The sequence below is a fragment of the Typopeltis vanoorti genome, chromosome 26 (assembly GCF_054136105.1).
Source record: "Typopeltis vanoorti isolate ZY-2024b chromosome 26, IOZ_Tvanoo_1.0, whole genome shotgun sequence".
Lineage (NCBI taxonomy): Eukaryota > Metazoa > Arthropoda > Arachnida > Uropygi > Thelyphonidae > Typopeltis > Typopeltis vanoorti.
The window spans coordinates 827,501-883,468 of record NC_143574.1 but is presented as its reverse complement, the minus strand read 5'-3'; the positions used below and the strand labels follow the sequence as shown (position 1 = coordinate 883,468).

The following is a 55,968-nucleotide window of genomic DNA, read 5'->3' as shown; positions in this document are numbered from 1 at the left end:
CGTAAATATTAAATATATTTTTCGCTACAATATTGTGTCATCTCAGTGTTTTAAGAATTCTCAGGTTAGTTGATCAATGATACTTCTATATCATTTGACTTTAAGGAAATGGCTCAAGAGTCATCCCTATAAATATTGACTATAAGGGTGTAGTTTCATTACTGCGACGCAGTCGTAATGTGGGATACGCCCTAAGTAAATGCGTTTGGAAACTGTCTTTAAGCAAGGTTAGACATATATCAGTCTCTTTACCGGATCTTATTAACAGCAAAAAAAGAGGTACCATAAATAGGAACACTTCGTTTCAGCTCTTCTTTCTCACCTGGAGATTTCGTTATATTGGCATTAATTATGGATCCATCTTCACTTTTAAAATTTCAGTGAATTATAGCAACTTCTTTGCTTTTGACAAGAAAGGATATTTGAACAAAATCATTTATCGAGTAACCTTGGTATTCACTTCTCTGCTTAAGTCTTATTTTTACTGTTTGTGAAGATCAAAATAATCCTAGTAGCTGCTCAAACCCCCCAGAAGAAGGACCTTATATGATTGATTTTAATTACCAAACAAAGGACCTTTTCGGGCCTCTTTTTATACTCCTGAGTTAGAGGTCTTAGGTGAGGCAAATGAGGTTCTTTATCTCCTGAAAATGGGTTTATATTTTGCAACTCATACAACGCACTATTTCAAACAGCAATTAACATTTAGGATAACAAGATGTGACAGTTGTTTTCTGTCCTACTCTTTCCTCAACGCTTTAAAAATCATTGCTAGTCATGTGCTCAATTACTGGTGACAGCTGTGGGTGGAAACTGGCTCCCTGCCATTTCCAAAAGTTATTTAGGACTTGAAAAGTTTTCCTCTTATTCCTTTTGGGTTAAAAAGGCCTTAGAGGATTGGAGGCTATGATGTTTTATTATTTTTTTCTTTTATATTTTATATGCCAGTCTCGCTCATGAAAGTTGGTGATGCATAATAAATATATTTGGTACTCTGGATAGGCAATATGTTAAATAATTCCGAAATATTAAAAATAAGTATTGACAAAATTAGTATTTATTTTTAATATTTAAAAATTGTTAAAATACAATTTTTTTTAAAAATTTCTTATCAAGACTTTTAATAATACTACTTAATACTCACATTACTAATACGAGAAATTTCACTTACATTTTCTACATAATTACTAATTCTGTATCTTGTTTAATTTTTTTTTTTTTTCAGTAATCCCGTGATGTGTATAATATTCATCGAATTTCAAGACATTTCAAGAAGTGCGGAAAAAAAAATAAAAAAATCGGTATTGGCAAGCCTAATATTGAATTCTTACAGACGAAAAACTTCACATAATGCCTCAGCAAATTTATGTAAATAATAAAAAAATCAGTTTAAATTGTAAATGTCTATTTTAGCGAAAACAAAATTTCATTGTAAATGGATATGACGTCATACTTTCATAAAATCCACACGTTACAAAATATACGACTGCTAGAAGTATAACGTCATGCTTTCTTGTTTCCATGGTAACTATAATTAGGTTCTGCTGACGTTAAAGCAGTTTTGTTGTCAATATGCGTCATAGCATATTTTCTATTATAAACAAGTTTCTATTATATGCTATACAATTTTCTTTATTTTATTTAATTAATAATTTTTTACGTAATATCTATCAGTAATACAGATAGAGATATACAAAAAAATAAGTTTTTTTTTTAAACACAGATAAGACTTTTACTTGTGATTAACAAAACGAACGTTTGACAACTAACGATAAAACTGTATTCGCAGTTTCCTTTTTCAGATCTCATGGTTACATCATTTACTAGGTGGATAAGTTTCCAATAATAGAGCTCGTTAAATTCACAGACACTAGAGGGCGTGTCATAGTTTTTAAGCACATCAACAAACGAAGTATAACAGCATCAAAACAACATCGTTTTTATGACTTTCTTGCATAGGTTGTTTATGTAAGTTGTGCCAAAGGGCGTCCTAAAATAGCTTCCGATCTTTGCTGTGATCTGCTGCACGTGTGTGTGTGTGGGAGCGCTCGTGCGTGCAGATAAATGAAAAATTGATTTCTTCCAGTGAAAAATTGATTACTCCTAATTTGCTTTGTATATGTTTCCATACAAAGAAACTGGCATTTCGTGAATTCGTTTTGTTGCTTGAGTTCACAAATCATTTCAACTTCCCGTGTAGTCCGTGCACTAATACGTCAGCATAACGACTAACGTAGAGTTGACGGAGTTCTACGTATTCATACGTAAGATGCTATTTAGGATGAATATACAACGACGCTGACGACATTTGTCTCGCACGTAAAAGTTTACGTTTCTTCATCTTTCCAAAGAGAAATGTGATGTAGTGTAAGATTTGACCAGTAACTGCACAGTTTAAAATAATCCTTGAAATAACACAAAAAATATTGAAAGAAAGCGTACAACGCTTATAACTATTATGGAATAACTGATGCTAACCAGTTGAAGGCAGTGCAAGAAGAAGAAACTCGGGTTTTTAATTAAAAAAATCAGTTGTTTTCAATTCCAGCTGAAAGAACTAAAGCTATAAGGCTCGAGTATAGTACGCCCACAGATACGAGACCCTTCGACACTTCTGCGCATGTCAGAAGGAGAATCCATTCCGATACTAGGGTAATCTTCGTATTGTGGGACGAGTGTTTATTACACGTCGGAAAATTAACTTCTCTTTTATGATCATTGTAGTTTTTAAAGCGGTAACTATTTTACTTGTATAACAGTTGGAAAATTTTAAGTATAAAACACGTGATTTCGCGTGTTGGTGACCAATTCGTACATCGCCTTTTTTCTTTCAACCTTTCAACACGAATTGACTCTTCTTGGCAGGCTGCCAACGACAGCTCTCGATTCTGTGGTCGGACTTTAGGATGTATGTTATTGCGTGTGTTCTTCTGGCCACTTTCCCTGTTTTGTGGAATGAAAGCTCTTTCCACTATCGTATCAGACCGGCTAATTCGCTCTGCAACACAACAAATTCAATCAAAGAACACAAAATACATTTAAATAGATATTAGTGAAGGCTAAAACCATAGTCGAGGTTAATTGCTCGGGGAGAGCTTCAACTTCGATATATATTCTTATTTATTTTCTTTCTTTCTTTCTTTTTTTTTTTGTTGTTGTTGTTGGCACCACGGAGTGTTTTCGCTAGATTCGTTAGTACCATCCCTGATACATGGCAGAGTTTCGAGGTACAGTAGTTGTCATCTACAGTTCTCGTGATGCTGTCAGTATATACTAATTATGTGCTAAAATATCGTTCCAAAATAAAGAGGGGGAATTGGGAATATAAAAATTTTCTGTCAATACTCGTTAATCCGTCCAAATTGGCCTTGTGGTGTTTTAATTTTACAAAGCACAGATAACATGGAAACATAAGCCCTTACATTGACCCACATTACACGGAACCACCTGGCATTTGTCAGGTAACAGGGTTGGGTTCTAAAATAGCGAACGCATCTGCTCTTCTTTTTCGTGTTTGTGCAAATAACTTCCATCCACGCACACACACTCGTAAAATAATAATAATAATAATAGGAATCCTACCCACAGTTATTTCCCTTATTGTTTCTTTTAGTATATATGCATTATTTAACTAAATAAAAAATATATTATATAGAGTTTATATTTTTATTGATAAATACTATTATTAATAATTATAATTGCATTTCTGTTACATTCTAATGAAGAGCGATTTAAATATAACTAAGAACGTATGATCGTGACTCATGGTCGTTCTGCGAAACTGTGGAACCGCAAATGAACGAATGAGTCACCCGTACTTTCCTAAGGGCCATCTGTCCATTTCTGGGGGAAAAAAAAAAGTAACTGAAATCATAGTAACATGGTTTAAAAGAAATTAATACTTTATTCTTAGCTTTATTACAGGATGTAGTTTACAAAATTTATTTTCCTTAATTTTTTAAATGCTTTGCCCATGACACCGGAGACTTACAGACACGTTCCGGACGCGGGACGACAGATAAAGATTCTGGGACCGTCCCGATTAAACTGGGAACGGATGGCCACCTTACGGCAGATGTATCCCATCGTTTCAACTATGGGACACCTGCGACAACTCTCGAATAATATCAGTACTATTTATTTTTTGTTCATGCGTGATACGTTTCTTGTAAATCTGCCCAAATATCTTTTGTGATGATCGCCTTTCAGACACAGACAACACCCAGGCACAGAAACCCTTCCAGCTGCTCACATTGTATTAAGCCACCTGCTGTGGCCTTGCGTAATTCATTATAACAAATCAATACTGTGTTTCAACAATAATGCAACACCACAACAGTTGCATAATACGCTTAACTGGTCGACGAAACGGAAGTGTAGCTACTGACTGCAAAGTCAGTATGTGTATGTGTGTGTGTGTGTGAGAGAGAGAGAGAGAGAAGCTGAGGCCTACCGTATTTTAGAATTGAGTGGCTGAAGCCATGTGGGTGCATTATGATTGTCAACTGTGCACTTCCTACTGTTGATTTGCTATTTTGTTTAAAAATATAAAATAAATAAATAAATGAAATTTTCCACCGCAGCCTGAGGCTGCCAAACTCAGCTTCCGAAAAAAAATCTTACACGAGAAGAAAGGAGAGTTCGGACAGGTTTTCTTATTCTAGATAATTTACGTTGACTAACCTGTAGTATTTGGTTCTCGTGTCTGTTTTACGTAATATTTTTCTTTTCGCTATGAATGGTTTAAAATGCTGTTTTAAATAATCAGTTGATTCTCATATAAATTATAAATATCGTATCTGCAAAATATAATCGTCAAAGCGCATGCGTTCTTTTCAATGATCAAGAGCTTCCTTATAAATTTTGTTATGGCCTGAAACACCATCTTGGTGCAGAAGAAACATTCCAAAACTACGTTTTAGTATCGAGAAGGAGTAGCAAGAATAGTTGATTTAATATATATATTAAATCAACAAGCGAGAAAATATTTTCTTGTTATTCAAAATAATAACACAATATTTATGTCCAGTTTCATAGACAACTTGTGTCATAAGCGAAAATTTTATGTCGATAAATATATTTTCTAGTAAGGTATTCGTATCATTAATTAGCTAATTTTTTGTTTCGTGTTCACGATAAAAAAAGAAAAAAAAACATTATATATATATATGTGTGTGTGTGTGAGTTAATTCCTTTAATCTTATACGGTTTGTTTGCTATCATTCAAAGTACGTGTTGTAAAGAATTTATATGGAATACTGGAATCCACATTAGCATTTTAGTAATAACAATGTTCTCAGTTCAGTTAGCTATGAGAGTTTCTAGCTTAAGAAATATAGTAATAGACAAGGAAATGCGCTACTTGTGTAGGATATTTCACAATTAATGCCCAGAAGACTCGTCTTAAAATCAATTTCCTGGCTGCAACATCAGCACTTTGTGAAGCATGATTACGCGAGTGGTCGCACTATAACCGACATTGATGTCAGTAATTGACGTCAATCAACGTAGTTCTTCCGGTTCTTTGAAACCAACCGGAAGTTAATGAATTGGAAAACTGGCCAGAATTCTATAGTAAGAGTTTTTAATTTGTGGAATACTGAAACATTTAATAAAAATCCTTGTAAATAAATATTACGTATTACTTTTAGAACTTAATTACTGGAAAATTATTATTACTGTCAATTATTGGGCAATCGCACATTCTGAAAATCTAATTTAATGCGCCCTTCGATTGGAATAGGCCTAAGTTCGATTCTCGTCGCGACGGGAGGAATCTTTATCTGGACGCTTTTCAATCGAAGGTGAGTTAGCTGATCTCATACGGAGGTAGCAGGGTTTTTTTCTCCCGGAAACTCCGGTTTTTCATCCCGCATACAGACAAATCGGCTCTTCAGAACACACGCAATTTACAGACATAGAATACCAGTTGTGGTGGTGGGCGGTAGATGGCGCTGATGGAGACGATTCGTCAATTAAAAAAGAAAGAAAAAAGCGTTTATGGCTGGTTACAGTTATTAAATTAATTTTAAAATAATAATTGTGTATTGTAAAGAAAAATATCGGACTTGAAATTTTCTTTGCAAACATTGAAAACATAAACTTAGTTACACACGAGAATTGTTCTAATACTTATCCGACTCGAATATCAGTGCAACTAAGTTGCATATATACGAGTATATTGGACATTTTAAATCATTCATTTATAACATTTAACCATTTATTTTAAGAAAAGTAAACAATGTGATTCTGTTGTTTTTTAAACGGTGAAGCAGAACCATTCAATTGTTGCGTAAAATGTAGAAAAATAAGTGATGGACACAGATGCTTAACAAAATATTGTAGTGTCACGACTGGCTTACATCACTTGTGTCCCACGTTAAATTTGATGACAGTTTACTATTCACATATGCCTGTTTTGAAATTTCGCCATATTATCCCCCCCATTTCCTCCAAAATAACTGGAGGAAAAATTATTTTCCTCAAATTATATGTTCATTTGACATTTCATTTATTTGCGCTGGTAATTAATAATTAGGTTAATTTTATTCTATTCCACTCATAGATGGCAGCACTATCAAGTTTTCTAATCTGCTCAGAACAAAAATGAAATTTTAATATTCTTACCAGTTGATCCAAAATATAATTTTAATTTCATAATAATTAAAATTTAGAATTCAACAGGATAGAGTAATATTTATTTTCATATCGTAACCATATGAACAGTACATTCTTTCTTACTTTTAGGTAGGAAATAAAAATTATAATCTGAATTTATACTCTGTGGTCATTTTATTAAGAGCACCTGCCTGAAACCAACACCACTAAAAGACCTGTATACTTTGGTTGGTATTGCACCCTCTTCAATTCGAAGATCTACATTCTCAGCTGATGAAAGAAGCAGACAAATGAATGCCACCCACTGTTCGGCCAGACCGCAGTACCCCAAAGACTAAGATCCCAACATAGCTTCCTGACAACTGTTGAACCACTTAAAAACCTCCCAGAGACAAGACTTCAACAACGGTTTGTACTATATCCTGAAAATAATACTGGTATTCCAACAGCCAAACATATTCCATGTGGGGCCCACTTGGACTGGAATACTTGGAAAAGCCTCAACAGACTCCGGACGACAGGACGCTGCAAACAAAACCTCATCAAATGGGGCTACCTCACTGGCCCACACAATTGTGAGTGTGGGACAATCCAGTCCATGGAACACCTTCTTTCTTGCCCCTTTCTTCAATCGCCTTGTGCAAACAAGGACCTTATATCCTGCACAGAAAGAGCAGTTGATTGTGCAAGATACTGGAGGAACATCTGACCATGTTTATTGTACATAAGTTATATATAGTTTCCTTTCTTCATATTTAATTATTGTTCCCTGTATAATTCACCTACCAAATCTAAGCTGATCTCATTGTAATGTATCCTAATTTGTTGTAAATCATGTTGTACCACTTGTGTTTGGATACGAAATAAATAAATTAAGAACACCTTCAGATAGATGGTCATATTCTGGAAAATTATATTGCAATATGCCAGTCATAACAAATAAAAGTAACTCAAACATCGTGCAATTTTTACATAAAACGGAGATGTTATTTTAGAGAGTTGATGCATTTTACTTTATTTTCAAATTAATTTATGGATAAATTTTCTATAGAACTGAAAAAAGCATAAATCTGATTTTGAACATGGTATGTTGCTCATCTTGAACAGATTTACTACACTAGTGGTTAAAACAACATTATGCAATTTTAAAAATAAGAGGATTATGAATCACAATCTAATTTTTGAATTATCATTACATGAATTATTATATTTAATATTGTTATCATCATCAAAATGCTAATTACAGATATAGACCATTATTGGTCTGTTCTAGTCTCTCATTATTCATCTATTTATCTAATATCCTCTTTCAAGGTCTACCCAGCTTTCTCTTTCTAACTGGTTTATTTATATATTTTATTAATTGTTTAGGGTATTGGGTGTTGGCAATTCGGTTTACATGTCCTATTCAATTTTGTTAGTAATTAATGATATTAATACATTAGGAAGGGTCTAACAAGATACGCAATTGTGCCAATGATGCGAAGATAGGTAGGACAATCACGGATGCTACTGATATCCAACACTTACAAAATGATTTGAATAGGCCGGAAATTTGGACAAACAAAAATGGCTATCAGTTTAATGTTATTTTAAAGTATTTGAATTACAAAATGATAGTTAAACATTTTCAGACTAACAAAGTATGTAGATTCATGTAGGAGACTCATCTTTTATAAAAAAAGATATGACAGATAACTCAGGTGGCAATTTATTTCAAAATTTTTGTCAAGTATCAAGGACATCCTTAGTATGAATAAGATGGAATACAGGCAGAAGCAAACATAAGAGTAGGTTAAGTATCAAAGCTAGATAATGGGGAAGAGAACTTTACTTAGCCTTTTAAGGAAATATGGAGAACTGACCAGAATTCTGACCTAATGTTCAATCCTCACCTATGGACTCTTTAATATGTACTGAATTGGATACTAAATGAATAAGGATGGCTAGCAATTTGGAGCTTAACCAACCAAATTGCATTCTGTATTGATTAAATCAAGGAAAATGATGGTACGACATGATGTCACGTCAGGTGGGCATTGTTTTCACTGGGGAATCAGGGTGAACAGCAAAAAACTTCTAAATAGCAATCAAAATAAGAATAGTGACATTTTCTTGAGGACAGAAACATATACAGGGAATTTGAAATAAGGCAGTAATCATTATCAGCCCTAAAAAAAAGTGGCATGATTTTTAACTTAAGACATCTTCTTGCTTGTATAACTGTCAAAACTGTATACATCCCAAATCTATCCAAACTTGGAACACTGCTTACACATTTGGTGTAGTGGACCTGAAACCTCCCTAAAAATGTTTGATTTGATATTACAGAAAGAGATCAATTCCATTAATTGACGCTCCCTCTCTCATAAATTTATTCCAATCACAAAAAATACTCAAAAAAAAAAATACATAAGGCTTTTGAAATAATTTTCCAATGGATCCCATCCCATGTGGGATTAAAGGGAAATGAACCTGCAGATGAAGTAGCAAAAATGGCTGCAACATCAAGTGATACCACAGATTTCGATCTTTTTAAAACCACTCAAAAAGAAAACATTAAAAAAAAAATTCTCCAGGACATGACTCACCACTGGTATTCAGCAGAAAAACCAGGAGCTACCATCAACTCCAAGTTTAATCGCTGTGCCACTACCATGATCTCTCGCCTCAAGACTGGCCACACAAAACCGATCATAGTTTAGCAATGGCATAAAAGTCTTCCCCATCTGCAAAATCTGTAACATTAATAAGCATCGCCAATGCATTTACTAAATTGTATGAATATTTCCAAATGTGAACTTTATAACAACCCAGAAAAGGTGCTATATAAAACACATGAATTTGACCTCTATGATCTGGTGTAATAATAATAATAATAAAAAAATTTCTCATGGAAAGTCTGAATCTGCTTTACTATCTCTTCTATAGGTATTTCAATGGACAATGTTCTGCTGAACCAGCTACCATCCTTCCCCCATTTTTTTTTTACAATACTGTATGGCCAGCATCCATCTAGCTACCAACTTGTTGAAGTATCTTCTCTTCCTCCACCTCTTCTTTCCTTCCATCTCTTTCTCTCTCTCTGTTATGTGGATTAGCCTCTGTCACCCTGTCTTCTCCAGAAACACACCCACAGGCTCCTTCTCTCTCTCTCTCGCACACACACACATACAGAGAGAGAAACATTGATATGCTATAGGTTTTGAATCCCTATGGTTCAAATCAAAAAGTGGTGCTTGTCTCTGATATAGGCATTTGTTTACTAAAGTAGCTTTAGTTATTGTGTAATCATTTGTAGTTTATCATAATGCATATCTTTAATTACAAGTTTTATTAATATAGTTGTATGTTTATTTAAAATGATGGGGAAGGGAACATTATTTATGTCATGAAGTGATAAAATCAAAACAGAGTGAGATGTATGTAATCACGATTGTCATCAACTCCGTGCTATGTATTCTCAAAAAGGTGTACAGGATCATAGTTTTATCATAGTATGTGTGTAAGTTTACATTATTATTAGTTTCTTATCAACAATTTTTTATCAAATTAATCTGTTATTTGTCAGATTTCAAATATTGGTTGACTGAATCAACCACTTACCCAACAACAGTATACAAGCCTGTGCTTAAACCAGTTTTAATTTATGGATTGAGTTAGTTTATAAACACCAGAGATTAGAGTTTTGAGAGTTCTAAGAAAAAAATGGGGATGAGGTTGTGAATAGATGACATTAAATGGCAGAATCATAGGAAAAATGAAGATATCAAGCTACTGTCAACTTGACATTGATGGGATTAAAAAATGTGTGAACAGAGCTAATCTAAGGTAGTATGGTTACTTAAGAATGGGAGAGAATTAGCAAAACAGGTGACACCAGTAGAAAAAAAATTCCAGAGAAAGAAATTCAACTTACTGATGCTTTGCTAGATTTCAAATGGCTATGTAGTAGAGTGCCATGATTAATATCTAGAAACAGTAACTCAAAAACCATGTATTTAATAGTTTGACACCTACCTGACACTCAATGACTACCTGAGTTCAATAAATAAGTTTTCAAATCTCGGGTAACTTGATAACGGCAAAGGTTGGTCGATTGTTAAGAGCCTCTGCTACTAATGGCTCAGTTAAGTAAGTTTGAGCGCGGTTAGTAGTTGGAAGGGGACCAATCGTTCGATGCTGTTGGCACACTCTCCCTCGATGAGTCTTTGGACTCCCTGGAGGTGTCAAATCATAATAATAATAATAAATACAGTACTTATTGAAGTTGGAGGAATGCTGAGATAAGTTCAGAAAACCTGTCTCTAATTCGTATCTGTTTATTTGCAGGTTACTAGAATTTTTCTCTCAAATTCTGTATGAAGTATCCAAAGAAGGTCTAAAAGTCCAAACATGTAAATAATTGTATTTAGGTGGATAGTAACTATTCTCTTCAACTGTCCAAAGTAGACCAATCTGCAGATGTAAAGTAATACCTTACCTGAATGTGCCAAAAGAAAAGAGCATCTTTAAGAGGGGGATAAGGTGCCAATTTGATATGTGTTTCTAAAATTGTCATGCCAATTGTAATTTGGGTATATAGGGGAGAAGAATAGAGTGCAGTGGTGAGCAGAGTGAATACAATATCTTATATAGTATTTACTTTGCATGTCTAAATCATTATAAACAGTAAATAAGAACTTTTGTTGGCACCCAAGGTAAATAGATTAAGTGATCACATCAAAACCACAGGAAGGTATTATCACTTTTTCCCTCCTCTTATATATATATATATTACTTGAAGAAACAAATTTAATTCACATATATAAGCGAATATAATTTAATTTGCTTATGACAACAATATGCCATATATACATGGTGATTCTAAATTATTGTCGAGGTTTCCGTGGCCTATAAATTTCAAACTGGAAAAAACAAAATACAATTGCTTACAGAATATGAAAGTGTAACTCAAAGAGTTTTATTTGGCAATGCTGTACTCGCCACATTGATGTCTGGGAGACAATATGACATCATACTTCAAAATGCCAACTGTTCAATGTGCATACTTTAGTGTTTCAAAATAAAGTTTGTTATCAGAGTGCAACGTTGTTACAGAACTCAGTATGAAAAACATTCACCTTCAGATAATGCTATCCGACACTGGTTAAAGTGATTTCAAGAGACTGGTAGTGTTCAGCACCAAAAAGGAGTGGGAAGACTGAGCACTTTGCAGGAAGGTGTTGATCGAATCCAGGAAGCATTTCATCGAAGCCCACATAAATCAACTAGATGAGCTTCTTTGCAGTTAAGTATTATACCACAAACAACTGTTTGGAGGGTTGTTCATAACAGCCTTCAAATCTGTACCTACAAATTGCAGATTGTGCAGGCTTTATAGCTGTATGACAAACCCTGCCGTCTCCAATTTGTCTAAAACATTTTGTCAAAAGTTGAAGCTGATGAAAATTACCTTCAGAGATGGATATTTAGGATTAAACCAACACTTTGCATATCAAGGGGGATAAATAGTCATAGCTGAAAAATGGGGATCAGAAAACCCTCATGCCATTTCAATATCTGAAAGGGATAGTCCAAAGGAGAAGTCTGTGTGCTTTGTCATGTGCGGACATTTATTTCTTTGCAGAAAAAATAGTAACAGGAATGAACTAACTAGGCATGCTACCACCATATCTGATATCCCCAGTTGGAAGATAATCAGCCAAATGTGGTGTTCCAGCAAGCTGGAGCACCACAACATTGGGTTCTTATTGTTCAAGAATTTCTTGACGTGCATTTTCTGGGCACTGGGTTGGGTGTGGTGGACCGATTCCATGGCCTCCATGCTCACCCAATATTACACCACCTGATTTCTTTCCTGTGAGAGATATGGTCACAGGGGTCTGGACCCCTGTGACCTCTCTCAATGAACTTAACACCAGAATTGCTGTGACAGAAACAATTATACCACAAATGATGGAGAACATTTGAAGGGAAATTGATTATCGCTTGGACTTGGAATCTTACGTGCTGCAAAAGGTGTGCATGTTGCAATTGTTTAGTATGCTGCAGTATTGATTCTCTATGTAATAACTTTTTGGGTTACACTTTCATATTATGTAATCAGTTTTATTTTGTTGTTTCCAGTTTGAAAATTACAGGCCGCAGAAACTCCGACAATAATTTAGAATCACCCTGTATATTCTTTTGTGATAACCTTAATATAAAGACTCATAAAACATATAAAACACACAACAAAACTGTTTGTGAACACTTATGAAAGGAATGATATATGACTTTATTGTTACACATTGTAATATATTTATTTTATTATTTGATGTTTGAAGAGGTATGATTTTGAAATAAATACTTTCATACAACAGAATAATGAAATAGTGTAAAAGAATAAAAAATTCTCAGTTCAGTGAATTTTAAAAAAATGTCAATGCCTGAATATCAAAAAGAATATTTTTGTATCTTAGTACTATAATTTCTGATATGCTTACACAGGTTCTTACACAAAAAAATTACAGGTTTTATATTTGAGCAGAAATTTCAATATATTTGTGTATGAAATGTTTTAAAACTGTCTTTCAATATAGCAGCTCAAAATTTAGTTGGAATATGGTTACACTGATGCAAGCTTAAGAAATGACAAAATTAGTGCAATGTTTTGAGTTTTAGATAACAGATGATATCCCAGCATGGTCTGGACTAAAACGTTTAAAATTCCTTGAGGATACTTGACATTTCTTGGCCATTCTATCAAAATATGCCACCAGGGTTCGTTTCTGAATTTCTTCTGCATTTCTCTCTCTGTAGTACTGCTGTACATATCTTTGCAAGCTGGTTCCCATTAGAAAGGTAAATATAGCTACATAAAAAACGATGACAATCTGCAAAAAAAAATTTTGATGATTATTATAAGTGAGTGGAAGCCTACAGCAAGAGTTGAAATGTAGTACTATGAGTAAATTAGATATGTGATGTATGAAATAAATAAGCTGTGCAAAATGTTTCAAAGCTGAAAGCTAATAGCTAAAGATTTTACAAAAAATTAAGAAATAAAAATGGACATGGAAAAATTATACAACTGTATACTGGAAAGCATTAATTAAAATAAATAAATTATTTAAAGCTTGAAATATTTATTTATTATTAGTAAAGAATCATTTATGTATTACTTAAACACTTAACTGCTAAGTCTGGAAAATCTCTAGGCCTGTGAATTATATTCATGGAGCTTACTGGCCAGATGACATCATCACATTCTTTCTCAGATGAATCTATGAATGTTTTTTTTTGTTTTTAGATTTTGCCCAATTACTAATATATGATTCTCATTTTTAACCACTTTCACTTTTTCCTCCAGTAATATATGAAATATTATTAGAGGAAAAAGATAAGTCAAAATCAAAAAGAAGGTCAGTTTTAGTAAAGATATAAAGCCAAAAGGCTAGTTTTCTGGCACCTTAATATAGAAAATAAGGGGATAAACCTCCTTTGTTGTTTTATAGCCAGTAAGCGAAACTAAAGATCGATAACTACGATCTATATAAGTTTCATGCCGAAAAACTATCGGCGAAGGCAATTCGAAGTAAAGGTGGAGCAAGCACCCTCACTATTCTTGATATTTTCTCATAATGTAAAACACAGCTCCTAGGAGATGTATTACTGTTTTACATTATAAGGAGAGGTCACTACCCAGACCGGTTTCAACCTTTTTTGAGGTCTCATCAGTGAGTAGGTAGACATGGAAGATATTAGTTCTTTTCACTAAGCTTTGATATCTTCCAGGTCTACCTACTCACTGATGAGACCTCAAAAAAGGTTGAAACTGGTCTGAGTAGTGACCTCTCCTTATAATGTAAAACAGTAATACATCTCCTAGGAGCTGTGTTTTACATTATGAGAAAATATCAAGAATAGTGAGGGAGCTTGCTCCACCTTTACTTCGAATTGCCTTCGCCGATAGTTTTTCGGCATGAAACTTATATAGATCGTAGTTATCGATCTTTAGTTTCGCTTACTGGCTATAAAACAACAAAGGAGGTTTATCCCCTTATTTTCTAGAAGGTCAGTTTGTTTAATGATTTATCCTTAATGACTTAATAGGTGACTTATCTGTTTTCTTTTTTCTTAGAATAATTACTGTTTTATATTATATTACTACTGCTTTTTGTGTTTTTATTGTATTTGGTATATTTCTTAATATATCTATTGAGACATTGCAATATTAAAGTAGCAGTATAAAATGGCAACCAAAATGCACAACAAAAATGGAGCAACAACATAAATAAATACTAACCTGAATGCTGAAGTGAAGAACATGAAGACTTACCCAACATACCAAGAGTGATAAAATAAGGACACTGAAAATGAATTAACTTTCAAAATCTCAAGACTAAATCATCTGCATCATCTGTCTAACAAACTATTAGACAGATGATGCAGAAATTATCAAAAGTCAAAAAGCATTTAAAGAATTACAGGAAAGATGGAATCCTTAGGGGTCTCATACCATTCATAAGCATGGATAAAGGATAAGGGTCAGTTAGATGAGTGTTGATGCTCTTACTGTAAAGAAAAAACACGATTGTTATCTGATGCCTACATGATCAATGTCCAAGATGGCATGCAGCTTGGACATTGCCTGGATGAACAAGGTCCACAATACCAATCGAGCAATCTGGATTGAATCAAAAAGCGGGATACCAAAAGGAAACAGAAACTGAGAGAATGCCCATACATACATTCCATGTAGGGACATGGAATGTATGGACACTTTGGATGTCAGGAAAACTAGAATTACTTCATGAGGAAATGAAGGGATAGTGATAGGATATACTAGGACTGGAGGAGAGGGGATGGACATCGTCAGGAAGAGATAAATGGATGTGAAATCATATGGTCAGGGCATGACACCAAGCAAGAAGCAGGAGTTGGCATCTTTCTTAACAAAAGCTAGAGAGGCACTGTTAGGCTACAAACCAGTCTATGAACAAATAATTATTATTATTATTCCTGACACCTCCAAGGAGTCCAAAGACTCATCGCGGGAGGACACCTACAACTGTCTCAACCACTACATTGAACCTCTACTACGAATCATCTCCATCAACGCCATCTACCGCCCACCACCACCACAACTAGTATTTTTTGTCTGTAAATTGCATGTGTTCTGAAGGACGGATTTTTTTGTATGCGGGATGAAAAACCAGAGTTTCCGGGAGAAAAAAACCCTGCTACCTCCGTAGGAGATCAGCTAACTCACCTTCAATTGAAAATCGTCCAGATAAAGATTCCTCCCGTCGTGACGAGAATCGAACTTAGGCCTATTCCAATCGAAGGGCACAATGTACTGTCGTTCTTTCAATTGAGCTATGGAGGCGCGTAAATTTTGCGACAAACAACACTACCTCATTCGATTGAAAACTACTCACTTTATCACTCACTAATCGTAATTCAATCTGTAACATCAATCATCAATCACACATTCACATTCTAATATCCCTCATGAGCAAGATTAGTAGCAATAATGGTAGCAAGATTTCAAGCAAAACCATTAAACATATCAATAGCCCAGATATATGCACTCACAGCACAGATGAGAATATTGATTTATTTTACAAAGATCTGACAGAGACAATAGAAACACTTCCAAAAAAGATATACTAATTATTGAAGGAGATCTGGAATGCCAAAGTTGGAATAGAAAATGATGGCTGGGAAAGCATCATGGGAAAATATGGTTTTGGAGAAAGAAACAAACTAAGTGAAAAGATGTTAGAATTTGCTGTGGACCACAAGATGATGATCCGTAAACAAAGATTCCTGCAAAAGCAGTGTAAAAAATGGACATGGCAATCAAATGATGGGGAAAACCAAGAACATGATCAGTATGATTATGATTAAAAGAAGATAGTAACATCAGAAGTACAGCAGTGTCAAACTTTTCAAAGAGTGGATATATATTTGGATCATAGCTTAGTGATTGCAAACATCAAGTTGAAATTAAAAAGAAAAACTAAATCCCGTCATCAGAAACGAAGAGATACAGCAAAAATAAGTGAAGCAGAAATAAGGAAGAATGTACAGAACAGTGTTAGAGGAGAACCAGAAAGTGTGGACAAAGAAAAAAATTTGAATCTAAGAGTGAAAGGAGTAATGAAGGCGATAGAAGATGCAGAAGGAGAGAAGATCAAGAAGCAGTGGATTAGAGGAAACACTGAAGTTAGTACAGGAGAAGAGAATGTTGAGGTAAGAAGGGATACATCAGAACAAATAGAGGGCAATATAGAAGAAAGTGTAATGAGGTGAAAAAAGCAGTCAGAATGGATAAGATGAAATGGTTAGAAGCTTAATGTAATAATATAGAACAGCACTATGGAGAGCACAAAACTAGAGAGATGTACAAAATGATTAGAACCATTAAGAGAAGGTGGCAACCAAAACAGACCACAGTTAAAGATGAAAAAGGCAAAGTATTGATGAATAAAGATAAAATTGCACAGCAGTGGACAAGATACTGTAGTGAGCTATATGAAGAAAAACTAGATTTAGATGGAGTTGGGGAAACTGACTGAAGAATTAAAGCAGATATCACCACCAGGTAATGAGTATGATATGGACATTTTAAGAGGAGAGGCAGAAAAAAGCAATAGGATGGCTCAAAGTAACAAGATTCCCGGTAATAAAGTATGGTTACAGAAATTCACCAATTATGTAATATGGAAGGAAGGGAAAATGCCAGAGGAGTGGGTGAAATTGATATTAGTGACATCATACAAGAAAGGAAATAAGCTAGAATGTAAAAATTATAGAACAATTGCTTTGACAAGTCACCTTGGTAAGGTGGTGATGATGATATTGACAGAAAGATTAAGAACACAATTGGAAGCATGCCTTGCAGACGAGCAAGCAGGATTTAGGAAAGATAGAATGCAGTTAATAGCAGAGAAAGCTAGGAGAAAAAACAAAAACATATATACTTGCTTTGTTGATTTTCAGAAAGCATTTTGACAGCATCGACCAGAAATTGACATTAGCATGGCTAGAATTCCATGGAATTGACAGAAAACTAATAGCCATATTAAAATATGTTTATAAGAATGTGATGACATCAGAATAGGTGAGGATTTGGGAAAATGGTTTAGAACAAGCAGCAGTACTAGACAGAGGGAACCAATATCACCAAGCATCTTCATCACATATTTAGAAAAAGCAATGGACAAAATGAAGGAAGATGCAAAAGGAATATCAGTACACAGGATGAGAATTAACAATTGCGATATTGACATTGTTATTGCTGAAGAAACAAAAGACAACTACAAAAAACACTGAAACTGTTAAATGAGGAAGGGAAGAGATTTGAACTTGTAATGAACTTTGAAAAATCAAAGACTGGTATTTGGTGAGAAGAACATGAAACAAAAGATACAAGTGGTTGGAAGTGATATAGAAAATGTAGAACAATGCACATATTTAGGAAGTAAACTGACATATGACTTGGACTGTAAAAAAGAAATAAAGATCAGGATTGGAAAGGGAAGAACAAATCTGAAGACCATGGATAACATGTGGAAAAGTAAAGTGATCAGCCTGCAAATGAAATTAAGAGTAATAGAAACATGAATCTTTAGCAGTGTGCTGTATGGATCTGAAATGTGGGTGATAAATAAGGAATCAAGAAAAAGAATTTTGGCATTTGAAAGAAATTACTTGTTACTGGAAGATTCTAAGAATAGGATGGGTGTAGAAAATCATAAATGAATTGCTCTATCAGAAGATACAACCAAGGAGAATTTAATGCAGAAAATTATACAACAGAAGCTGCAATTATTTGGGCATATCTGCAGAATGAGTGAGGACCGGAAGATAAAGACATTCATGTTAGGTATTATGGATGGTGTAAACACATACATAGAGAGAGTTTATTTTTCACTTGGTTAGACTATAATAAGTTTAGTTTAATCCTTTATCCAAGTGTGAGCAAACAAAGTTTGTGCCTGAAAGTATCTTCAGGACTGGGGTAAGGTAGTGCAAGGTTGCACACCCTTTGGCAACTCCTATAGGTTATGATGACCTCTCATTGCTTCTGCCTTTGTATATCCATTACTGGGTCTGGCTCCCACTGACGAGACCTCAATAAAGGTCGAAACCGGTATGGGTAGTGGCCCTTGCCTTAATGCATAGCATTACGCATATCCTCAAGGAGATGTGCTTTGCATTATGGGAGATACTGAGATAGGAGTGATGAGAGCTTTCTCCACCTTTGCAATGAGTTTCCTGGTGTTGCACTACCTTATCCCAGTCCTGAAGATGCTTTCAGGCGCAAACTTTGTTTGCTCATACTTGGATAAAGGATTAAACTAAACTTATTACATACATAGAGAGAATGGATAAAATGACATAAAGAAATGGTGTGGAATGAGGTTACAGAATTTAAGACACTGTGCACTGGACAAAGAAAGTTGGAAGAAGATAGTGAAGGAGGCATCGGGCAGTGTGCCCATGGTTCGTGATAATGTAATGATGACGATGAAGTAAAGTAGAATATAAAAAGGAAGGATCTAATATGATATGGTGATTTATTTATAAAACATACCATTTATGACTATATTATTATTTCAAAAATCTATTTCCAGGATTGAAAATCAAAACTATAACAAATGCAATTGAAAAACAAATATTTGTTTTTCAATTTTTTTTTTAAAGTAAAAGAGAGTAGTTCTGTAGGTAAAAATGATTTAACTAGTGATAAATACAGAGGATATGTGAGACAATATGAAAAGATTTCTAGAAAAAGAAGAGTGAGTGGGATAGAGAGTAAAAACTGTTACTCTTTTACCAAGATATGATAGTAGTGAATTAAGAAGAAGGGTTATGATGGCAAATGATCCAATATGCAGGTTGTGTAGAAGAATTGCAAGTTTTTAGATGTATGGAGTGAGCTTCAGTGAAGAAGGGATTTATATAAGAGGGACAGCCTGCACTTGAATGCATCTAGTATCAGGAATCTGGAGAAATCATTTACTGGTATGGGACCCACAGAAAGTCAGGGACACTAGATCATGATGGGAGGAATGGTGATAATTTATGCATAAGAGAGAGAGAGAGAATGATATGAATGTGCATAATGAAGGAGATGATTACGATGAAAGGAGTACTGTGTAGATATCTGAAATTTTCAGATATCATCCCTGAACATCCCTGAAAATTGTGTAAGAGTGATCAGCAAGAGTGTGATGACAAGATTTTTTGCTTGGAGTGTGAATAAGTGGAATGAATTGCCAGAAGAAGTTGTGAAGGTTTTGTCACTGAATAAATTTAAGGAGAGATATGATAGTATTTTGCAATTCCACAAAGTTTCAATTTATCCTCATAAGAAGAATCCAAAGTCCTGCCATCTTAGTTACTTGTCTTTGAATCCTTTCTCATACTTCCTTATTCTCAAGAAACCGAGGCAAGGAAATCTGTGTAAGTCATCTTAAAAATTATTAAATAAGATAAGCAGTGACAGAAGAGAAGAAAATATTTAGGAGGAATGTGGTCATGAGTACATTTCTGTATTGAAGGTAGACAGAAGTGTCAGAAATCTGAAATGTGGAATGGCAGCTGGAATAGATAAATTTGACCAGAAATGCTCACCTCGTCATAGTTCCACTCTCCTAGCCTATTCTTTATACATTTCCTGAGACTGGCCATCACATTTCTCCTGATATTAGTTCCATGACATCTTATTTTTATGCAGCTCTTTGTCTTCAGGTTTTTTTAATCCATTTAACAAACCCGCAATTTCTTTTCCCTACTCTGGGGATAAGGTCAGTTATAACTTCCTTCAGACACACCATGACCACTTCCTATGCATTGCTAATTTCTAATTCATAAGACAGATCTTTCAAGCTGCTTTCCCAGTTTATAATCACCTTTATAGTTTTGCATATATTCCTTTTTTTTTTTCAAACAAAACTCCCACATAATTTGCTAAGTTAAAAACTAAGTTAAAAACTGCATGATCACTTTCACCAGTTAGAGGCATAAGAATTATCTCATTTACAGGTAGATTCTAAGATGCCATTACCAAATCTAATATTCTTGTATTGCAAGTCTTCTCCATAATGTGGTGCTCAAGGAAGTTTTCTCAGTTTCTCATCATTCCAATAGATTCCATCATTCCCCATAGCTGAAATCACCCGCAATGATAGCTCTTGTTGTATCTATAATGTTATTCTTCCTCTGCAGTTCATGGTCCTCTTTAGATAGCCGTGATCTACAGCAGCACTTAACATGTTGTGCTATAAACCTCTACTTCATACTAAGCAGCCTCAAACCTATTGCCTGTATTACTCATATTTTCACCAGCATTCTCTTCTACTCCGGTTGGATTCATCATCTGCAATCATTTGTAGTACTCTCCCTCCCTCACTTCTTATTCTGCCTGTCTTCCTGAATACACTGTACCCACTGCATTCTCTTCCTGTAAAGATATCTTTTCTGTAAACCAGGTCTCATGAATGCCAATTTTTGGACTTGCATTTGCCAATACTAAGAATTCCTTGTGTTTATTTCTGATTTTTCTGGCATATACTCCTAATGACATTGTGTGCTATTATTATTACTATCACACACACACACACACACACACACACACACACACACACACACACACACACACACACACACACACACACACACACACACACACACACAGCACATCAAACCTATTATACTCTTAAATAAATATACTACAAGTTTTGAATAGTACTTGTAGTGAACAGATTAATATTAAAGATATTAGGAAGGAACTTCCTAATATATAAATAAGGTAGGAATGAAATGGATGCATAATCTTATCAAACAAGAGATTTGTAAGAAAAAGGTGATATGGAAGAAACAGTGTGCATCACAATATTCCTTCCACAACACAAGTTACAACTGTTGTGTATGGAAAGCTAAGACCAAGTAAAATTCAGCTATGTGGGCATAATTGTTTAGTGAATATAGCAAATTAAATATGAAAACAATAATAGTCGAGGTGTTCAGTGAGCAGTTCATCAAGATGTTTCATCCTCAGTGTGAAATCGGAAGCCCAAGTGTAGAGAATGAAAGGAGAGAAGACTCAAGGTGAGCGAACAAGAGATATATGAGGAGTTAAGTAAGCTGGATGTCAATAAGGCAATAGGACTCAATGATATATATCATCATGTGTCTTGAGGAATGTTCCAGGGAATTAGCATCAGCCTTGTCCTAACTTTTTCACAAGTCTTGCAATGGCACATGTCCCAAAGGAGTGGAAGGAAGGAAGGCAAAATTATTCCAATTCACAAAGGTGGTGATAATGCAAAGGCAAAAAATTATAGGCCAATCTATATATTTGGAATTGTAATTAAGATATTAGAGAGGTTGGTGGGAGATGGGATACAAAAGTGGGTTAAAAATAGTGATATTCTTTGTGCTTATCAGCATGAGTTTGTTAAAGGGAGGTCATGTTTTACAAACTTGCTTATGTACTACTGTAATGGTAATGGACAACGGAGATGTATATGTGGTGATATACTTAGATTTTGCCAAGACTTTTGATAGATTGCCATATCACAAGTTGGTCACTAAACTGAAGCCAATGGGACTGGATGATAGACTAGTGAGTTGGATAGATAAATGGCTATCGGATAGGTATCAGCAAGTGGTGTATGGGGGACACTATCTTGAAAGAGGAAAGTCACTAGTGATGTGCAACATGGGACATTTTTGGGACCATTGTCATTTAATTTATATATTAATGATATTGGGATAGGTTTAACTGGTGATATACAACTGTTTGCAAATAATGCAAAACTGGCGAGAGAATGATGAGGAATCAAGCAGATGTCGTGACCTTATTGGAGGACTTGAATAGATTGTATGAGTGGGCAACAGTATGGAACTATCAATTCAATGTTGCCAAGTGTAAGATTCTGTAATTTGGTTGGAAACAACGGGATGAAAAGTATACACTTGGCAGGGAAATTTTGGAGGAAGTTGAGGAGATAAGAGACCTTGGAGTGGTAGTGGACAAGGATTTGAAGTTCAGAGGTCACATTGCACAAGTTGTGAAGACATCACATCAGATTATAGCAATGATGTGGAGGACTTAACTTGTAGAAATAAAGAGGTTCTGGTTCCATTGTATAAGGTCTCGATCAGGCTTTATATGGATTATTGTGCATAGATTTGGTCCTCTGGTTTTTATGATGATGAGGATATGTCAGAAAGGATCTAGAGAAGACTGGCTAAGGTTGTAACTGGTCTTTGGGATGTGGAATATGAAGACAAATTGAGGGAATGCAGTTTGAAAAGCCTTGTGAATAGGAGGAAGAGATGGGATATGATTGAAAACATTTAAACTGGTAAAGAGTTGTTACCAGGTTAATGTGAAAGAATTTTTTGTAGAATGGGGGGAAGGGTTTAGAACAAGGGGACATACCTGGAAGTCGTATAATTATTATCATTATTACGTGACACCTCCAGGGAGTCCAAGGACTCATCAAGGAAGGGCACCTATAAGGAGTAGGTTTGTTGCATGGAGAGTGGTTGTTAGTGGAATTCTTTGCCTGACACTGTGGTGAATTCAGATACATTGAATGAGTTTAAAGTGGTTTGATGGATTTTGTGTGTAACAGTGTTTGACTCTTGCAATGAGTCTTTAGACTCCATGGAGGTCTGGTGCTAATGATAATAAGCAAAGACAGTATTGTAGAAGGCCAGCTGAATAAATTTATATGAAACAAGAGAGAAATTAGTTAAAATCCTAAACTAGCAGTATTCAAGACTGAGTTTATACTGGTTTTAATTTATACATAAAATTAAGTTGAAAATAAAACAGATAAATGAAGGCAAGAGAGAATTATTATTATTAAAAAATCCTCTATGGAGTCAAAGACTGATCGTGGGAGGTCCACTGTTATACACAGAGTTTATCATACCATGCCTTAAATATATTCACTGTTTCTGCACTCACCACACTCTCGGGCAATGCATTCCAATCACTCACTACTCTCCATGCAAAAAATCTGCTCCTCACTCCCTTGCTCACACCCTCCTTATACAGCTTCCAGGGATGACCTCTTGTTCTCCTGCTATCCTCACCCATTCTGTGCAAAACCTCCCCAACATTAATCTGGTAATAACCTCTTAACAGCTTATATGTCTCAATCATATCTCCCCCTCCTATTCACCAATTTCTGCAAATTGCATTTTGTCAATCTGTCTTCATACACTACATTCCAGAGACCAGAAACCACCTTAGTCAATTGCCTCTGAACTTTTTCCAACGTATTTTCATCTTTTTGAAAACCAGGTGACCAGATCTGTGCACAGTAATCCATATGTGGCCTGATCAAAGCCTTATACAAAGGAACCATAACATCTTTACTTCTATAAGTCAATGTCCTCTGCATCATTCCCATTATCTACTGTGCTGTCTTCACAATTTTAGTAACATGTCCCCAAAATTTTAGGTCCTTGTCTACAATCACTCCCAGATCCCTCATCTCCTCTACCTCTTCCAAAATATTTCCGCTGATTGTGTACTTTACATCCCATCACTGCTTCCCAAATTTCAAAACTTTACACTTTGAAACATTGAATTGATAGCCCCACTCATTTACCCATTCATCCAGTGTATTCAAGTTCTTGAAAGCTACAGCATCCACTCTACTCCTGATAGCTCTCCCCAACTTTGCATCATTTGCAAACAACTGCATATCACCATTCAGACCTCTCCAAATATCAATTACCTACAAACAGCAATGGACCCAAAAAAGACCCTTGAGTATGGAAAGAAATGAGCTCTGCAAGTTAAAGACAATCCAAAAGAATTTTATTGTTATGTTGTAAGTAAAAGAAAGGAGGATGAAAAAATCTGCTGAATGTAGATGGTATGCATGTGACAGACGCAAAAGAGACTATTCAGCTAATGAGTGCCCATTTTGCTAAAAGCTACTAACCTGGTGGATGCAACATTGAACTCACTGCTACCTCTTCACTGTATGAAGAAACCCAGGTGTATAAGGACTAGGTACCAGAGTTGTTATATAAAACTGAATAAGAATTTGGCAATACAGGCCAATGTAATATCAATATAGATGCTAAAATAGCATTCAGCTGAACTGAGTGTTCCTTTGACCACACTATATAATCTGAGTCACAGAGCAAGAATGATTCACAGGAGCTGAAAGAATTTATGAAAATTCTATTGCACACGGGTGATGAAAAGCTTGATGTGTCAAATTATCAACCTATCAGTATATTTGGAATGGTGATGAAGATTTTAGAAAAGTTAGTAAAAGCTCATATACAGAAAAGGGTTGACAGACAATTTATAGTATGGAATAAACAGCATGGATTGACAGGAGAATTTATACCTTGCAATAAACAGCATAGGTTTACTAAGGGAGGGTCATGTTTGAGCAATTTGCTCTCATTTTATAATGTTATCATTAAGTTAGACAAGGGGAATGGATGTACAATGATACTTTCAGACTTTGATACAGCTTTTGATAGGATATGGCGGGGAAGACTGTTACATATATTGGAAAATATGAAACTGGATTATAAAATATAAGCATGGATAAAAGGATGCTGACTGACAGATATATAAAAAAAAATAATATATGGGAGGATGTATGTCTGCAAGATGGAACAAGTGCTGATCCACAGGGATCAGTTCTCAGTCCACTGTTATTCAATCTTCACAATAATGACACTGAGAAGGATTTGACAGGTGACATACATCTATTTGCTGATGATATGCAGTACTTGCAAAATGATTTCAATAAGTTGGAATCATAGGCATGTGAAAATGGCTGTCAGTTAAAGGTTTGTAAATGTAAAGTCATGCACTTTGGTGTAATATGATATACAATATCATATTATATTGGTGGGATTATTCCAAAAGAAACTGATCAGGCTATGGATATTGGAGATTTTAGATTGGAAGCTGAAGTTCAAGGGTCACATAGCAAAGGTTGTAAATACAACCCAGAGGATAATTGTAATGCCAAAATGCACTTTCACATGTAAAGATAAGGATGTCATTTTGCCTCTAGATAAGGTCATGATACGACTTCACTTGGACTATTGTGTGCAGATCTGATCTCCTAGTTTCCATGATGATTCTAATACAGTGGAGAGAGTGCAAAGAAGAATATTGAAAATGATAGCAGGATTGTGGAATACTGATTATAAAGACAGATTGAGAATTTGTAGACTGCAGACACAAACAAACAGGAGAAAGAGGGATGATATGATTGAGGTTTACAAACTTCTGAAAGGGTCACACAGGATACCAGTAGATGAAATTTTTCATTTTATGGAGGGTAAGGAAAGGACAAGAAGGGCATTCATGGAAGTTAAGAATAATTACAGTGAAGAAAGATGTAAGTGCTAGATTTTATTCTTATAGAGTCCTGTGTGATTGGAATGGTTTGCCTTTAAAGGTTGTTAGTGTAGGTAGTGTGGTTAAATTCAAGAAAAGGTATGGCAGCTGGTGTGGGTGACACGTGGACCTCTCTTGATGACCCACTAACTCCCTGGAGATCTCTCTCTCTCTCTCGTGTCTTAAGCGACTGTCTCAAGGATAAGGTGGTTGGCCCTATGCCTCCCGGTGTAGGGAGGCATAGGGCTAACTAGAGACATAACACCAGAAGGTGTTATGTCTCTAGATACTTGTGTTCACAGGGCTGGTTTGATTGTTCTGGGGGACAAAAAATCTGAGTTTCTGAGTGAAAAAAAACCATCCAACCTCCATATGAGGTTGACCAACTGGCTAACTCACCTTTAGTTGAAAGAGACCTTTAGAAACTCTGAGACCAGACAGAGGTCTTTTGCCCATCCTCACATCTTAGATGGGAATCGAACCCAGGTCTTTCCGACCAAAGGGGCTTCGTTCATACTGACTAAGCTATGGAAGCTAGGAGATCTCTCTTAATAATAATAATAACATAATTAGTGTTCAAGAATACATGAGCAGAGCTGATCTAAAGTGGAATGGTCACTGGATAGCCTTCCTTTGGGGTATTGTGACATAGTTTGTAGTGCTTAGAAGACTGAAATATATCTTAAAATACTGGAGGCCTGACAAATAAGAGATTAATTTGAAAGAAAGTCATTAATGAAATCTTAATTATCTAGTACTATCACAGCATTCTGTACTGGGGGAGGAAGGGGGGAATGAAAAGTTCTGATAAACACCTAGAACAAAAATGACTGGTTTGTGCAACAAGGGAAAGACTTTTTTCCTCAGCAGACAGATTGCAAATGATGCAGCAGCATTATAACAGGTGCATAACACTTCATGGGAAATATGTAGAATAATGTGTAAGTTATGTGGTTCTAGCTCAGTTCCTTCCTGGTGATTATCACAACTTCTCAGCACACTCTCGTATGCTGAGAGTGTGCAGAGAGTGACAGTTTTCACTGCCATATTACATTCACTCTCTAGTTCAAACATTCTAAAACATTATCGTTCCTAGATACCTTATTCATAAAAAGAAAATCCTATGATATTCAAAGTTTACAGAAGATCCAAAAGTAAAAGATATATGCATAACAAATAACTGTTCATAACAACACACGGTACTTTAAGATACTAAGAGAGCCAAAGAAATCTCATTTTCCACTGAAGCACTGTAAAAAGAATCAGCTTTGCTAACTGATACTTTTGAGTAAAATGGTTTAAAAAAAAGGAAAAATTTCTTAATCAGATATTAAAGAAATAACTACAATTAGAACCCTATTCTCACAAATGCCAGAGCTCGTTGATATCGTTAGTTTATCTTATCTGCAGGACAATGGTGAAAAACTAGCAAAGATTTGCATACATAATATTGGAATGATGCATAAACATCTAAGACAAAGGACCACTTCTCTTTTCCTGGAGTGGACATTAGCAGGATTTGAACCTATAGTTTGTGGTAGGAGAGTGGGTATGCTATCCACTGAGCCAACCAGGTTGGCAATGCCAGGTGAATGTAACCAAAGAGGCTGGGGCAAAATTACCTATGACAAGGCAATCAGTAATGGAAGCAGAAAATCAAAGGGCTGTGCAGTTTCCCTACGTTGGTAAAAGTAGAATGACAGCACTTGCCCATTCAAAAGAACACAGATGCTATATTAAGAACTACTACCATTCAAAGTCAGGCCTTGGCTTGCATAGCATCAACCTTACACAGATTAAAATCCTGATCTGAAAGACTATGAAGAGCTGAGAAAATTAAAAAAAAATTTTTTTATGTGCTCTTATGGATGAAATGCTAATAAACCCATAGTACCATGGATGGATTTTTTATATTTATTTATTTAATTGCTCTAGAGACCAAACATGGGCCATTTTTCCAAAGACATTCACAAACATCTGTGACACTAGCAGAATTTGAACCTGTAGTCTGCTGGTAGAAGAGTGGGTATGCTATCCACTGAGCCAACCAGGTTGGCAATGCCAGGCGAATATAGAGAATAAGAGGATGGGACAAAATTACCTATGAAAAGGCAATCAGTAATGGAAGCAGAATGATTCAGATCTCTAGACCAAATGCAAAAGTTGTCAGAAGGTGCTCAAAGAAGACAATCTTGCATATTCTTAACACTCGGGTGCTCACATGCGATCTGACAGATACACGCAAAATGTTTAATATAAATATTCTTACACAATTCAGTGTATAGCTTGGAGATCATGAGTAGCTGTGCATTCATATGTTGCAAGTGATATTCCACACTTTTTTTTGCTGTCAGTTTGGTTTAACGCATGTAATGTAAAGGTTTGTGATATTTGACAGTAAATTGTATCTGAGAGATACCGCGACCTCTGATGTCAGCATAGTATGTTTTAGTTGTTTTTTTATTCTTTGTTCAATAATTTCTAGATTGTAGCTGAAAATAAATAAACCATCATGTAATTACTGAAATAGAGAGTCAAAGGCTTATTTTTGTCATACATGACCTCTAGGAGATGTGCTTTACATTTATGGAATACCAAAGAAAGTGGTCTGGAGCTTACTCCACCTTTACTACGAGTTGCCCATAAGTGTACTAATGCTAGCATCCGCTGAAACTTTTAGTTTCTATATATTTGACACGAAACTCTTGTAGTTTCTATATTCAGCTATGAAATAGCCCTTGGCCCCCTCCCTGGGTGCACCAATGTCTAAGAGGGTACCGAGAGTGCAGAATGTCAATGAGTTTAAGGAGTGATAAGCAGATGTTTTTTAAAGTAAATCTCCCACAATGAATTTAATGACTCCTTGGAAGTTCTGAGTAATACTAATAATTTATTCTGATAATTTTAGAGATATTTGAACTGATCTTATAAAACTTACTGTTACATATAATACTGTTTCCAAAGAGGCATGATCTTCTACAACGTTTTTCTTCACAGCTATGCTATCTGTAACTATCTTCAAGGCACTGGGAATGGTTTCATTGAAGAAGATTTCAAATGTCCTGATGAACAGAATGCAAATGTTTTAAACATTCATCTGAACTGAACACAACCATGTTAAAAAAAGGTTAAATTTAAGTTACTAGAAAATAATTAAAAAAAAAAAACCAAGGCACTCGCTTAATTATAATAACTAATTCTAGTTATTATAATTAAGCGAGTATATTCCAAAATTAGAAATGCTCTAAAAGACTATTATTATTCAGTCTCCATGAAGAATAAGTAAGCTGCTTTATATATCCCCATGTATTTCATACTTTTGTAAATTTATTTAAAGAGCCTCCATAGCTCAGTCCTTATAGACAAAGCCCTTTGGTTGAAAGACCTGGTTTTGATTCCCATCAGTGAGTGAGGAACTTTTATCTAGTCTCTTTCGATGAAAGGTGAGCTAGCCAGTCTCACCCCGAGGTAGGGGTTTTTCCCGTCTGGAAAGTCGGATTTTTCATTCCCCAGAACAGGCAAACCGGCCCCGTGAACACACATTCATCTATAGACATAGGACACACTGGGAGGCATACGGCTAACCACCTTGTGGTTGCAAAGTCCAAGAATAACTCGATACCGTAAAAGGTAGAAGAAATTATAAATTTATTAATATCAAAGTACTACATAGCGTCAACGATTCAGTCCGCTCAGCACACTTCAAGTAAAAAATCCATTTGTTCTTTGATTAATACATATGGTGTTTCAATCTCACCCTCCTGCATCATTCTGTCTACAACCAATTTTTATTTAATTTTTTATTTTTATATCAATTTCATCCATGATAGGCATATTTATACTGAGAGTAGGATAAGGGTTAAAATCTGAAGTGACTCTGGAAACATCGTTCTAGAGAACCAATCTTCTTCAAAGAGTCACTTCAGATCTTCAGTGTGGAATGTGGTCTTACCACCTAGAGTTGGTAAGAGTCTTACGACCTATAGCATGGAGGTTTCACAAACCTCCGTGCCATAGCTGGATTCCAACCCACAGCCTGTACAATGGACAGCAGAGATATTATCAACTCGGTCAATCAGGCTGATAGTTTTACCTCCCTTTGCCTTACCTTTGTTTTATGGCAGTTTACTTTTCTACTGCTTTTCCTAATAGCTGTTATTCTTTAGTACCAATTTTTTTAAAGTGAAATGTGGTCTGATCAAGGTTATATATGCAAAAAATAAGACTGTAATTAGGGTATATGCTGTCCCTAGGCAAGCACTATTTTGCTGCCACTAAATTCATGAAAAATGTGTAAAATTAAAACCAAAAAGTGGTATTTTTATGGCCGAGATACAATTTTGTCTATTTTTTTGTCACTCTACAAACATGATGTTCTTAGGCAATGTCTTAGTTACTCAGTGGGTTACAACGGCCCCTGACTAAAGCATCTTCCTTGTTGCTACTTGACTGCATTTTTTCTACACTCTGTAATCCTATGCTAAATTCTCTTTAGCAGTTTTCCATTGTATTCTCTGAATATCAACTGTTTTGTTCCACCACTGCCTTGATTTATATTTTTCTAGTGGGAAAGCAAAAATAAAAAAAAAAAAAAACAACAACAATGCTGAGGCTAAAACTTAATGGTGGAATATCCTCAAAAATAAATTTTTATAAGGATATTAACATGTGCTAGCCAGCTGGAACTTAAATTCTGGAGCAGAACTGAGATCCTAGAGTAATGGAAATGATGCATTCTTGGAAAGTGTCAGAAATAATAAAAGATTCTGCTCCTCTTTCAACCTGAAAGTATAGCTTCTTACTATTTTGTAAAGTTAGTCAGACAAAAAAAAGATTCCATCAAATAATCCAGTCATCCCACAAGACTGGCATTCCTCCCAAACTGAGTTCTGTAGTTTCATTTTCAAAATACTTTATTCTGTCAATCTAATCATCTTTATATTCTATAGAGTTGTAATCAATTACATCAATCTTGGCTGTGGTTTTGAAAATAATGTTATACAATGAAGGTTTCTACAATAAAACCTCACCTTTTGGTATAAGTACATATCCAAGATATGATTCAAAATAAATAAAACTACAGAGAAAACAAATAAATACACATAGAATGTATGAAAAGGAAGTTTACTTAGATATCGGAAAAACTTCCAGCAGAACACTTGAAGAAAATCTATAAATTTCTTGCGGTTAAAGGAGAGCACTAATTAAAATTTCATAATTTTGGAGACTTCTGAAAGCATTATGTCATAAAATTGAGTTAAGGATGCATTATATCTGTTACTATTAATTAACACTTTTTCTTCCATTAAAAAAAATAGGATCAAACTAGATCCTATTTTTATTAAGAAGTTTAATATTTATCCTGTTTGATCCTATTTTTATTAAGAAGGAAATCTGCTTATTAGTCAAGAAAGCATTTTAGCTGAAGCTGCCAAATTAAGAATGCTATGAGTAGAATTATACATCGACATAATGTTTATGCTTAACTAAAAGTAAACAGTAAAGAATTTTGTTGGGCAAGTAGAATTTCCTGGACTTAGGCTAATTTAAAAAGAATCCAATATTCTCTCCTGAGGTAATTTCCTAAATAAATAAAGTTTTCTAAATGCAGTTATTGCAAAAGTTGCATACTCACAATAATAATATTTGGAAATCCAAAAGCATAAACTATTCATATCAACATTTTATAAAAAAAAAAAAAAAGGCAAATAAAACACTGCACGCAATTGCAAATGGTTGGTACTCACAACCAGCAATTATCATTATTATTATTTTGTGACACCTCCAGGGAGTCTAAAGACTCATTGAGGGAGGGACCTACTCTACAACAAACCGCAACTACACCAACTCCATCTTCTACCCACCACCACCACTAGTATTTTCGCAAATGATCAAAAGCATCCACGTCCATGGCGGGATTCAAACCCGAAGCCTTTTATACTGACCGCTCGGATATACTGACTGCTCGGCCAACAAGGCCAGCAAATGGTAAGGTAAAGTTATTGCGAAGGTAAAATTATAACAAAAGAGAGATTTAATTAAGCAATTGTCACTGAATAATAACTAGTTTAAAAAAAAGTGACTTGCTGTATCAAAACACATTTGTTTACATTTGAACAAAGCCTTTAAAAGGATGGATTAGAAAGAGATGCTTCTTCAGGTAGCATTCTACACTTTTCATTTGAAATTCTACCACATCTAAAGTAACATTTTCAGAATTGCTTTTCTTCTCATTATTAGCATTATTTATTTACACAATACACAGAGTTTATGTTTTATTATTATTATTTATTTATTTATTTATATTATATATTTATTATCATTATCTACTGCCTACCACTATTTGTATTTTTTTTGTCGGTAAATTGCGAGTCTTCTCTTCGCCGATTTGTCTGTATGCTGAATGAAAAACCTCAGTATGCAGGAGAAACAAACCCTATCTCTGTATAAGATGAGCTAATTTACCTTCAATTGAAAATTATCATATTTTCCTCTCGTCACGACGATAATCGAACCCAGATCTTTTTTAATCGCGCTTATTATTTATTTTTTCGCCAACCCACACAAGAGAGGCAAAAACAAGGAGTACATTTCTCCTAAGAGAGTTTACCTCATCGAGAAATACTGCTCAGAGAAATAAACGTCTACTCATTTTCGTGTCCCTTCGGGATTGTCTCACATCTAGCGATGAAATTCTTTCATTTATTATTAAATCTAACGTCACACTTCCAATACAACTTCCTCTTTCTGTTATGCATCCCGAATAGTTTCTTCGACATTCTATAGTTGAAAACAATAACGAATATTTCGTTTATAGCGAACTAAGAGCAAATAATTAGTTAAAGCTTATTAGAGATGTACCTCAACATGATAGTCAAATCATCTTTCGTACTACATAACATACAAACAAAAATAATGACAACAGGGAGGGTATGAATCTACCGCTGTTAGAGTTTCTCCATGAAGATATCTTAATAAAAATAATAACAGCAAACAGCTCAACTGCGCATTCCACATCCAGTGTAGTGCAGATTATTATAGAATTGAAAACACACAAATAACGTGAAATTCTTTCTTATCGTTGCTACATTATGGAATGGTTTTTATATACATTGATTAATGAGTTAAAGTGGCTCGTTGTTTCGTGCATTATTATTTTTTGCAAGTAGTCCAATTTTATTATAACCTTACGATCAGTTGCGGATTAAGCCGGCTGGCGACCTCTGGCGGTAAAATTTACGGAGTCCCTAAAAAAAAAAAGGTTTATATTATTATTATTATTATTATTATTATTATTATTATGTCGGAGTCCAAGGACTCATTGTAGGAGGGCATACTACTCTACTTCGATAAATACATCTCATCCTCTTCACTACTACTTAATTCACCAACTACGATACTACTACTACCATAAACGCCATCTATCGCCCAATCATCACAACTAGAGTATTTTTTGCCTGTAAATTGTGTGTGTTCGGAAGGCCGATTTGAAACTCTGGTTTTGCATCTCGCGTACAGACAAATCATTTGTCTGTACGCGAGATTATTTTCTGATATGTTACAATATTGAGATTCCCATACTTGTTCCCATTCATGTTGAAAATTTCTGGAATAAACTACGTAGACACAGGAATGAATAACTAAATTAAGTATTTAACAACTTGACGTTCGCTAGAATTATGAAACATTTTTAAGATAATACACTCAATGGATACCAGAAGTACAATGGCTTCCAGAACAGTCATGTACATGAAAGGCGACAGTGGCGCTCCCTATGGTGATGTAACATACTTATTGCTGATGGAAGGATAGGGCAGTGTGCAAAATTTATGAATAATTACACCATCATTTCTGAGCAGTTCAACGGGATTTGTAACACGAGTCGCTTCTAGAAACAGTCTCTATGATCTAAACCGGGGAGCTGTGTAGTAATTTAGTAGCTTTGTTTTTTTCCCACCTAATGAAATGGTCTTCATCTAAGGCATGTTGGGCTGGTCCACTTTTGGACCATGAAAAAAAAATCGCAAAAATATATTCGGTAAAGGCACTTGTGAAGAAATGCAAACTGGTTTATAGTTCAATGCTTGCATTTTACTACCACCCTTATCAAAAGGCACATTTTTGGCTTCTTTCCAAACCTTAGGAACGCTTCTATTTGCAAGCCTTTCAATGATCAATGAGTTCTGAAGTAGATTCCTTTAAAAATACACCGTGAAATATCGTATAACACGACCACTTTGTTATATACAGCATACAGGGTACTTAGTAATCTAAAACCCTTCAATTTATTTACTTCCCATTCCCGACACTCTCTTCTCTACATCTAGAGTAAAATATAAAATATGTTTAATAGCAGTATCGTTAGTACTCCAATTTCGAGCATCTATGACTAGTTTTAAATTGAATAATGTCAATTCTCTACTTTTTATTCGATAGAGATACTCATCTGGACATGTGGTCTACTAAATTCGAAGCATTATAACCAATCAACACAGGCATATCTTCACTAGTTGGAGGATATGCCAACTAAACTTTTAGATAACTCATCACCCAGTGAAATACACTCCCACCACATTCTTATTGAAAGCCTGAAGTAGCTATTGACATGTATGATCTCCAGCGCAAGCATTCTTGTTGTTCTTTTCCCTTTCTTTTCACATACAGCACAGATGACACCTTCAAGAGCAACTCAAATGTCCTGATTTCAAAATTTCTCCTTTTATAGGGTATAGCAAAGTATCCCAGGGGCCAAGATCCAGGGGCCAAGATCAAGAGGCCAAGGTCTCCAGATCCAGTTTTGGATATTTAAAAGTCATGGTGTATACACCGTTTACTCTTAAGGCAACAAAGGTCGATCTGTTATTTTTAACGTGACATCAGCAGGCAATCTCAACTGGAAAATATACCTTGGACAATTTTTCGATCACAAGGATGAATAATCTTCCCCATGATCACAGCATGTGATCATGGGAAAGATTTGATATCTAATATCAGGCCAGACCTTGAATTTTCATTGTTTTATCTGCTCTGGCTTAAAAATCTCCTTGCTACACTTAGTTGCATTCATCAGAATTAGAGAGCTGTCTCTACAGCTCTCTAATTCTGATAACTCTAACTTCACTACTTATCTCAAATGTTTAATCTTTCGCAGTCCAAATATCCGAAGAGTGAGGTTATCCTCCTTGGGGCTTCAACATTAACAACCAAAATAGCTTTCCTTCCAATTCTGCTGATCAAGCTCGTATTGACAGAAATATTTACTGTGAGCAACATCTACGAGAATCTAACATAATCCTTACAAGATAATACAAATTCTAATTGTAATATTCTAATTCTAATTCTAATTGTAATAATACATAATTCTAAGTGGATTGAAGTCTCTTCCTCCCTTTCATCTATAATCATTGTCCAATCCTTGGTTATCCAAAAAGTATGTTGAGGAAGTTCAAGAACAAAATTCATCATATGAAAAGTATCTCGAAATCAAAACTCCAGCTGATTTTGGAAGAGCCACATACAGAAAACTCCTCTTGTTCAGATAGCAGTTGGGCCTTGCGGTTGTTCACTAGAATGCCGCTTCTCCACTCATTCATCTTGATGGTACGATCAAAGAATTACCAAAATATAAACAATTCACTAGCATTTCTTTTCCCCTTAGTTGGTAAAAATTACCTTCCACATTACCAGTAGCAGATCACTTCATGTATCATTTAGTCTTTCATCAGAAAGAAATTAAAAGAATGCCGAATAGCTGGGCCACAAATGGATTATTTAGTTCCTGATGGAATCCCTCTCATTCTGCTAAAAACTGCTCCGCAATTAACTTCATCCTTATGTCATTTTCAATCTTCCTGCATATAAAGAAGCGGCATTCGAATTGGATTAGAGGCCTACACAGCAAATTATTTGTTCATCTTTTGTCTATCTTTTGTCATTGGATCGGTAACATCCTCTTTGTATATGAAGTATCCTAGTCAATGGCTTCCCATGGTTCAATTTATTTTTCCACCAATGATAGAGTGCCTCAGGACATTCTACTTTCATTCACTCCCTTCTTCCTGTATACAAAGTCTTCTCAGTGACTTCGAATCCTATTCAAGCATTACCGATGATATTACATTTCACTTTTCTTCTTTATATACCAAGCATTGTAGTACACAGTCATTGCAGTGCATGCCTTAAACTCTGATCTTACTACCTTCAGTGGAGTGAGGATAACCTTATGAGCTTATAGTTCTGTTTTATCTCTCACAAGAAATATCTTACTCCACTCCCACCTTACTCTTGATAATACTCAGATCTAGAAATACTCAAATCAGATCTAAATTTCTCTTCTTGGGCTGACTTGTACCTCTAACCAGCTCTGGCACACATAAATCTAAACCAAAGCTTTTCAGCCTCTGAAAAACTAATTGCATTTATTGTCCTAGACATTTTTTCTCACCTGCACAAACTCTGACATTCTTTAAATTTGAAATCTGTCATACTACTCACACATTCCGGGTGGTGGCACTAAACCTCTCTAAGAATCTTGATATATATCCAGAAGAGGACAATTTGAATAGTTTCAGTGATCTCTTTCTCTCTCTCTCTCTCACGCACAAATTCACCCTCAATTATCACTTATAAATGTACTTCTATAAGAATTTCTTGGGAAAATGTTCTGTTTAAAACACAAAGTCCTTAACATCCATTTTTGCAACTTTCTGAATCTGGATTTGAAATTCGAAATAATAATAATAATAATAATAATAAAGGAGCCAAAACTTCGAAAATCGTACAAAGGGTAAAAACATACATGCCATTTTTCTTCTTGCTCTTTTAAAATTTTTCTCTCTTTTGACAGCAATCAAATTTGGTATTAACTTGTTTCTGATATTAGTTCAAGTCATTTGAGAAATTCTTACGCTCCTTAAAGCTTTGTAAGTGTCCATAGAATATCATTAAGCTAAGAAGATTACATAGGAGGGTGGAAGAAAATGCTACAAACACTAATTCATTCAACTTATTTCAATTACTTTTTTTTCTTTAATAGTTTTATCCACTTCATCTAGGAAATAAAAAGTTACGTCATAACTTTTTTTATTTCCTAGATGAAGACAAAGTAAATCGAATTCCAAGGAAACAGGAAGTCGACTAGAATTTAGAAGAAACTGCTCAGTAGGCATTTTGTTTTGACTAGTGAAATGCAAATATCCTTCGGAAATTCGAACAACATAATATCAGCGAAACAACAATACCAATAATAGAAATGTTAGTAAAGTAGGCTTTTCAATTGTAAACAACCTGGCTTGATTCATTATTTATTTTTTGTATGCAATTATATCATCTCTATTGATCACATGCTCAGTTTCACCATCCTTCAAGATTATTCTTCTACAATAATTTCCGCAGAGCCACCTTTGTTTCATATTCTCATTTTTTACTGTTTTAATATACTACCACTATCTTATCTACATCTTTATATAAAAAAGATAATAAATCCGCTAACATCTTTCATTCCCTAAAAAGAGTAGGTGAAGCCGTTTAGTCCTAGCTAACTTTTCTGACTGGCAAACCAATCCTAACCCTTAACAGTCACTAATAGGTAGCCTCACGCTATCAGTTATTTATCACAGGCATTCGTGAAGGGAAATATGACAGATAACTACCGCCATCTAGTGTTCCCTAACATTAATACTATATATTATTGTCTACAATAGTGTGAGTTCTGTGGTTGATATTATTGAGCAGCAGAATTAAAAATCGAACATGCCTATCCACAGATCGACGATTTCTGGAAAAAAAAAAGGCCTAGAAAAAGTTGTAGTCAGTGATGAGAATGAGCTTATAATGATCTTCTGCTGGTCTTGCGTTAGGGAATCGAACTGCGTTTCGAAGGGGTTGACACGTACAACCCCTTCGAAACGCAGTTCGATTATCTTAATATACCTCATAAAAATGCTATTAATCTTTCTCTTGTTACCTTTTTATAACTGCTTTTTTCTCCCTCTGCATTTCCTATTTTCCCATTCATCCATTTCATCTTAAATCTGTTTATCCTCCCCACTCTAGTCATGCAACTAAAAATTTCTATTAACGACTATGCTTCTCGGAAAGAAATCAGCGGGCACCATAATGTAAGGAACAAACGACCATGACACCCACCTTAATAACATGAAGGACCTCCTTTCGCTGCAGCAATCCAATGGCAGATACTTGCCACAAGCATACGATAGCAATCAATGGGAATTCTGGACCATTCTTCCTGTACGCATGAAGTACTGGACTGTTGTGGGCGGACGTCCCTTGACCTCACCCGACGCTCCAGTTCAACCTACGAATGTTCAATAGGATTGAGATCAGAGCTCTATGGAGGTCTGTGATTTGGTCATATTGCTGTAACCAGTGATTTGTGAACATGACGTTCATGTTCACAAACCACTGACCCCCAGCAACATGGGGGTTGCTGATAATGGTCAGTTCCATAGAAACGTCACAAAGTAGGAAGCATCGCATTGTCCTGAATGTTCATATACCCGAGTTCAATGTTTGTGGCACCAAAAACATTGAAGAAACAGAGATCCGAGGCCAAACCAGGAAAAACAGGACCATAACATCACACCGCCACCTCCGACTTTCATAGTTGAGGTTACACACTCTGGTAAGAGAAGTTCACAGGGCATCCGCCACACCCACAGCAGTCTATCTATTCAGTAGAGGATGCAGGTGATTTGTAGCTCCGTAACACACTCTCCAAGCTTTCAAGTCCCACTGTATTCGAACTTTGCACCACTGTAGATGGCACTGCATGTTGGTCTGGGTAATGTGGGGCTGGCATATTGCGAGCCTGCAATGGAAACATATGTTCTGAGCCTCGGTTCTGTTTTTGTGCATATTCGTGCTCTAGTCGATGCCCGGAACCCCTTATGTAAGGTGTCGGCCGATGAATGGCTGTTTTTACATATTATCCTTTGTAGTACCATACGGTCACGTTCGTCGAGTGTGGTGGACAACCCATCAGTTGACTCCCTGTGCTTCCATTTCAGTATGGCATCACTAATTGTTGTCCTGGGATGACAAAATTTGTTAACAATATCTTGAACAGTTAGGCCTGCAACGTGGCATCCTATCACAACGCCTATTTCAAACTCCGTCAGTCCTTCTTGCAGCCATTTCACCATGACATTTGCATTGACTTGGGAACATTTATATTCCCTTAAATTATAAACAAGTGACTTGTTACATGGCACGATGCATCTTTCCCATGGGGGTGTCCATTGACTTCTTTCCGAGCAGTGTATTTCCTAGTTCGGTTTTCATCCCCCCTGCATTCTTTCTAAGATACGTGTTCGTCAAGAATTCCAAAAGGACATTTTTCAAACTATAAACTTACTTTCTTGTACCTAATCTATATCATAAGAAGATTACAAGTATGGTAATCACACTGAGAGTTTTCACCTATAACGTCTTGCTTTGTACTTGCTAAATTAATTTGAATTTTGGCCATAATGCTTCTTGTAATAAGAGTAATCATTGACTTACTACAGTACTGCTGTGACTCATGAAAACCTGAATATTGTTAGTAATCATAATATCCCCTTATCCATTATTACTTTTCTCAGTCTCTATTTCCACTTTTCAGTGACATGAAAAGCAACTTCGAGAATCGAACTCTAGTCTTGCCAACCTGAGTTTATCATCGTTACCGACTAAGCTACAGGCTTAAAAACCAAACCAACTGAAAGCTAATCTAATAATTCGAAGGAAACAGCACATCTGCTATAGCTGGTCGATTTTGTTCGTGACAAGAAAGATCTAATAGCATTCAACTGCTCTTATATAGTCTAAGAAAATGGTCTGTGTTTGCCCAGTTGCACATGTGGTCGTTATAAATTTCTTAGACTTTTACAGTTTTAATATTTATCTTGGTTGGACGTGCAACGAATATTTCTGGAAATGTTAACAATGCATCTGGCTACTATAACACTTAATCTAACGTATTAGTCTCAAGCTGTGTTTGCCAGCTTGAAAAATCCAGAAAGCGGTTAGACAGACCATAATTGATGGAATGAGACAGAATAGTTAATACGGTTTTGGCAATCCCTTCAACGAACTATCTCAGTCAGGAGTTTAGGACTGTAATAGAGGTATCGGACTGCACTGGAACTCCATGAAGAAGAAGTTGCTGCATATACTGATCAAACATCACCATGATTAGATCGCTTGGACCACACCAAGACACACTTATTAATGATTTCACTTGTTTTGTGAGGGTGGTGCCTGGATTATTCTTCTAGTTTGCACCAGGACCTGTTTATTTATTTATTTTTTTAATATTCCAGGGGGGGGGGGAGAAGGAAGTGAAAAAATGACTATATTTTGATATTCTAGTCAATGGCTATACCATGGAAAAGACGTAGATGAGTATAACCACGTGATAGTACTCTGCAAGGACAACAATTTCAGGCGATGATATAGTTTGAGGAAATGGGAGAATCAAAGTGACGCATACAGTACAGAGATGCATTTCAAATCCTGTAGCACATCTTGGGGATAGGCTAAGAGCATTAGTTGGAGGAAAGATCAGCACAATAGACCAAAATACCTTTGTATGCAAATTTAGTAGGAATTTTATTCTGGAGAGTGACATCCGTAGCAATTGTAGAATTAGTACGTATGTGACTTTTGAAGAATCTAAGCATTGCAACAAAGGTTTAGATTCTTCAAGGAAATTTAGATTCTCTTAAATGCAAGCTGAAGTACTGAGAGGTGATTTTGCTAAATGTGAAGCAAGCTTCGCTTTCCAACAATAATAATAAAATAAATCTTTCCATACAACATAATGGATTATGGAACAATTCCAAAATATTGGTTTGTGTCAATAATGCATGAAGTTTTGCTTATCTGTTTATATACATTCAACAGGAACCATAAGTTAGGATATATGTATATATGTTTAAATTAATTTATGCTCCAAATTATGTAGACAAACAGAGAAATTAATTTTTGTTTACTTGTTTATTTAAACAGAATATTTGAATTTAACTTAATTAACTTTTTGCCGCAAGGTGGAGGTTTGAGATAACAATTTCCGGTGTGGAATCCGAGACGAAGCAATGCCAACAAAGAAAATCGTTCGCATGCCTTGGAAATAAGAATTGTCATGGTAGCGAGCGTAAACATAACACCTGAAGAAAGCTTTTTTTCCCTTTTATTTTCTTTCTTTCTTTTTTTTTATTTATTTATTTTTTACGCACATTTCAAGAATGGATTCAAAAATGCTTAATGTTACTTTGTTATTTTACAATTTATGCTGTTAGGCTAACCATCCTCTAGAAAATCTGTAGACCTCCCGTTTGACTATGAGAAAACCATAAGCTATTTTTGGACCCAAACTCTAGAAAATAAATGACATTAAAAAAAAAATATATCCAAGAAAACATGTAAATTTGCGAACATCACACACACACACACACACACAGAAGTCATTATTATTGGCTTGACACACACACACACACACACACACACACACACACACACACACACACACACACACACACACACACACACACACACACACACACACACACACACACACACACACACAGCAATTTCGTAACTGAAATCCTTTTTTAATGAATAAAACTGACATGTGTTCATTAGCAGCGTTTATGAAGTAGATTTTTCACCCATAATTAGTGACACGTCATCTGCAGATAATTAAATCCCCAGTTAATAACAAATACCCAAAATAAAACGCATTAAATGTTAAAAATTACAAACTATTACACACAGACCATTTTGGAATTGATAACGAACGTTGCACTCCTTCGTTGGGAAGGTTGACCGCTAGGATCGATCAAAGGTAGATTATTAAAAATTTAAAAGAAAGCTGCAACTCCCACTGTAGCAAATGGCTGCTAAGAGAATTTCTGGAACTCCTATACTGAGGCTTAGAATGTATGCCGCTTCATACTCAGCACAACACCACCAACCACTACAGTAAGCCAATATTAATGACTTCTCTGAAACGTATGCAACATTCTCATGAAAGTCGTTATGCTTGCTGTGGATACGCTGAAAAGTAATTTCAGAAATCCAATTATTTTGTGGAATAATGAAGACGTATTTTGCAGTCATTTACTATGGAAAATGTCATAACTAGTTTGACTACTTTGGACAGTGCAGCGAGGTAGAGGCTTCCAGGCAGATAGATGATTATTGAGTAAAATCAATTTTTAAACTTTCTTTTCCTTTACCTGTATAAATCGATTGACGAGCGGTGGAAGAGTTACCAAGTTCGCGATGTCAGCGAAAGTGTCATACGCATGTACAGAAAAAAAGATTAACTGACAAACAAGAGTGTATATTTATTATTTGTAATATGCTTTTCCTGTTGAAAGATTTCAACTATTAATGATACAACTGTGTACAGACAACTCTTATTATGAAAACATCGATACTCAGCTTGTGATTTAAATTTTGCATAACTAAAACATTATCTAAAATAGCAACATTCTTGAAAATTGCAAATTAAAGACAATTGTCATGATTGTGTAGATCCTTTGCTGTTCTTAAAGGCCTCCTCGTGCGAAGGACATGTGCTAACCTCAGATAAACTCAAAGCTTACAATAATAAGAGATCGGACGGATTGTGGCACCTCGAATAAAGCAAATAAGGCAAAAATAACGTGCATTTTCAGATAAATAATAAAAAAAATTAATTAAAATACAAAATAAATATCATCTGTGGGAAATTGAAATGAAGATTATCGTAAAAAAAAAGCTTCATAAAAATAGAGCAAAGTCTGGATCCGACACTGTATCAAAGACAATAGACCACGTGATCTTTTAAATACAAGGAAAAAGCTTGCAATCAATATAACGTTGCACATTGTTTATTGTTGATATTACCGCAAGTCTTTTCATGTATTTCCATAGCAAGTATGGGCAGTGCAATCACATAAACTATCTAGCTAGACGGTTTCTGACAAGCTTCACCGCTATTAAGAATGTAAATAATAAAACATATTCGTACCTGTGATAATTGTAAGACATAATAAGTAAGACTAGGAATTACTACACAGCTTACTTCAATCTCCGCTAGGAAATACCAATCATGTACAAAAAACACTTATTCAGAAATCAGAAAAACATTTCTTTTTTATTTTCATTGTTGACTCACCTGTTCTCGTCGGTTGCGTTCGTTACAGTTGTCATGGTAACATTAAACATGATGAAGTTATTTTTCAAACACAGTCTGGTTCGTAATAAGAATACATTGCAAGCGTGGTGTGACTTAGGTGAGGAAGCATCCGAAGGATAAAATGACTCGCGCCTTTACACACGTGTATAGAGGCGACCCAGGTAATGTGCTCCGTACACGCAACTAGCTCGTCGATTATCCTTCGAAGCATAATCGCTTCTCTAAACTCATGGGAATTTGAATAGTGGCGCCATCTAGTGTCACTCAGTGATCAATCACAATTATGAACTCACGTTTCTTTGTGTACTCATTGACATATTTATCTCATTTCATTACTCGGAAAGACATTCCCTGGGGATGTCAACAAATATTTTAATTCTGATATTAGTTTTTCTTTATGGCCTTTCGGTTGCTCCATAGCGCTGGAGTATGTACTGAAAATTCAATAACCCTTCATGCATGGGATTACCCGAAAAATAACCGATAATTATCAGAAAAATAATTTGCAGTTTTATTTATTTAAATTTTGTGGAGACTACTAATACTCTTCTGGAGTGGAAAGAGCTTCCATAGCTCAGTCTATGGAATATGGAATTTATATTCAGTGTAAGGGATTGCTTCAAATCTGTATAAATTAGAGTAGGGTTTCCCAAACTGTGTTCCGCGAGAAGTTCTCCTGGAATTTGTCATTTTAGTTTTCTAAGCATTTTTCATGAATAAATATTTTATAGTGGAAATTATTCTGAGGAGAATAATATTCGTGAATATGTTGAAAAGCTCAGATCCAAAATCCCGTGTATCGTTAATTTGCACACATCGAAACCGTTCAACATTTGGGAAAGGAAATACTGCTGTTTATGACCAGTCATAAATATTGCCTGCAAGCCGATTACAACAATGGGCGGCGTATCCTCTGTTCTCAAAACTGAAAGCAATAATATCTGTATTGCAAATGTTAGTGACCAATCAGCAAGAAGTATGAAGAAAATTTTTCCACTGAAATTGAAGATCAAGGTAGTCTGTATCCGTTTCTCTAATCTAGTAATACTGAATACTTTCTTCGCAAGTTCGTATTGTTGGGTGAAAGTTTCGAAACCGTGGTGCCATGATTTTTTAAAAGAAATAGGCCTCCAGATTTAAATTTTAGTATGAACAAGAGACAAGGGACTTTGTTTAATTTTAGTATTAAGAAATCTCTTATGGAAGGCGTTTGTGACGCAACAGATAGTGAGTCATCCACCACCAGCCCACAAAGCGATCTCCAGGATGTACAAAAGAAGGGGAAAACTACCAGCACACAGGAGAAAAAGTCTGCATTCACTCGTAAGTACTTATAATAATATTATACATTTTTGGTGATCAGAATGGGATATGTCAATGAAATTCAGCACAAATTAATTTAATGATGTTTATTGATGTTTAATTAATTATTAACGCTGAATTAAACAATCATCTGAAATGGTTACGTATGATACTAACATGCTATTTTCAGATTTTTAAAAAAAACTTTGTTGCTCATTATAGGTTGAACACTTATAGTATCGCATATTGTGAATGAGCAAAGAGTTGGATAAAGCTGATATGGAGTCCATGAGGAAAATGTACAATACACCACAGAATTCCCAGAAAAGTTTATTATCCGTGCAGATGTAACAAGGCCGACAAAAAGTCAGTAGGTTTTTAGAAGGTAACTCAAGAAACGTTCACATCCATGATGCAGCATGGCCATGAACATTCTGGGAAAGGGAATTATTATGAATAGTAGAACCTGCAAGTTATACCAAGTTCAGTCTTTGAATTAACCCATATGAGTGGATTCATAATCATCGGGTTATTTGTAACCCCTTTGTTTCAGACAAAAATAAGACGTCGTTGTTTAGAATTACGGTGGAAACAACTAAGTCTATTATACGGAGTGTTATGCATGTGAACTGCGTGTGTTTTTCTGGTTGGACTTTGTCTTGAGAGATGAAAAACCTAAGTTTCCAGGAACAAAAAAACAAACAAACTTTCACTTCCGTATGGGATACGTGAGCACGTCATAAGTTGAAAAACCCTTATAAGGATTTCCCTCATCCTAGGCAACGAGATTCGAATTTAGTCTTTCCATACGAAGAGAATCGTCGCAAAATCAGAAACTGAAACGGTATTAAACAACGTCATCAAACTGTTGAAGAATGAGAGAAGAAAAAAGAAAAAAAAGACCCTATTGGCAGATGATTCTGGTTTGTACTCTTGTGTTAACTAGAATCATCTGACCAGTGAATATGGTATGCAACCCACTGCATAAAGTAACAGACATTATATTCATTTTAATCAATGTACACCCTGTGTCCAAAATGAAACCGAACTTTTTGAAAATACAAGAAACTAGTGGCGCCACCTGTTGTATCTTTTTGTTGTCGAAAGCGGCAACCATCCTTAGTGTTGTTTCAACTGTTTATGACATTTGTTTCATTAGAAGCCGAGTTATAGTGCCAAGAGGGAGGTGTTTTGACGAACGGTCGGAAAATCAGTTTCAAACAGAGAGCTGCAATTGACTTTTGTGTTAAATTTGGTAAAAGTTTTACAGAAACGCATCAAATGCTTCAAACATACGGTGATGAATGCTTATCCCGTACTCAAGTTTACGATTGGTTTAAGCGATTTAAAAGTGGTCGTGAGACATTTGAGGACGACGAAAAGCCGGGCCGTCCAAAAACTGGACTGAGCGAAGTTAACATCCAAAAAAGTGCGTGATTTCATCAAATAAAACCCGAAATCGTCTGTGAGATTGATTGAAGATGAAGTGGGGATTCCAAAATCAACATTTTGACCGAGAGTTTGGGCCTTCGTAAATTGAATTTGCGATTTGTTCCCCACAAGTTGACCGAAGACCAAAAAATATATCGAATTGAACACTGCAAGGACCTCATTAAAACCGTTCGTAAGGACTCAGACTTCCTTGAAACGACCGTTACTGGTGACGAAACGTGGTGTTTTGAGTATGAGTCCGAAGCAAAGCGCCAGAATGCTGAGTGGAGACCACCAAAAGAGGGGAATCAGAAAAAAAAAAGGAAAAAGTCGCTTGGAGAAGTCGAAAGTGAAGACAATGCTGATTTGTTTCTACGATTCCAAGACATTATCCACAAAGAATTCGGTCCGCCTGGCCAAACGCTCGAAGTTTTGAAGCGATTAATAGCGAGAATTCGTCGCGTACGGCATGAATATCATGACGACCGACCGTTCGTCAAAACACAGTCACTCTTGGCACCATACCTCGGCTTGTAATGAAACAAATGCCATAAACCAGTGTTTCTCGAACTTCAGATATCCGTGTACCCCTTCTTAAATTTTCATTATTACCAAGTACTCCCTAATTAATTAATTAAAAAAAATAAATTCACTCATTAATTAAAAATAAATAAATCGATTAATTAAAAAATAATAAATTAATTTAAAATATTAATTAAAATTAAATATCTATTTTATTTGAATTTGTATGTTCATGTAAACAAAAAATATGATTTATTTTTAAATTTTGGTTGTCTAGAGATGTCAGACGACACACTCTTATCAATTTCATTTGATCCAGATGCAATATCAACGTTTTTTTGTTGCTTACAGCTACTTGTATTTGCTATATTGCTCTCTTTTGGGGGTTTTACAAATCCAATCTTGAACCAATGATCCATACGTAAGAATTTGAAAGCTAAAAAAATACTGTATTTATTCGAATATAACTCTTAACTTTTTTCCTAAAATTAAAGCTAATTTTAGGAAAAAAGTCGCACCAAACTGAAAATGGTGCGACTTACCAAGAAACTCCTATTCATTATCACTACTTTTGGCATCGAGGACAGTTTCTTTGTGTGCATCGTCAAAGTTATCTTCCCAAATAGCGTCATCTTCTTTCCCATTATTTCAAGCAAAAATTACCAGTAATTTACAAGACTCGAGATATGTAGAGCAGCGAAGAACTGCATATGATTGGTGCGGTATTAACAAAAGATCGTGCGAACCAAAGACAAATTAGCATTTCAACAGTTGAGTTGAAATGCTAATTCCCTTCAACCGAATTCCATAATATCTGAAACACATTCACTATATATTTCTTAGTTTTAACAGGTTAACGACGGAGGTGGTGTCAAGCAGAACCATATGTTCCACCAGCAACATATGGTTTTGCTTGGTCTATACAGCAGTTTCTGTTGGAGAGGGGATATGATTCATTAGTTAGTGCCATTTTATCCCGGTTGTCTCTAATTGCACTGTTTGTTGAAAAATATGACTCCTTTAATTATGCATAGCCGAAAAATTGACACGTACCCCCTAACGAACTTTCGCGTACCCCCGGGGGTACGCGTGCCATACTTTGAGAAACTGTCATAAACAGTTGATACAACACTAATGAAGGTTGCCGCTTCCGACAACAAAAAGATACAACAGGTGGCGCCACTAGTTTTTTCTTATTTTCGAAAAGTTCGGTTTCTTTTTGGACAGAGGGTGTACATTATATTTTATGTAATATTTTATTTAAAATATTTTTATAATTAACTTTATAATTAAAATTAATATTTTTACTTAACATAAAACTTTAACTATGCCCCACTCCACTTTCCTTTTATTATCTGTTACACCAAATGGGCTGTTATAAACCCGATTCTTAAAACCTAAGTTTTATAAGAATCGGGTTTATACATCTAATTCTGATAATAATATGAAAGTTAATCTTATCTTTATAGTTTTCTATGTGTGTTAGTGCGTGTGTTCTGCCTCCCGTTCGCCTGTTTTATATGCGAACCTATCATCTCTGTATGAAACTGGCTGACCTCACCTTCAATTGCAAAGTCTCCTTGTAGTCCTAGGATTTAAATCTAGTTTCTTTAACTAGTGGTTGTCCCAACTATAATTTATGCTACGTACAAGCTACTTTAACTTTATTTAATTACGAAAGAGTTTTAAAATTTAATTTATAGTTAAACTACAAGTAAAGGAAGCTATTTATACGACGGATGAGGCTGGTGAGGTATCCATGAAGAAAATGTGCAATTTAACAGATTTCCAGAAATAATAAAGTAAACAGAAAGTCGGTAGATTTTTAGTATAATATTATGCTCATGATTATGAATATGACACGCAATCTTCACAAATAAATAAAATAAAAGAAATAGAAACAGATATACAAAAATCATCTTGTGACACAACATTATATTTAATTTTTTTCAGCTGCTTGAAGAAAGACGTCGTTCACATTTATCACGCAGTTTGAAGTTATTAACAGCTCTCGGAGCAAAATGTTAATCTGAAAATTTTAAGTAATAAATTTATAGAGTTGAGATTGCTTTACTCCAGTAGCAAATCAAGCATACACCACTCGGGCGAGCGATGCAAGAGCCAGCATTGTTCTCTCTACCAGTGCCGTAATAACCTAGCTCGCCTGCAGTTTCCAGACCTAAGGAAACTACATTAATTGAGCTGACTGGCTATGACAACCTCCATTATGTTTGTCATTTGTTATGCTTAATATCCGTTTGCACAGATCTCTGGCTTATCTTACACAGTCATGTTCACGTGATCGTGTTAATTAAATTCTACTTTCTGTATCATATTATCAATTAATAATTAATTAAACATCAATTAAACATAAACATCATTAAATTAATTTGTGCTGATTTTCATTGACATAAACCCGTTCTGATCACCAAAAATTTATAATATTATTAAAAGTACTTACGAGTGAATGCAGACTTTTTCTCCTGTGTGCTGGTAGTTTTCCCCTCCTGGAGATGGATGAATCACTATCTGTTGCGTCACAAACACCTTCAATAAGAGATTTCTTAATACCAAAATTAAACAAAGTCCCTTGTCTCTTATTCATATTAAATTTTAAATCTGCAGGCCTATTACTTTTAAATAATCACAGCACTACGGTTTCGAAACTTTCACCCTACAATACGAACTTGCGAAGAAAGTATTCAGTATTACTAGATTGGAGAAACGGATACCTTGATCTTCAATTTTAGTGGAAAAATTTTCTTTATGATTGCTGATTGGCCACTAACATTTGCAATACAGATGTTATTGCTTTCAGTTTTGAGAACAGAGGATACGCCGCCCATTGTTGTAATTGGCTTGCAGCCAATTTTTATGATGGGTCAGTTTGGGAAACCCTGCTATAGATGGTTGTGGGTGTCTAGAAAGTAGATGATCTTCATTCCCTAGTGTGCACCATCCTAATTGTTGGAGACCCGAAGTAGGTTTTAAAAAAGATAGTGTTTAATCTCTAGAGTAAATATTTCTTTTTAGCTCTTATTTATTCTATTATTCCACAATAAAACGACGAAAGTATATTAAACTGTAATTTATTTTTACAAACTATGTTCTCACTGAGCGTGATCTTGAAAACTAACATGAAAAAGGCGTAAAAATAATAAAAACATCCTTGCGTTGGACGTGTGTCGAATTTGAGAAGTATGATCGAGAGGGAACGCGGAGGACAGAATCATTGATGTCTTGGGCTCCGATCAGGATGTCGGACTTCTATTTTCTTCACATTTCTGACTACGGATGGCTACAGCGACATTAAACGGGAGCGGGTAACTTGAGATCATTGTCGTGGGTACATGCGCCTAAAAATAAATAAATAAAATAATAATAATTAATGCAAAACAAAGCATTTTATAGAAAAGGAATTCAGTTAATGTCATAGAAATTTCGATATTATACATGCTTTAACAGCAATATATTCACAAACATTAATACGTATTTACAAATATACTGGGTAGTCAAAGCCATTAAAACCAGGATGTCTTAGTGTGTTAGTGCAAGATGCTGGTCTGACTGGCGCAGATTGGATGGCGTATCCCCTCCCAATCACCACACGGTGGATTGGAATCCACACGGTGGGCATCCAACCGCAAGAGACTACCATCCCGCTTCCTGGAGGACTGAAGTGCTTTGATCTCTTCGGCTCATCAAGGATTATTTAACCCGCATCCATGGCACTAATACTAACTTATACGATTTACACTTATAAAACTTTTATTGAAAACGTGTTATATTTTCAGGCTTATTTATCTGTTTTGAGGTTTAAGCTTAAGAGAAAACTTATCAGCCGCTGTCTGAGACGTAAGAACTCTTTCCTTTTTCTTTATAATAATTTAAGAAGGCCTGGTTGGCCGAGCCAAAAGGCTGTTCGAATCCCGCCGTGGGCATGGATGTTTGTGATTGTCTGTGAAAGTACTAGTGGTGGTAGGCGGCGGTAGATGGCGTTGGTGGTAGATGATGAAGGTTGGTGGAGTAGTGAGACGAGGAGTTGCAGACTCCCTCGATGAGTCTTTGTACTCCCTAGAGGTGTGATGTAATAATAATAATAATAATAATAATAATAATAATAATAATAATAATGGAAAGGCACTTGTTATTCTTCCTACAGGTCACGTATTTGAATTAGGCCAGTTGTTCGTAGTGTCTGGTATCCTGATGGCCACATTCCACATGGACGTTCAATCACAGAACTTCACTGTGGCAGTTGCATAGAACTGATTCATGACTGCAAAAGCTGGGGGTGATTCATATGTCACAAACGTTGTCAACAGCCGATTGGAGAGTAAACGTAGATAACGTCATTGTTTTTTCCGGTATAGAGCATCAAGTTCAGTTCAGCAAGGATTACTCCCTGGCATCAGCAACGCCTTTATCAACTGGGGCTGATTAACCTCTCCCTGACGGAGAAATCCATTATCATAACCCCAATAATGTTCAAAAATAAAAACTATAACAAATGTTATGTCTTTAATTGTAATGTCCAAATATTTAAAGAGATGAAGTAAACGCGATAAGGACTACGAACACTCTACTACTGGCGCAAACTGCATATAAACAGTGGAACTGCGCGACGGACAGTGCCGCATTACGCTAATAGCTCGCATCTCACTATGATGTGCATAGGCTTGCGCGCGTAGCAATATGACATCATGGTAAACACAGTGCTGCTAGCGCCCTCCTAAGTGCTACAAGATGGATTTTTATTATTTTTTATACAAAATAAGAGAATTGTTTAGGATTGTTGATGATAAAATTAAATATTACAAGCAAATATAAATAAATTAATAAATTTATTTATGTATCGAGAAAAATTGGGGTCGCTGCAGTTCCGTAGTGCCTATGCACGAGCCGCCCCTGGTTTTCCTCCTACGAAAGAGACAAACTAATCAGAATACACGCAGTTTACAGACATGCAAGCAATACGGATAAGCTTAACCCTTCCTTATCATAAGCAATAAGTCAGTTTCTAAGAAGCGAAGTCATTTGATTGTGACAGGAGAGTGAGACTAACACGGAAGCAAAGATCTTGCTTTAATTGCTTCTGCGCTAATCTTAGCTACTATAGCATTTTTAAAAAAGGATTTATTCACTTTAAGTTTTTTTTTTTTTTTTTTTTGTGTAATGATACCTGTGGGGAATCCATAACTACAGAATCACACGTGTACAACAGCAAAAATTAATTTATTATAAAGACATTTGGTTATAGGACATCATCAGTGTAAACAGTGAACAACTATACCCTCTGTCCAAAACGATACCGAACTTTTCGAAAATAGAAGAAACTAGTGGAGCCACCTGTTGTATCTTTTTTGTTGTCGAAAGCGATAACCTTCATTAGTGTTGTGCCAACTGTTTATGACATTTGTTTCGTTAGAAGCCGAGTTATAGTGCCAAGAGTGACAGTGGGTTTTGACGGACGGTCGGAAAATGAGTTTCAAACAGAGAGCTGCGATTGACTTTTGTGTTAAACTTGGTAAAAGGTTTACCGAAACGCATCAAATGCTTCAAAAAGCATACGGTGATGAATGCTTATCCCGTACTCAAGTTTACGGATGGTTTAAGCGATTTCAAAGTGGTCGTGAGACGCTTGAGGACGACGAAAAGTCGGGCCATGAAAAAACTGGACTAAGCAAAGTTAACATCCAAAAAAGTGCGTGATTTCATCAAAGAAAACCCGAAATCGTCCGTGAGATTGATTGAAGATGAATTGGGGATTCCAAAATCAACTGTACACAACATTTTGACCAACAGTTTGGGCCTTCGTAAATTGAATTCGCAATTTATTCCCCACAAGTTGACCGACGACCAAAAAATGTATCGAAATGAACACTGCAAGGACCTCATTAAAACCGCTTACACATTAAGGACTCAAACTTCCTTGAAACGATCGTTACTGGTGACGAAACGTGGTGTTTTGAGTATGAGTCCGAAACAACGCCAGAGTGCTGAGTGGAAACCACCAGAAGAGGGACATCCGAAAAAAAGTCGCTTGGAAAAGTCAAAAGTAAACACAATGCTGATTTGTTTCTACGATTCTAAGGACATTATCCACAAAGAATTCGTTCCGCCTGGCCAAACGGTCAATGGTGAGTTTTATCTCGAAGTTTTGAAGCGATTGATAGCAAGAATTCGTCGCGTATGTCATGAATATCGTGACGACTGACCGTTCGTCAAAACACACCTCTTGGCACTAGAACTCGGCTTCTAATGAAACAAATGTCATAAACAGTTGACACAACTCTAATGAAGGTTGCCGCTTTCGACAACAAAAAAGATACAACAGGTGGCGCCACTAGTTTCTTCTATTTTCGAAAAGTTCGGTTTGTTTTTGGAATTTGAATAAAGAAACAGTATAGGGCACGTATTAAACTGAAATCCCTCTAAAAGTTGCGTTCATAGGTTAAAGGTTGAAAATGAAAAAATAAATACATGAGTTAAAAAATCTAGAAATTACAAATTAATTTAACACAGTTGAGGATGAGGATTTCCCACACAGCGCTTTCTTTGTATAAACGTTCATGTTTACATCTGGATCTATGTAAACAGCTTGATGTTTGTTTTCCCATTGGATCCTGTGGCTAGTGTTCTCAATCCCATGTTGTGCCAAGCCAGAGGTTAGATAAGCCGGATGTGGTCTTGATGTTCAGAGATACATCTACTGACATATCTTTTTCCCGTTTGTCCGTAGTATGACTAGTTGTAAATGTAAACTATACAAAATATTTGGTTCAAAATTGTATTTTTACAAAAAAGAATTTCTAGAAAGAGATTATATTTTATTTTTAATTGGGATATCCTTAACGCTCTTTATAGTAGTTACACAAAGTTAATGCAGGAATACTTACAGCTTCCAAGCCGTTCTTCCAGCAATCCAATCTGCTCACTCAAGGAATTAATACGATCCAACAGCAGCTTATCAATGGGAGACTGCTTCGCATTCGTATTGCTTGTTTCTGGAGTATTGCGTAGTTGGATAATCTGTAAAACCTTGTCAATGATCCTCCATTCCACTTCAGTGAGGTTATATTGTTCCTGTTGAGCGTGTATGGGGGAGAATAAACAAAAATCAGTACGAGGAAGTTATTTGGCCATATTTCGTTCATACAGCTGATAGGTTACGCAATTTATTTACCTTTATTTTCTTGGGTAGTTCTTCATAATCCACAGAACTGTCACTGGAAGATACTGAAAAAAAAAAGTGGTTTGGGATGATAATATTTGGGCGCGGTTGTAGTCCCATAAAATCAAAGTATAAAACTATTTTTATTACATCGAATTTCAGTATTTTATTATATTATAGATATTTTTTCATTTTGTTATGCTCTTATCATTTTGATCCGATCTTGATTTTGCAGAATCCTATTTTGATTTTCAATTGTAAATTGAAAATCAAAATAGGAATCTGCAATAAATAAACAAATAAAAGAGGGGAAAAGGGTAACGTTGCTAAAGACTAAGAGTCGTTGCATTGGCAATAAGATTTTCGAATTGTGCTAAGGAATGTATTAATTTAGAAGACTAAATTTAGCTACGAGTAAATATACTTACAAGCTTCCAGCTTCTTCAGAATGCTGATATGTTCGTTGATGCGGTCGAAAACATCCAGACTAGAGTGGTCCACACCTCCAGTGTTGTTAGAGGATGATCCTGCTCTGTTCGAACCACTTGTTCCGAACAGGGTCAGTACGGTCCTTTGTAGCGTACTTATTCGTTGGTCGAGATTCGCCATGTGTTCCTGCTGCTTTAAACGATGTGCCTGTTCAACCTTCTTGCGATCTTCTTGCATCTAAAGAAGAAAAAAAAAAGAATCGAGTGATACATTAGGACATGAATTATGACACACACGCACGCACGCACGCACGCACGCACGCACGCACGCACGCGCGCGCGCGCACACACACACACACACACACACACACACACACACACACACACACACACACACACACACACACACACACACACACACACACACACACACACACACACACACACACACACACACACACACACACACACACACACACACTAAATAACATTCAACTATCATGACAGAAATAACGATTTCTGTCATTGGGAAAAACAAAGAATTTTGTCAGAGTTCGATAAAGGGTGTAGGATGGACTTGATCAGCAACAATGTCCAAATGCTACTTGGAGGATATCGATAAACGGTGATTGTGGATGCCGGTCTGGCTGGAGCCACGATTTTGAAAACAGCATAGCTGGCTAGTTTTTCAAAAGGTGAGATATCCCGAGATATTTAATCAGTGTTAAAATAACCTACTTTGCTTATGTCAGAAGCGGTCAGGAACGATATCGCTCGTCTGAGAAGATCTGTAGGGACATACAGAACTTCCCCTGTACAGCAATGACCGAAGAATTTAATTCCTGACCCAAACTATGCGCAGGGAATTGAGGAAGATCGGTATTGGCAGTTGCACGCCTATACTTTTTCCCGACACCACTGTAGAAGTGGTGTCATGAAAAAAAGGCATGTGGTTCTAAGAATCAGAGTATCCCTTGTTCTGTACCGATGGTAGGCAGAGTGTTTGGTAGGCACTCCCATGAAGCAATGAATCCAGCTTTCCTTGTAAACAAAACTCAAGGTTCTGGAGGTAGGGCATGTTCATTTGTAAGAAACGGGTCCTCTGATATTGCTAGAAGGTCAGATATCCTCCAAGGAATATTTGGACATTGCTGCTGATCAAGTCCATCCTGCAGTGTTGATCTTTTATACAGCAGGTGAGAGTTGTTTCATGGACGACAATGCTACTGTGTATTGCGCAAGAGTACTTCAGCAGCGAGCATGAAAGCAACTTCCACCATTTTCCCTGATCACCACAAAGCCCGGATGTGAACCCAATTGAGAATGCATGAACACTTTGTGGAATTTATGCCAAACCGCATCTGTGCTGTAATTCGGGCTAAAGGAGGTCCAACAAGGTATTGAATAAAATAAAATAAAAAAATCTAATTCAGTGGCCGGAAGGTATACAATGCAGCAAAAACTGCAATGAAATTATCTCACTATATTGAGACAGAAACATAAACAAGCAATAGTTCTTTCGTCCTATCCCCAATGAAAAAGTATCTGGGGGAATGCCTTAAAGCATAGATTACAGTGGATAATATCTCTTCAAGGGAGAAAATGCCATGAATTTTTTTTTTTTCTCTTCGCAAAATACGTAAGCAGCTCTTAGGTTTGTCCCTGTAATAATAATAATAATTTGGCTTAGTGGATTTTAACGAAATTCAGTATTTTGGATTTTTTCTAATTTGTCGAATCATCTTAATTTGGATTTAGATCGAACCATTTAGCCAGATTATACTGTATATACACCCTCTGTCCAAAAAGAAACCGAACTTTTCGAAAATAGAAAAAATTAGTGGCGCCATCTGTTGTATCCTTTTTGTTGACGAAAGCGGCAACCTTCATTAGTGTTGTGTCAACT

General features: G+C 35.7%; 2 protein-coding genes across 3 annotated transcripts in view; both read right to left on the bottom strand.

Annotated features, from left to right (window-relative positions):
• Positions 1–12,770: 12,770 nt before the first annotated feature.
• Positions 12,771–43,278, bottom strand: LOC150092263 (uncharacterized). 2 transcript variants are annotated; one of them, XM_090415138.1, is made up of 3 exons: positions 43,185–43,278; positions 28,956–29,079; positions 12,771–13,496 (listed from the first exon to the last, which is right to left on the bottom strand). In XM_090415138.1, the coding sequence occupies exons 1-3, from the start codon at positions 43,232–43,234 to the stop codon at positions 13,281–13,283; spliced, it is 390 nt and encodes a 129-aa protein (XP_090271264.1). In that variant the 5' UTR covers positions 43,235–43,278; the 3' UTR covers positions 12,771–13,280. The 2 variants fall into 2 exon arrangements, with proteins under 2 accessions (XP_090271264.1, XP_090271265.1); XM_090415139.1 differs by lacking the exon at positions 43,185–43,278 and adding an exon at positions 32,879–32,946.
• Positions 43,279–49,531: 6,253 nt separating this feature from the next.
• The window catches only part of LOC150092261 (uncharacterized), a 29,637-nt gene continuing 23,200 nt past the window's right edge, over positions 49,532–55,968 (bottom strand). Inside the window, exons 8-11 of the mRNA XM_090415084.1 lie at positions 54,063–54,300; positions 53,647–53,699; positions 53,360–53,546; positions 49,532–49,816 (exon numbers count right to left, since the gene is read on the bottom strand). Coding sequence (XP_090271210.1) covers positions 49,770–49,816; positions 53,360–53,546; positions 53,647–53,699; positions 54,063–54,300 — 525 coding nt within the window. The 3' untranslated portion in view covers positions 49,532–49,769. The remainder of the gene's footprint in view (positions 49,817–53,359; positions 53,547–53,646; positions 53,700–54,062; positions 54,301–55,968) is intronic.

Excerpts from the sequence above, each read along its gene's own strand:
- LOC150092263 (XM_090415138.1), bottom strand. The coding sequence starts at position 43,234 with ATGTTTAATGTTACCATGACAACTGTAACGAACGCAACCGACGAGAAC. Across the intron at positions 29,080-43,184 it reads AACGCAACCGACGAGAACAG|GACATTTGAAATCTTCTTCA; the intron begins GTGAGTCAACAA and ends TCTGTTCATCAG. Across the intron at positions 13,497-28,955 it reads AAACAGTATTATATGTAACA|ATTGTCATCGTTTTTTATGT; the intron begins GTAAGTTTTATA and ends TTTTTTTTGCAG.